We start from the raw sequence: 71,623 nt of genomic DNA on the forward strand, positions 1-71,623 counted from the left end.
CATCAAAGTGCCCTTTGCTTTTACCTGAACAAAATCCAAAATAAAAAAACAAATTCAAGTAAAGTAATAAATTCTGAACAAATTATATATACTAGAAATGATACCTTTTCATGATAACAGTAACAATATTAATAATAATAATAACAGTAACAATAATAATAATAATAATAATAAAAGTAACAATAATAATAATAATAATAATAATAATAATAACAACAGTAACAATAATAATAATAATAAATAATAATAATAAAAACAGTACCTAATTCCTAATCTAACTATCAAATACACAAACAAATATACCAAAAATTATGTCCAAATACACAGAAATCGCAAAATAAAAAAATAAAAAAAAATCGCAAAATACCTCAACTTGTGTCCAAATAGCAATGGAGTGACCGGAGGGGCTGGAGCGGCGTTAGGAGGGGCTGGCGCGGTGTCAGGCAAGCTGGAATGGTGTCAGGAGGCGCTGGAGCGGCGCTGCAAACGAAGGAGAGGAAAGGAGGAGGAGAAGAAAGAAAGAAGAAGGAGGGTGTCTAGCGTTTAAAACCCTAAAATTTTTAATTAATATCGGTCGCAATTTTTAACTATGCGATGTCGTTTTACTTCACAATAAAATTACGACCGATTTGCGACCGATTTGCGACTCCAATAATCGGTCGCAAATAATCGGTCGCAAATAGGTCGCATAATTTATTCTTAATTTTGAAGCGCGCAATTTTGCGACGAAATAACACGTAGTCGCAAATCGGTCGCAAAATCGGTCGCAAATCGGTCGCAAACTGAAAAATAAACTCGCGGGAATTTTTAGCGCTACAATTAGCGACTGTTTGTCCATAGGTCGCAAGTCGATCGCAAAATTGCGACCGATTTGAGTCGGTCGCAAAAATCGGTCGCAAATTGGCGCTTTTTTTTTGTAGTGCTCCTCTTTTGGGTCTATTATTCAAGATTGCATGTCCTTACTTGTTGCTAGGCCTAACACTAGAGTTAGATGGATTGGTAGACATTTAAATAGAGCAGCACATGTTTTAGCTCGTGCTTCGATTCGTTTCCCCCGTTTCACAATTTGGGAAACAATTCCGGATGTTATTTCCTCTCTAGATGTTGCTTAATGAAGTTGGCTTTTGCCTTTCAAAAAAAAAAAAAAAAGAAAAGAAAAATTTCCAAGATAGGGGGAAAACATACCAATTACAATCAATAATTTATATATAGATAATATAATTCATCAAGAAAAAGAAAAGATATTAATATTGCATTAGAAAGAAAAATATTTCATTCTCTCTATTACATGAAGACTTTACTTGCTTTTATTGAATTATTTAATTAATCCAAACACTATTTGTGGATATATTGCAAAGTCAAGCAACCTTCTTTTTCTTCATGGACAGAAAGTGATATCATAATTAGCTCCACCAACGCAAGAAAATGTGCTTGTCGGATCATCATAAGCATAGCTATAAGCTTGAGGGCACCGACCCTTGAAAAACATTGAATAATTCGTGGGTTTGCAAGTAGCTGACGTATTAAAGTTTTCTGTGCAACAATATTCTGGGCGATTAAATGCTAAACATGCACTTTTGCAACCAATCACAGAATTTCCATCCGGCCCTTTAATAGCTAACTCATTAGGGCAATCGGAGTTCACATTTCTTGCACAGCTAGCAGGAATGCATGTATCACCGGAGCCACCACGTGGAGAGACTGACATTGGCACGTTAAAACCGTCAACAAGACTAACATCGTAGAAATCTTTACCGCCGTTTTCTGCTAAAGTGAATTCTATAAGAGAAACCGGTGGATTTCCTCCAGCACCGTTGCATGAAATTTGTCCGGAGCCACATTCGCCAGTTGCGCATGTGAACTTTCCAGTTGAATCGGTAGAACATTCTGTTCGGGCCCAAAACCTTCCGGTGAATGGGGCTGGAACATCTAGAGATTGGTTTGCTTTTGTTGGTAACTCAAAGCCAGTTTTTGACTGTTGAGGCCTATTACCACCGGTAAGGGTTGCTGGCCAAACTGTGTATGGACAATTGTTGGTGAAAGTTATTGTTGCCGGGTGAACTCCTACAATTGTACATCATTGCATGATTAGATATTAATAATTTAAACCAAAGATTATATATATGTGTGTACATACATAAATACATGTAACTAAAATGTATGTTTAATTATTTTCCACCTCATAATTTTTCTATATATACTAGCAAAAAAAAATTGAAAATTAATAATTTACTTATGCATTATAAATTTATAGCAGATGTTAACTATATATATATATTGTTATTCTAATGAAGAAGAAGAAAAAGACACTTAAAATAAGAAATGCCTTGCAACCATTGTGGTTGAAACTCTTGGTAGTCAAGAAAAAAAGGTGCCTTTATGTGATAAGTTATGCGCATAAGATGAATTTATACATATATATATACACACACACACACGCACCTACACATTGCAGATGAATAAATTAAGAAAGTACCATAAAAGAGAAAAGTGAAGGTAAGGCTCAAGAGGGCTAGAGTTTTCATTGTTGAATTTTTTGGAATGTTAGTTAGAAGGGAATGTATTGGTATATATAGCCTCCAAGAATTGGAAAATTCGAGGACGTATGCTTTGAGGTAGAATAAATAAGTGTGGAAATTTTTAATGGAAAAAGGGTGGAATATGATTGTGAAATCTTTAAAATTTAAATTTTTATATTTTTATATTTATATATATATATATTTACATTTGGATCAAGAGTGGTATTTAAACATGGCCCTTTCAACAGAAATAATAATTAATTTTATATTCTAATTTTAAAAAAAAGTTCATTTATCAAATAATTAACTGTTAAATATTACTTATATCAATAAAAGAAAGAATTTAAAAATATTAAAAATAATAATAGAGATCGTCCTTACTATTAATCCAAACTCTCTCATCCACATAAATGTATTAAGTTAATTCAAACCCAAGGTCAAGAGTGAATCTATTTTTTATTTATAATTTAAATCTTAATTATAATTTAGGGTGCTATTACAATAAAAAGTCAAAGTTCAAGATGAAAATTAATATAGATTTAAGTTATTGTTGCCTTCTTGGAATTAGTCTTATACATATTTTGGGATTAGTGTTCCCCATATCTTAGAATTCATCGTCATGGTGATTTTATTTATAATATTTTATTCTTTAGGCGGTTATGTAAAAAAAGTTAAAGATATTCCCTCTCATAAAATGAAAAAATTAAAAAGTAATCAAGTCGGACTTGTCGAAAGACTATAGAGTCAGAAAGTGGTCATAAATATCTACCAAATGAATCAAGCAGCCACCTATGACACAGGTATTATATTCTATCAATTTGATCAGATATTTCAAATAAGATTGCATTTTTTTTAGAATGATTTATTATTAAACTTCCTATACACAAAAAGAAAAATCATTCATCAATATTCATATATTTATGTTGTTCATCCTTAATGAAATTCTTCTAAAAAAAAGAAAAAAAAAGTCAATTACCCTTTAACCCATAACAGAAGGCAGAAGCCACACAAACACAAGTCAATAGACTCAACACCACCACAAACCCATTTACAATTATCTCACGGGAATTAAAATCTTATCTGCAAAGGAGAAATGGTCAAGATATGGAAATTTCTGCGTGTTTTCGAATGCATATTTCCAATCACAACACCAATTGTAGGACCAAATTAGGCACAGTTGATTGGTGAATGTCACCCATAAATTCTGATTGGTGAATGTCACCAATTGTAGGACCAAATTGGACTTCCATAAACAGATAGACAGGGCATTTGGGTCTCTAGCATTCTTAGTTATTATTAAATTAATATATAAGGATCTTTATTTTTAGACACTAACTATAAAGTCATTAATTTATAATTCCATTAACGCGTTAGTCATTCCATCCAACATAGCTTCTTTTATTTATCAATTGATCGAGAAATCAGCCTCCAAAGTATAGTCAAACTAATTATTAGATCTCTAATTTATAATCTATATTAACACTTTAATCATCTGCTTATGATTTCAATTAACACTTTAGTCCCTCTGTCTGTTTTAAACAATAGGATCAAAATGTTAATAAATCATAATTTAAGGATCTCATGGTTAGATTTTGAAAATAAAGATATTCATGTATTAATTCGACTACAAGTCCAGGATCAACTTATTTTTTCTCTTTAAAATCCAATTGTTTTTCTAAAGGAGACTTATTTTCCTTTTTTATTTGTCTCAAATTGTAAGTCATTCTCCTCTTTAAAGGTACAATTAATTTCTTAATTCTTTCATATATCACTAATTAGTATGTTCGGTTGCCAATAATTTTTCGACTCTGATCTTTATCAAAATTACTATTTAATATGAATAGAAGGCTAAATTTGAAAGAATGTAGGTAAAATTTATTGTTCAAACAATATTAATTACTTCTTTTTAATATGAAAATAGAAATGAGTTTATCTTCATGCGATGAATGGAGTATTATTCATGTGAGATTCATCTTCCAAATACTGCAAGCATTCAGCCTCTAAACTAACAAATTTATTAAAAAATTCAAACTCAATTTACGTGAGATGAGACTGAAAATTAAAACTCAAAACTATAAATGATCGTTCAATTTGCTACCACTGGTGTAACTGTGAAAGCAAAATCATGAGGACTTTTTGGCTTGCGGAATCTAATCTAGCAGTCTTCGTTTGCGAAATATTGCAAAGCAGTCTTCCTTTTCTTCATGGACCGAAAGTGATATCATAATTAGCTCCACCAATGCAAGAAAATGTGCTTGTCAAATCATCATAAGCATAGCTATAAGCTTGAGGGCACCCATTCTTGAAAAACATTGAATAATTCGTTGGTTTGCAAGTAGCTGGCGTATTAAAGCTTTCTGTGCAACAATATTCTGGGCGATTAAATGCTACACATGCACTTTTTCAACCAATCACAGAATTTCCATCCGGCCCTTTAATAGCTAAGTCGTTAGGGCAATCGAAGTTCATATTTCTTGCACAGCTAGCAGGAATGCATGTATCACCGGAGCCACCACGTGGAGAGACTGCCATTGGCACGTTAAAACCGTCAACAAGACTAACATCGTAGAAATCTTTACCGCCGTTTTCTGCTAAAGTGAATTCTATAAGAGAAACCGGTGGATTTCCTCCAGCACCGTTGCATGAAATTTGTCTGGAGCCACATTCGCCAGTTGCACATGTGAACTTTCCAGTTGAATCGGTAGAACATTCTGTTCGGCCCCAAAACCTTCCGGTGAATGGGGCTGGAACATCTAGAGATTCGGTTGCTTTTGTTGTTAACTCAAAGCCAGTTGTTGCTTTTGGAATGGTTAGTTAGAAGGGAATGTATTGGTATATATAGCCTCCAAGAATTGGAAAATTCGACGACGTATGCTTTGGGGTAGACTAAATAAGTTGTTTTCCATTAGCATTAGCTATAGTATTTTTTTTTTTTCATTTTTTTTTTTTTTTCAGTTGAAGACTTGTAGAGAAATGAAGATGGAATGAAAAAAGAATGTGTATCGGAAATTTTTAATGGAATAAAAGTGGAGTATGATTGTCAAATCTCTAAAATTTAAATTTTTAAATTTTTATATTTATATATATTTTTACATTTGGATCAAGAGTGGTATTTAAACATGGCCCTTTCAACAGAAATAATAATTAATTTTATATACTAATTTTAAAAAAAAAAAGAGTTCATTTATCAAATAATTAACTTTTAAATATTACTTATTATCAATAACAGAAAGAATTTAAAAATATTAAAAATAATAATAGAGATTGTCCTTAATATTAATTTAAATTCTCTCATCCACATAAATGTATGAAGTTAATCCAAGTTCAAAATCAAGAGTGAATTTATTTTTTATTTACAATTTAAATCTTAATTATAATTTAAGGTGCTATTATAATAAAAGGTCAAAATTGAAGATGAAATTAATATAAAAATCAAATTGGAATGAAATTGTAATAAAATATTAAAATTAAATGAAAATTAGTATAAAAAACAAATCGAAATGAAATTACAACAAAACGTGAAATTGAGAGTGAAGCAATATATTAAGTCATTAAAATATTATCTCCAAAGAACAGAAGGGCATGAAATATATGGTTGAGTGCATATACCTTTCATTATTCCAAGCACAATCAAAGTTGTAGGAGCACATTAATTAGGCACGGCTGGCAGGTGAATGTCACCCGTTAATTTCGGTTTTCATGAATTAAAATTTCCACCTTTAATTGGACTTAGAAAAACAATAAACCTTTCATCTTGCAATTACATTTTTTTTTTTTTTCTTTTATTTAACTAGGAGGTCAACAGTTACGTGTTCATTTAACGGTCCACACAATCTGAATGTTTTTCCTTCGGTCCACACAATCTGAATGTTTTTCCTTCGATTCAAAAGGCAGGGGAACTAAGTCATTAAACAATCAAGTAATAAATTTATAGGCTAATTGTAGATAAAAATTTTAGAGAATTGAACGTCTTATATGAAAACTCATCATTTTCACAAGAAGCAATTTTCTTCAATCCACAAGGAAGTAGAAGTAATTAAATATTATGTGTTTTTCCAAACTCCAAATGCCAATAAAAGTGACTAAAATAAAGATGAAAATTAATAAGTGGGAATTGTATTGAATAGTACTAAGAATTAAGAAAGTGACGAAGTCACCGAGAATTTGCCTACTATAAAAAATGATTTTAATATTTTTAATAAATATACTAAAATATTAATTTTTTTTTTTCCAAATTTGACGGAGCCTATTGTGCCCTTGGCCCATTCTGGGTTCGTCCTTGGCCACAAATGCCGAAGCAAAGTTAATCTTATAACAAAAAAATAGTGGCTTCACCTACTAGCTGTGATTAAGTTGGCAACGCAGACCAAATATATAAGAAGAGCTCTCGGATTTGATTCTCATTAAATATACCTGAAGGGAAGGGTACAGAGCCTTAACTGTGACTAAATTCCTAGCCGAATTAGGCGGTCCCTGGTAATAAGATCCAAATAGCATTAACTGTGACTAAACCCAAAGTTAGATTAGATGGTACCTAGTAATAGGTTCTGGATAACCTTAACTGTGATTAAGTCTAAGCCGGATTAGGTGGTCTTGGTAATAGGGTTCGGATACTGATGGTTTACACTAAAAAAAAAATAGTTGTTTCAAAAATCAAACCCTAACTAATATATATATTGACATGATCCTTATTTTAAAATTGCCGGTTTTCAATTTCAGAAACAATTGTAGATTAAAAACATTTTGAATTTTAATTTTATAAAATTATAATAAAATAAACTGTTTTTTTCTTTGATTTCACAATTCTTTCATTTCTTTGTGTTAATGATTTCAAATCGGAACCACTAGCAATAAATTCAAACAGTTGGTTCGGGTTTAAAAAAATTAGGAATTAGAACCTATGTTAGGCACACAATCTCAATTCTAGTTTGAAATCAATTGAACATCATTGATCAAAGTTTAATTCTAATTTTTACTTTTGATTTTGGTTTGATTTGAGTTTAAAATTGAACCATCATAGTAGAAGATACACAAAATATTATGTTTTGCACAAAATTGAAACAATCAAAACATTTTCCAACTTTTACACCAAAAGCATAATGTACTGGTAAGTGCATATAGGACCTGCAATAGACCCAGATTCGAATCTCCTTTCTGTTATTAAAAAAAAAAACGCATTTCCCAACTTTTCATTTTTTATTGCCTACAAATAAATAGTCCCAAAACAATCATGGACAAAATGTGATAAGATAATTTGCTCCACCACTACATGTAAAAGTGCTAGTCTTATCGTCGTAAGCATAACTATAAGCTTGAGGACATTGTTGCTTGAAAATCAGTGAATATTTCGTCGGCAGACATTTCTCTGGTGTACCAAACTCTCCGGTGCAACAATATTGCGGTTGATTAAATGCTACACATGCACTCTTGCAAGCAATAACCCCACCTACTCCAGTAACTGCAAGTTCCGGTGGACAATGGGGATTCAAATTAACCGGACAACCGGTGCTCTTACACTCACCGGCACCAACACTGCCTTGTGGGGTCACCGAAATGGGCAAGTTAAAGCCATCAACAAGACTAACATCATAAAAATCCCTTCCATTGTTTGGTGCTATAGAGAACTCTACAAGAGAGGCAGGTGGACTTCCGGCAACACCGTTACATTGGACTTGGCCAGTGCCACAGTTTGCCGTGGCACAGTTGAACTTGCCAGAAGGGTCTGTAGTGCAACCGGTACGAGCCCAGAACCGGCCGCTCCATGGTGGCAGGGCGGTTAGGGTTAATGATGCTTTGGAGGCTAATTCAAAGCCAGTCGAAGACAATTGAGGGCCACTGCCTGCCAAGTTTGCCGGCCATATAGTGTAAGGGCAATTGTTTGTGATGGTGAATGTTGTTGCTTGAGAACCTGCATGCAAAATTAGAGCTATTAATTTCTTGCAAAATCATTAGTTTTTAAATGGATCTCGTAAATCATCATTGTCTTCTAAAAGAAAAATCACAATCACTCGTTTCCTTTTAAACAAACATTGATGTTATATAATAAAGTATTTGTCTATTGCGGATCCATATAACAAACCAATCAAAAATAATTCTTTGGTTGAAATAATGGTATTTCCGACTATTGACGAAAAAAAAAAACAAAAGAAAAAAAAAATTTATGGATTGACTTGGTATATGGATCAAGCGTAGACAATAATATATATATATATATATATATATATATATATACCATTAAATATGTTAGATTAAGAGTAAAAATATTTAAATCATTGCTTGAAAAAAGGAGATTATAAAGAAAGAAAAAACAAGAAAACCAAACCTATATGATTTTTTTTTTTTTTTTGAAGAAATAACAAGGAGGTTATTTACTAGAGAAGAAGAGGACGATGAAGGAAATGCCAAATATTGCTTCAATCGTCATTCTTGAGACTTCTTTGGTAATTCCTTTTTTAAGATAATTTTTTTGGGTCGAGATTCGTTTTATGTTGGACGAAACCCTCATTTATAGGTAGGGCCACGCAAATCCCTACTTATATATAGAGTTGCAAAAGGCAATTAGTTTAGCAAATCCCTATAAGCATGACCTCTATATAATTTCCATTAGAGTGTGTCTTAATGTAGAAAAAAAAGTAAACTTATGGTGTCAAAATTCAAATCTTCCTCCATCAAAACTTGGAAAAAAAATACACCTAATTTGAAATAGCAATGAATAGATGCATTCTATAATGGTTAGTTTTCTAATTTTAAGTTGGCTAGTTTCCTAATTTAAGTTGGTTTGCTATTTTGGTAAGTATTTATTTTAATAAGTTGGTTAGTCCAGAGTTGCATCTTGTGCATATTGCTTTTGGAGTATATCTCCTTGTTTGGTAAGTAAATCTCAATAAAATTTTTTTAAGTGACATGAATCTATTTCAAACCAAAACATAAAATATAACATTTTAGTATTAGAGGAATTTTCTATTTAAGTAAAGAGATTGAAAATTTTATGAATCATTATCCTTGCAATAGCTTACCAAATGAATTCCAAAACATGACAATTTCTTATCAAAAGTTAAAAGAATAATATATTCTTTTATTGTTCTATTTATCAGCCTGTTAGCCCAACCATCACACAGCTCAGCTTTTTGATCTAATACTTTAAGAGTTCAGCTTAGACTAAGATTATATTCGTCAATAACTTTTTAAGTAATATTTAGTGTTTTAACCAGTCAAAATGGTAAAGGCTATTTTTTATACTAATTCATGTAAGGTTTGGCTTTTAACGGTTTATGAAAAGCTACTGAAACAGCGAACAACTAAATGCACGTTTTATGAAAAGCTACTGAAACAATTAACAACTAAATGCTTCTAGAACAACTAACAGCGACCAAAACATCTAATTTTGCCAAACAGACCCTAATACAATAAGGCCCGGGACACGTAGGCTCAAGTCAGGAATTGATTTGATTCTCATATGATTCTAAACATGCTCTTAAGTGAATTTCTATGAAGGCTCTCTGAGTCTCCTTTGTTCATTTTAAAATAGATATTTTTGTTTGGAAAGCTTATTTAGATAGAATCCCAATAAAATTATAATTTGGAGGATTGTGCGTGCCCTCCATGCGAAAAGGAAATCGAAACTCCTGATATCATTGTTTAACAGATTGTGATTTGGCTCACAATGTGCAGAATTCTTTTCTTGTTGGAATATCTCAATATCGCTTCAACAATCTAGGTTGGCAATGGGAAAGCATGGTCACCGTAAGGAGTAAAAAAGCAGCTTGGATGGGTGTCCTCTCACCTCCCATTTAAAGATTAGATAAGAGATTAATCTTTTTTGGGCTAAGCAGCAATTATATTGTTCTTTCCAAATTACTAATTCCACGGCTCAATTTTGCTATCACCATGGTGGGATCTAGTATACTTTAACCACTAGACTAAGCTATCTTAGATTGGATGCTTCAGTTTTTCGTTTTAACTTTGTCGTTGTGGTTGGGAAAAAACCCTTACTTAGTTCTACCACGCGAAGAAGTGATTGACAGTATAAAATTCAGAAGCTCAAGTGTAAACGTCCTTCCCTTTCTTATGATGTTAAGACTGGTATTATGAACCTATAACAATAGTTAGTAGTTCAATGGTGTCTGAAAATACATTCTATATATGATGAAATATCATTTGCGTTGGGTACCTCTAACTGGTACTAGCTTTAAATTCAATGTTGATAGAGCCAACATAGTATTGGACAAATTTTCAACTTAAACAGAAAAAGAAAATTTTATGAATCATTATCCTTGCAATAGCTTACTAAATGAGTTTTAAACCTTAGACAATTTCTTGTTAGAATTTAAAAGAACAATATATTTTTTATTTTTTATTTTTAATTGTTCTATTTATCAATCTTTAAGCCAAAACCATCACATGGCCCAGCTTTGGCCCAATAGTTTAACGGTGCAGCCCAATACAACAAGGCCTAAAACGGATATGCTTATGTTAGGAATTCATTTTGGCTAAAAATGAAGTTTTATTTTGAATGATAAATTCATATTTAAATAATGAATAACAATTAATTCATCCATCAAGCACGTCGAGCAATCATCACTACCATTATCATTATCATTATATTATTTTTTATATAAATCTTATTTTTATAGTATTTTTATTATGATTTTATAGTTTTTAATTACTTTGATGAATTTTTATTTAGATTTATTTATGTTTTTAATAAATATTTCATTGGATTTTATTTACTTGCTTTGAAAGGCTTTTAATAGGAAAATAGCCAAAATTTGCATCAAAGAAAGTTGGAGCCAAAAATTAAAAGTTAAAAGCTCAATATAGCCAAGCCAGTAAAGTACATGATCTAGCCGTATCAGACGCCACGGTCATGTCTCCAAGAAAGCTGAAAATTCAAGTGTCCTAAAATTAATTATTTATCCTGTATAGAATTGAAGCATGGGCGTGTCTTGTGCATGGAGCTACATAAAAATAATAGAAGACTTACCTTGTTTGATTTCTAGCCCTATTTGGTTAAAGAAGACTCCTAATTGGGAAGAAACACAATACAAAATCAGTTTTCTATTCAAATAATATTTCTTTCTAATTAGTTCAGCTAGTTTCCTACTCAGATTCAAAGACACCTTACGAAGTCTGTATAAGGAGAGATTAGTACAATATTTAAAGCATCAAGGATCTTAGATCTTTGCTCTACTCTTTTCTTAGTTTTCTTTCTTTTAAGACTTCGAGCATTCAAGTCTGTGTAAAAAATCAATGAAGTCGTCCACGCTATTTATTTACTAGTTTTTATTTCTAAACTCTTAATCATGTTTCTAATCTTCATTATTCATATTGACTATGCAATTATTTTCAAGTTTAATTGAGTTTTATTTAATTACTATGTCGAACTAAATTCTCGTATTAGGGATTTGATGTAACTTAATTTCTATTCCAATTTATAATATTAGATTTGTTTTTCCTTGTTCAAGGTATAATTTATTATTGAACTTAATGCTTCCAGCAGAGTTTCTTTCCCGAATTAATTTATTTCATTTATCACTATCGGGAGATAGGTTTTTGATATGGAAAATGTAATAAATTACATGGATTAATAACTTAATGTAGAAGCTATATGGTTTGACTCATGGGGGATTTTCATAAGTTAACTAATTTAGATTATGAATTCATAAAAAAACCATAAAACTTAATGATTTAATTTATGTTTGATTGCGTTATCGGAAGATAGGTAATTGACTGGGTTAAAATAGCTATAATACGTCAAGAGAACTTGTTAGCGATTTTAAGGTTGGTTCGATTTTTGAACAATTAAATTTGATTATCAAATTAATAAAATAAATTTGATAGAATTAAGTAAAGTCAAAATCCTTAGTAATTTTTAATCCTTGATTTTTTTCGACAATTGCTTGCTTGAGTTCTTTTTCATCGCTTTATTTTATTTCTTTATTTTTACCATTATTCTTCTTATTGTCGTTTAAAATAATAGTAAATTAACATAATTTTAATACTTGGTATACAATTCTCGCGGAAATAATACTCTATTCATTCATTATTACTTGTTTGAAATTTCGTACACTTGCGAATTTGCCTTGTCATTATTATTATTATTATTATATAATAAAGGAGAATCATAGAAATTGACATGACGCTCTCTTTGGAGAGTGAAACTCTCTAAAAATTGGGAATTTCGTTTTATCCTCATTAGAAAAATTGAAGATTTTGGAGAGAAAATGTCTCCCTTGCCTCTTTCTAATTTAATGATTTTTATGAATTTTACTTTAAAAATTATTCTTTTTATGACTTTTAAGTACAATGCTTTCTCTTATGTTTAACTTTTTTTACTTTCTTATTTTCTTTCATATACTATTTTAATAATGATGTTTCATTTTAATTAGAATAAAAAATTTGTATTTCTTCATTATACATTTAAATTTTAATTTTATATATGCACCCCATTTTCTAAGCAATTTACTTGATACTTAATAAGAAGAACAACAATAACAACAATGGTATAAATTTGCAGCTATAACAATAAACAATCTAGCTATAAATATGCAGCTGCACTTGCCATATCAGCAAATGGTATCATTTTGGAAAAATCATAACCTTGAAAAAATAAAAGGATTATACTTATCGAAAAATACTTCGAACATTATGTGTGGCAAAGGTAAGGTAGAAGAAGATACAAGTAATAAGACATGTAAATGCAATGAATACAATAAAGGAAGAAATATAATACTTGAGGCTGCTCTTGAGATATGTTAAAATTACGGATTGTGAGATGATTACAATTATGCCATATAAATTATTATTGGTTGTTAATTACATGCTTTTAGCAAAAAACGATTATATATACACATGTATATCAATTGAAACATGTTTATTAGATGATATTGTGGTATTACACATATTTAGAGTGGATTTTAGATAACAGTGATTTATAAATTGTTTTGACTATTATTTATCATTAATTTCAATATGAAATCATATTTATAATATGAGAGAAAAAATTATAATCAATACTTAATAGTATACAAAAATAATAATAAATGAATAACAAGTATAAAACGAGTAATGATAACATGCAATGCATGTGAAGAAAAAAACTAGTATATACAAAAGAAAGGATGTGGAGGAGAAACGTTAGGGTTGACAAAATACTCCTGCTAAATTTTTGAATTGAAAAAAAATATCTTTAAGGTTTTTGATTCCATTGATTGAAAAAATAAGGTGTTGGTTATCTATTTAAATCTAAATTTTATTTTCTAATAAATAAAATAAAAATATTATTACAAAATACTATAATTATAAAATTTATTTTAGGAAGCTAGTTGTATGTTACACTTCACCCCTTATGGGACAACGTCCTCATTGAGGTTTGTCCCACCACCAATTAGAGGAGCAAGAACCGACACTGATACCAGATGCAGTGCTAGCTTGAGATGTTAGCTTACCGTTAGGCAAATCCCACATTGGATAAGTGCGCCAGAGAAGAGGTGGATATGTAAGTGCTAATATACCTTAGACTTGTAAAAGACTTTTTGAAGACGATGGATTATCACTCTTAGAAATAAAATCAATATTAAGGCTTACCAACTTAATTAGAAGCTTTTTTTTAATTACAGGGGCAACTCTCCTCTTGGCTCACCAAATTGATGAAAACAACTGTGGTCGAAAGGATTCGAACTCGAGACCCTCCACTCTTCACATAAGTTAATTAGAAACTTAAGACCTTGCACTCCTCATATAACTTAATTAGAAACTTTAAAGATTAATATTTTATAATTGACAGTAAAAAGAATCCATATTTAAAATGAATTATAAACTAAAAATTTTTAAAAAATCATATTTCAATATCAAAATTTAATAGAAAAGACAAATATTAATAAGAATTAATATTTAAATTTATTATTAAGAAATATCAAAACACGGGTATGAACAACAAGTAAATGTTGTTAAAACCCAGTTCTCATAGAACCATATAACTTGGGAAAGGGAGTAACCATTGTTGTTATAATATTAATTTATCATAATTATTGTTATTTAAAAAAGGAGTCTAATATCATAATAATGGCTAACATTTACAGAATATTTAATTATATAAATTAAATTTGAATATTGCCATTTTCAAAATCATTTATGTAGAGATCCAAGTATAAATATTAAAAAATAATTTTAATGAAAAATGAAATATTAAAACTGCAAAAACTATAAAAAAAGACTAATTTTTTCTATTAAATTTGTATATGGCTAATATATCTAATAGTTATTTTTCCAATGAAGTTAATTTAAAGACATATCGCATTTAAATATGTAGCTGGTCAAGACCCATAATATCTTCAGATCTTTATGTTATGATATGTCAGACTTGACACCGAATTGACTAAAAATAAAAATTCCAAATTTAAACAAGCTACAAATAAAAATTTAAAGGTGTAATTAACTTAAATCTATATCTATCTATACTATTAATAAAAGTGAGAATAGGAAGATAATGAGATTTTCGACGGCGCACTTAATAAATTTTAGGATATTCTAAAATAACCTTAGTCATAGCGAATTAGAAAATTACATTTTATTAGAATACATTTATAAAAATTATTTTTTAAATCAATTATGTGTGGTCTAATAGTCTTTTCACCTTAGGATATCATATTGAATGACAATCTTCTTAGATAATTGAGGGGTGAGGATTGGAGATTGAAGAGACATGGAGAGGGAGGGCAGTGAAGAGATATGCAAGATTGGGAATAAAGAGGGAACCTGACCACCTCTTTAGAATATGTGGGCAATGGGAACTGAGACTTGTTTGTGTCCTTTTGCTCTTACATTCTCATTGTCTTGAGGCAAGAGTTTAAATAAATTAAAATAAAATTCATCCTGGTGTAAGGGGTGTTGAAGATTCAAAACCCACTTTGTCTTTTTGTGTTAGCTTAAACATTTTGGTCGACTGATTATTCAATATTCAACTCTCATTGAGCTAATGATTTCCAGCTACATTGCTCATATTTTTCTTGCGTAATTGTTTTTTTCTTTCATATTTCAACAATTTTTTTTTTTTCTAATTGTTTAGCTGTTCCTTATATTTTGCCATGTGGCTTTATTAGGTTACCTCTTATTTTATAATTGATAACTGTGCCTACAAGGCAATAACCTTTTATGCGCCTGTTAAAACTGTTTCCATAACAATTTAAGAATAGTCTATTTCATAGAAACAATAATGCAATAGCAATTTAAATTGGATGAGCCTGTATTTGTCTATTGTTCAATCAAAATTAATGATAAGATGAACAAAGATATGTCTGCAATTTGAGCCTATTTGAATTGGAAATTATGTCACCAAAGCTTTACAATTCAAATTTATAGGCCTCCTAGCAGCTATTCTTAAAGAAAATTAAAAAGAGATGGCAGTAATTTTTTTCATTAAAATTTTTTATTATCATTTATATATTTTTAATTTACATAAATGTATGAATGTGGGGAAATATATGAATTGTGCAAAACGGACATTAATATTATTTATATTTAGAAGAAAAGCCAGTAATGAATCTTAATTAAATTTATTTACAGCCCCGTAAATGAACTTGATCCATAATTTTAACCATATATGTGTTTCCTAATTCTAATTAATATATTTTTAGTTCTTTCTGTTTAATTTCGTTGAGTTGTAATAAATATGGTAGTAATACATATATATTCATTATTATATAAACATAAAAGTAAGTATATTTGAAGAAAAAATATAGTAAACGTATTTATTTATTTTTTCTTGACTTATTGCTTTAATACATGTTCTATTTATTATCATCCTTAGATGTATTACATTCATTTTTTTTGTTTTTCTATGCATAAATACTGCAAACATATTTAAACAAACTAATTTGTGTTCTATATTTGCTTGATATCAATTTAACTTTATAAGATCTTAGAAATCTACAACAATTATGCTACTTTAGATTTTTTTTTTTTTTTTTTTTTTGATTGCTTATAATAAAATAGAATTTTCAAAGTAATATTAATTATTCATTTAATAGTTTGATAAATTTTTAAATCGCAATATACTTTTATTTTGCAGAAAAAATAGAAAGGAAATTTGTATTTTAACAAGTCTGTGTGTGTGTGTGTGTGTGTGTGTATACACATATGTACATATATACACACATATATATATATACCGCTTGCGGTTTTCATAGTGTAGTGTATTAAAATTTTCAATTTTCTTTCTGGTTTAAGAAGAAAGCACTACATTCTTCAACCTATGATTTTCCAAAAACCCCATCCCTATCAACACTAGAGCTACAACCAAAGTAGCATTAAAAATTCCATTTCATTGAAGAAATAACTAAATAGTTTCATGGTTACATTGTTATCCATCTATTTCTCATTTTTAAAGCACTTGATTTAGTATCTACACTCTACATATCAAATCATATTCCTTTTGGATTGACTTCTTAGAATTCTGTATGGGGTATATCAATAGCTATAGTGCATTGAACTGCATAAACAAACAGTAGTTATGGGTGCTCAACCAATACAAGGCTACTGAAATGGGTGAAAATTGTCTTATCTGTTGGAATCATTGGATATTGTTAATCTGGTCTTTTCTGTCATTAGTATTAGTTCATATATTTTTAGTTGAACATGTTGCAAAATGTGTTAGTCGTTGCTTGAATCCCATTGGACTTCGTGTTCACCATATTTATGCCTTTTTGCCGCTTAGGTTGTTGTCACACAAATGAATGGTGTAGATTATAAATCAGACTCAATTCATGTGCTTCATGTGGGAAAGATGAGAATGAAGCTTCGTAACGGAAAGTCGACAATTACTAAAGAGTACTACTCCACTTTAATGCAGGTAAATGATTTGCAAGTTAATCCTCTTCTTGGAAGATGTTTTGAGGTTTGAATTTTTATCCTTTTTTCAAAGGTCATTTTTTTCTTGTTCATTAGTCTTCCCATAATTTTTAATTAACTATAAATTGTTCTGTTCCACTTCTGTCAATCAAAGAACTGTTATGTGGAGCATTGCTTGGGGGGAGAAAATAAATTCATTATACTCATTTCAAGCAATGTACCTAATCCACATTTATTCTTGTGCTCCCTCTCTTCTCTCTCTGACATAAGCACGCACTCGTTTTATGTTTAACCTTTTAGTTAAGTGAAAAATGGTTATACTTATACCTGTTGCACTTTCCTTGTATCTTAGCTATGTGGGGTTAGAGGAGGTGGGAACGCTGCAGCGCAGGCCTTGTATTGGCAAGCGAGTAAAGGACTTTCTTTTGTTTTAGCATTTGAATCAGAGAGGGATAGAAATGCAGCCGTTATGCTTGCAAGGAGGTTTGCCTTTGATTGCAATGTAATTATTTCTAAAATTTATCAACTTCTACTTGTACACAATTTTTTGTTTATTGGTATAGTATTTCTTTTCTTTCCACCTTTTTTTTTTTTCTTTCTGTTCCTTCCGTATTATAATATCAAATTCTTGAAATGCCAGATCATGCTTGCTGGGCCTGATGACCGGAATCCGTTAGGAAGTTAACCAACTCCACATATGGTATTCCAATTCAGTAACTGTAATTATCACATTGAGTTTCCCCCTGTATTATAGGTTTGAAACAGTAGGAGGTTGCATTGTATGTTCTGTTATGGGCTTCCATCATTCTTTCTTTCTTTTGTTTTTGTTTTCGTTTCTCTTATTTTCTTCTCCTGCCCTAACATCAAGGCATCCTTTTTCTTTGCCTTTTTGTCTTTTTGTCCAAGTATAACATAATCCCAATTACATCAGGTGTTGTATGATTTATGTACAATGATTAATACATGATTGGTGTTTTGCTATAAGAGAGTTTTACTGTCGTTTCTTGGCTGGTTGATATTGTGACTTCCTGTTTGACAGTTCTTATTGAATCTGAGCATCCTCTTTGCTTCATTGTTGTTGCTAGTTAAGAGAATGAACATAGCCGTAATAGAAATCGATTTTCGGACCGATGGGTATCTATTCTTATAGTATTGTTAGGGAAGTAGCTAATTCCTATAGATATATTTGCGGCAGTCTCAAGTCAGACGAGCTCCAAATTAGTTGCTTTTCTAGTTTGAGCTACTAAACTACTACACACTATTGGACTTAAATTAGTCAGACTTATGGATGGAAGTGCTACCGTGCTGCTCTGATCCATTCAAAGAGGATATGGGTAGGTATAAATAGGTTTGAGATGGGTACGGATAATGAAATTATTACCTGTTATGAATGCAGGTAGAGTACGGATATAAATTTTTAGATATCTGTTACTCGTTGCCTACTATATTAAACAGGTTTGACAATGGGCACCCATAGTTATCCTATCCCAATAGTAAAAAAATGTATTCGTGGATACATTACTCGTATAAGGGTACTTTAAATGAGTTTCGAATGGATAATGATAGTAAAAATTTAAATGGATTCGAATACGAGTATTTAATTGGATATTTAAATAGATTTAAAATGAATATAGATAATAAAATTTTAAATGAATACAGATAGTTTAAAATTTGTCGGGGTGCCGCCTGCTCGATCCCTACTCAGGCTAATCTCATGCATTAAGAGATTTTAAACAAGCTACTTATAAGCTACTAGAGGAGCAAGCAACGGTTTTCTTGAGAACTCCAAGAGATCAGTAATAAATAGTATTACACGCAGTTGATCATTTTTTTTATCATCAATAGGATTTGCCCCATCAGCATTTATAAGCAGTTTTATAAGTATTACTTGACTGGCTTAGAAATAAACCATAACCAGTAGTACTTTTCAATTAGCACAGAATTCGTTTAACCACAGCCCAATGAACCGTTCTAGGATTATGCAGGAACTGATTGAGCTTGTCAACTGCAAAAGCTATGGACAAGACGAATGATAGTTGATACTGTCATTGGTCAACTGCTATGTTGAGTGGAATTCCCCACCGCAAGTACTGTTACTATTCAAAATTCTTCTGATAGTGGGCAGAGAATCATATCCAAGGTGTGCAAGCCACTCTTGATGGCCTCGTTTATATTCTTTATACTCTTTTTTACTCCTTTTTTTATTGATAGACAGACGGATTTAGAATATTTGGTCCGGTAATGCATACGAATAATAATTTAATGAAAAAAAAAGTAAAAGTTTAACGGAGAAAACTCAAATTATTGTTATATACACTGAAATTTAAAAAACCAGTGGGACAGTTGCCCCAACTCCTATTATAGATTCTTCCATCTGGACAAAAAGTGATATCATAATTAGCTCCACTGGTGCAAGAAAACATGCTTGTTGAATGATCACAAGGGTAGCTATAAGCTTGAGGATACTGATTCTTGAAAAACATTGAATAATTTGTGGGTTTGCAAGTATTTGGCGTACTAAAGCTTTCTGTACAACAATATTCTGGCTGATTAAATGCTTCACATGCATTTTTGCAGCCAATCACAGAATTTCCACTTTGCCCTTTAACAGCTAACTCGTTAGGGCAATCGGAGTTCACATCTCTTGCACAACTAGCAGTAATGCAAGTATTACCGGAACCGCCACGTGGAGAGATTGACACTGGCACGTTAAAACCATCGACAAGACTAATATCGTAGTAATCTCGACCGCCTTTTTCTGCCAAAGTGAATTCTACAAGAGTAACAGGCAAGATGATTCCTCCGGCATCGTCACACGAAATTTGTCCGGAGCCAGAATCTCCAGTTGCACATATGAACTTTCCGGTTGAATTGATGGAACATCCTGTCCGGCCCCAAAGCCGTCCAGTGAACAGAGCCGGAACATTTACGGATTGGGTTGCTTTTGTCGGTAATTCAAAGCCAGTCGTTGAGAGTTGAGCCCCATTGCCGAGGCTAGGAGTTGCCACCCAGACTTTGTATGCACAATTGTTGGAGACAGTTATTATTGCTGAGTGAAGTCCTACATTTGCATATGATTATATGATTAGATATTATTAATTTAAACCAAGGATCATATAAGCATGAAGAAAAGGAGCAAAAGGATGGCTAGAGTTTTCATGATTGAATTTCTTTCATTGATTTTGGAATAGTTAGGAAGAAGACAATGTATTGGTTTATATAGCCTTCAAAAATTGGAAAATTCAATGACTTACGGTTTGGGGTAGACTAAATGAGTTGTATTCCTTTCATATTACCCGTCGTGTTCCCATCTTATTTTCTTCGATGAAAGACAAAAATAAATGGAGAAGAATTTTTGGAATGTACCAAGTAAAAGTTAAAAGATACACTTGAAGAAAAAATGAGATGCAATTTACATTACGTGAGGACATGTATACATTGGAAATTTTTAATGCGGTAAGAGTTGAGCATGGTTATGAAATCTTTAAAATTTAATATTTTCAAAATTATTATTTATTATTTTTTTAGTTTGCATTTGTGTTTCCACATTTTAGTCTGAGTAGGTAAAGTTTACTTTGGTATTGCTTGTTGGTATTATCAAAATTAATATTAAAGGTGGAGTGTGGATTAAAAAAATTGAAATTTTTTTTTTTGAAATTGAAAATGACTCAAATATTATTAGAATCAGAAATCAATACATTATAAATTAAAGATGGTGACATCATAGTCCATTCCATCAAACCGGACGTAAAACCTGAAATTATGAATTGAAATTTAATAATTATAAGAGGTAATTAATATTTAGCAGAGATGTTAAAATAGTTTAATAGTTAATTACCAAAAACATGCTAAGATATTAAGATTTAATAATGTCCCAAATAGGGATGATTACGGTTCGATATCAAATCAAAACCGGTGCTTAACCGTAGTCAACAGTTTTGGTTCTAAAATTATAATCAAAACTGTGAACTTAAGGTTCAGTTTCGATTCTTTATTTTTTGAAATCGAAATCGGTGGTTCCGATTTGAGACCGTGAAAAATATGTTCTTAAAAAAAATCTCAACTTTTTTTTTTTTATTATTATAGTTTTTTAAAGTAATTTTTCAGAAATTTATTGAATTGATTTAGTGTTTTTCAATAGTAATATTTATTATTATTATTTATTCAAGCTACAAATCTTTAAAAAATATTTTAAAAATTTAAAATATATTATTTAATTTCGATTCAAAATCGAAAAAAGTCGAAACCGGTAGTTCCAAAACCGTTTTAGAAATCGTCTAAAAACAGTTCGATTTCGATTCCACCTTTTCTATAATTCGAATTGACAGTTTTGAAATCGAAACGGACGGTTCTGGAACCGTGGTCATGCCTAATGCCAAAGATATAATAATTTAAATTTAATTATCAGAGAGCCGACATTTTTTATTGAAATTTTAGGATGCAAAATGATGCTGCCTCCGTATATTAATGAATTTTGATTGTTTAATGATAATAGAATCATATTAAAATTACGATGTTATAAATTTAAACCCCAATCAATTAAAAAAGGTTAAAGAATTTAACTTTAACTAATGCGTTGACTTTAATCCTAATTAATCTTAGAAAGTGTGTTATTCAATATACATGATAAAAAAAATAACAAAAATGGCACCAAAATAAAATATTTAAGAAGAAAGAGATGATGGAAATTCACTCAATTCTATACATTCCAACCAAAATAAGCATTTCACCGCTAAAATACCGCATGAGTAGTATCATCTATAGATGCGCGCATGCTATGAAAGATGGAAAAAATTTGCATAAATTGGGTCTAATTTAGGGGTGTCAAAACAGGTTGCTATGTCAGGTTTGACACGGATTCGCCTAACACACGATACAATTAGGGTCAACATGAACATGGTCCGTTTAATAATTGTGTGAAATTTCTTAACGCGAACACGACACGAGAATTAAGCAGGTGACATGAACACGACACGTGTAATCCGCCTAATATCATAAGCAGGATAAGTGGGTCATGTTGACCTATGTAATCCGTCTAATATCCTAAATAGGTTAAGTGGATTGTATTGACCCGTATATAACCCATTAAACCTGCTTATGATATTTTTAAGTTTTAACCTATTTAACTCAAATCATATCTAAAAATAAATTTTATACATAAAATGTATAGATTCTCCAAGATTCATAATTAAAATAACAATAAATTTTAAATAGGATTTTAGTTGGGTATTTATATTTGACACTAAAATTATCTCTTTATCCTAAAGTAAATAGGTCACTCGCCTAACCCGCGTGTCAACCCATGACGCAACACGTTTATATTCGTGTCATAAACAGGTGATGCACTCGTTTATGACACGAACCCTTTTAACCTCAACGCTAACCCATTTATTTCACGTGCTAGATGAATCGTGATCGCAAGTCATGACCCATTTTAACACCTCTAGGGTCTATGGTCCCATTTATGAATCAAACAAATGAGATTAAATATTTTTTTAAAAGTATTCTGACTTTATCTTTATTTTCCAAGTGTATGGTCAGAAATACTTTCATTTTAATAAAAATCTTTAATTTCATTGGTTTGGTCCATAAATGAAGCTATAGACCCGGTCTAGGTAAGGTTTTCCGTAAAATACAAGGCCAAAATGTTTTAATTGGAGGATTAACTAATTAAGTAATGGGTGGTGAAATTTGATTAATTATGGTTCATTCAATTAAAGTATTATTTGCCTGGATCCGGTCAATGAGCCAACCCATAAATTAAATCAATAAAAAAAATAAAATTTTATTGAAATGATCGTATTTCTTACTATACACTGAAAAAAAAAAAAAAAGAAGTATAAAGTGTAAAACAATATTTAGAAATGGATAAATTAGAAATTCACTCCTTAACTTTGCAATTTTTAACTTTGTAGCACCCTGAACTTTATGAATGACTCATCGTCCACTTGAACTTACAAATTTTGATAACATTGCATATCTTTCCATGCTAATAGTAATAGTTTTTAGGATTTTTTATTATTACATGCAAAATATTGATTCGATGTATAGTTAGCATAATTTTTAGAACAATAATTTTCACATTTTTTTAACTATATAATAAATATTTAATTGATCTAATTTTATAAATTGAAGTGTTTAATAAAATAATCTTAAAAGTTGAAGTGTTTAATAAGTGTAATTTTATAAGTTAAAGTATTTAATATATCCAAGTAAAAATTAAGGATGTCGCAAGGTTAAATTCACAAAGTTCAGAGGTGAATTTATATATTTAACCATTTAAAAATCTCTATTTCATTAGTTGGATTCATGAAGATACGTATAGGTTCAATTTTTACAAATCAATCCTTCAATTAATACCCTTCAACCCGTAATAGAAGCCAAACAAACAAAAATCAAGAGACTCAACAACTACAAATCCATTTACAATCTCATCACGAGAGTTAAAATATTATCTCCAAAAGAAAAGATGTGCAAGATATGGAAATTTCTGCCTTTTTCTGAATGCAAATTTCCAAGCAGAATCAAAGTTTTAGGACCAAATTAGGGACAGCTTATTGTGCTTTCATCACTGAAATTTCCAACTTCATACATAAACAGTATATACAAACTTTTTTTTTTTTTTTTTTTGGCTTCAAACAGCAAACCATAACTAATACGTGGGCAATATCACAATCTTAGAATCTTTCGAAACCATCAATTTTAATTTTAAAGAAGTGTGAAACCATAATCAAACTCTTCTTTGACGACTTTTAAAATAATTTTAGAATCTTCAATTTCAATTCAGTTTTAGTTTAAGATCGGATTTAGACAATTAAGTAGTGAAGGGTTAGATTTACTTAAAATTTACTGATTACTAGTCATTCAATCAATCACCCTTTTTTCAAAAAAAAAAAAAAAATAATAATAATAATAATTCAAAAAATCACTCTAATCTTTTTTTTTTTTATAAACGGCCACTGGTGAGCTCCCTTTTTCCTTTAGCTAGTTTTTTAAACTTTCTTTTATTTTTTTATTTCTTTTTCAAATAATTCTTAAATTTATATTTTTTTATATAGATTTAAGTTATTATTGCCTTCTTGGAATTAGTCTTATACATATTTTGGATTAGTGTTCCCTATATCTTGGAATTCATCATCATGGTGATTTTATTTAATATTTTGTTATTTGGGAAGTTATATAGAAGAAGTTACAGATATTCTCTCTCATAAAATGAAGAAATTAGAAAGTAATTAAATCGGCCTTGTCGAAAGACTATAGAGTCAGAAAGTTGTCATAAATACCTACCAAGTGAAGCAAGCCAGTTACCCTTAATGAAATTCTATCTATTTGATCAGATATTTCAAACCAAAATTGCATTTTTTTTTATAAATAATTTATTATTAGGCTTCCTATACAAAAATAGAAAAACTCATCCACCAATATTCTATATTTGTATATTGTTCACCCTTAATGAAATTCTTCTAAAAAAAAAAGTCAGTTACCCTTTAACCCATAACAGAAGGCAGAAGCCACACAAACACAAGTCAATAGACTCAACACCACCACAAACCCATTTACACTTTTCTCTCGGGAATTAAAATCTTATCTGCAAAGGAGAAATGGCCAAGATATGGAAATTTATTAAAAAATTAAAACTCAATTTACGTGAGATGAGACTCAAAATTAAAACTCAAAACTATAAATGATCGTTCAATTTGCTACCACTGGTGTAACTGTGAAAGCAAAATCACGAGGACTTTTTGGCTTGCGGAATCTAATCTAGCAGTCTTCCTTTGCGAAATATTGCAAAGCAGTCTTCCTTTTCTTCATGGACAGAAAGTGATATCATAATTAGCTCCACCAATGCAAGTAAAAATTTATATTGTTTTATTTATTTATACTGTCTCATGCAAATTAATAGTTCTTGTTTTATTGTCTTGATTTATATTTTTATGAAGTTTCTGGGTTCACTATATGACATGCAGAAAAGTCATGCATTATGGCTATTAATATGTGTAGGACAAATATTTAATATTTAGAAGATAATAGCTGTCTCTTGTCTCTACATTTCATTAGTGGTGCCTTGCTGCCTATAATTTCCACCACTTCTTTGGTTGCTATGCTTGTTCTTATCTCATGTTTGCTTTCATATTCTCTCGTGTTTAAATTAATTATTGATCTTTGTAAATAAATTTTTACTTTTAGATTTACTATAAATTTTATTTTAAATATATAAGTTAAAATTATCTTATAGATACGACTTATTTTTTTACTAGCAATTCATATTTTATTTTATTAAATTATAAAATTCAAAAAATAATTTAATCAAAACTGAAGAAAATGTGCTTGTCAAATCGTCATAAGCATAGCTATAAGCTTGAGGGCACCCATTCTTGAAAAACATTGAATAATTCGTTGGTTTGCAAGTAGATGGCGTATTAAAGTTTTCTGTGCAACAATGTTCTGGGCGATTAAATGCTACACATGCACTTTTGCAACAAATCACAGAATTTCCATTTGGCCCTTTAATAGCTAACTCATTAGGGCAATCAGAGTTCATATTTATTGCACAGCTACTAGTAATGCAAGTACTACCGGAATCGCCACGTGGAGAGACTGACATTGGCATATTAAAACCGTCGACAAGACTAACGTTGTAGAAATCTTGACCAGGGTTTTCTGCTAAAGTGAATTCTATAAGAGAAACTGGTGGATTTCCTCCAGCACCATTGCATGGAAACATAAGTCAACAGCAGCACAAACCCATTTACAATTTTGTAATGGGAATTAAAATCTTGTCTCCGAAAGAAGAGATGGGCATGATATATATATGGAAATTTCTGGCTATTTTTGAATGCTTATGGTTTCATTATTGCAAGCACAACCAAAGTTGTAAGACCAAATTAGGCACAGCGGATTGGTGAATGCCAGCCGTTAATATCGGTTTTCATCAATAAAATATCCAACTTTAATTGGACTTACATAAACAATATAGAAAGCACATTTGGGTCTCTAGAAATTTTTTTCTTCTTTCCTCAACAAGTTTAACAGCACATTACAAACCCGTGAGTGGTTTGGTTCAAGTCTTAAATTTAATGGATAATTTATGGAAAGTCAAAAATCTAAACCTTAGTGAAGACATTTATATATAGGAGGAGGCAGCCATGGACGCACATGTTAGCCGCCATTGTTGAAAACAAAAGAAAAAAAAATATAAAAAATGTTTTTGCTCAATCCCACATCGGTGAGATTGAGTTATGAGGGTGGAAGGTTTAGTTATAAAAGGAAGCTAATGTTTAGCTTTCTAAACACACCAAAAACACTTGAATGTGTTTTATATTAGGGAGTCTTTTGGAATCCCTTGTAGGCATGGCCACGGTTCCGGAACCGGCGGTTCCGGTTCCAGAAAAGCTGGAACCGGAACCGAACCGAAATTGGCCGGTTCCGGTTCCGGTTTGGAACCGTCCGGTTCCGGTTCCGGTTCCGGTTCCGATCCGATTACAAAACCGACGGTTCCGATTGGTTTTCCGGCGAATCGCATAATTTGAAATTTTAAATTTTTAATACCGGTTTAAAAAAAAAAATTATATTAACATAAAAAATTTAAAAATACTGTTAAAAAATTTTAAAATATCAAGACCAACTAAAAAAAAAATTATTTGAACATAAAAAATTTAAAAATACACCTAAAAAATTTCAAATTTTTAAGACCGGTTTAAAAAAAAATTTGAACTGATTTTTTTTTTTTTTTAAGTTTGAACATAATGATTTTTTTTAAAAAAAAATTTGAATTGATTTTTTTTTTTTTAAGTTTGAACATAATGATTTTTTTTTAAAAAAATTTGAACTGAATTTTTTTTTTTTTTAAGTTTGAACATAATTTGAAAAAAAAAAAATGGGCTTGAACTTAATTTTTTTTAAAAAAAAAAAAAATTAAGTTGCCTACGTATCCTCTTGGGGTTTAGAGGAATCAAAGCCCACGTAGTTCTTACTTACCTTATATCAATGTCACCCCTTTTACCTTAATCGCTATTTGCACCACCGGTTGATGTTCCCGTTGAGGACCCATCGTATAAATCAAATAAATCTTCATTTTCGTTTGGATTTTCTTGGGCTCTTAGTTCGGCTTTGGTCCAATCATCCACGCACGCTTGTGCTTCTAATGAATCGGGTGTCATACGAGATCGTGTTTCATCAAGTATGTTACCTCCTTGACTAAAAGCTTGTTCAACCGCAACAGTGGAGACCGGAGCTGCTAAAATTTGTTTTGCAAGTAAAGAAAGAATTGGAAAAGTATTTGCGTGACGACTCCACCAATCTAAAATTGGAAAATCTGCATCTGCATAATCATCACCAAACTCAAAAGAAGTTGTTAGATAATTATCAAATTCTGAAATAGAATTGGATTCCCTTGTTCTTTTTTGTCTTTGCAATAAAACTTGTTGGGCAACACCAACACCACTTACCCTTTGTGTTGAAAATTGTGGAATATTAGATTGAGAAGAAGTAGAAATAGAAGTAGATGTAGATGAACTAGAAACTTGAATAAATTCATTATATAATTGCATAATATTTTGTTTAACTTCATGCATTACTACATTTATATTAACATTATCTTCTACATCAAGATTTAATACATCATAATAAATAGTCAAATAATCACATAATACATCCATTCTACATCTAGGATCAAATACAATAGCAACAAGATAAAGAGGTGGTATATTTTTAAAATAAGATAACCATTTTTTTTTCATTGAAAAAATACAATCTTTTAATAAATCATCATTTTGAAATTCTTGGAGTGCAGTAACAATATTAATACACATAGGTAAAAATAAATTAGATGTGGGATAATAAACCCCACTAAATTTATAGGTAGCATCATTAAAAATTTTTAAAATATCTAAAATTTTTGTACAAATCTCCCAATTTTGTGGATATAAATTAATATCCTCAATATTATTAGTAACAAAAAAACATAATAATTCTTTATAAGAAAAAGACTCGTTTAGTAATTCATATGTTGAATTCCAACGAGTTGGGACATCCCTTGGAAAACGTTTTGGTCTTTTATTATTTTCTTTACAAAATTTAGCCCAACTTTTCATTACTTGGGGATGTGTCCATAAATATGAAATAGCTTTTTTAATTGGAGAAATAAAACAATCAAGAATTTTTAAACCATCTTGTACACATAAATTTAAAACATGGCATGCACATCTTATATGAAAAAATTTACCACCAATATTTGGTTCACAAATTCTTTTAAGTTCAATAATAGACCTAGTATTTGCAGAAGCATTATCAAATGAAATTGAAAAAAATTTTTTTTTCAACTTATATTCATCTAAAATTGAAACAATTATTCTATAAATATTATTTGCAGTATGTTTATCATCAAAAACACGAAAACCAATAATTCTTTTTTGAATTTTCCAATCATCATCAATCCAATGACATGTAATACCCATATAAGAATGCATTTGCCAATGATCACTCCAAACATCACAACAAATTGAAACACGAATTTTCAATTGAGAAAATAAAAGCTCTAATTCTTTTTTTCCTTTATTATACAAAGAAATAATAGTTCGTTTTACTGTATTTCTTGGTACTCTTTTAGCACAAGGATTTAAAGCTTTTTGACAATAATTATTAAAACCTACTTTTTCACCAAAACTAAAAGATAAATGTTCCATAGAAATCATTTTTGCTAATTCTTCTTTTTGTATTTTTTCAGAATATTTAAATAAAGAAAGGTTAGAAGTGTACCCGGAAATTTGTTGTTGAGACCGATCAACTCCTATTTTTGTTGGATGTTTTGCCTCCAAATGCTTCCAAAATGATCCATAGCCGCCCGCTTGTTTAAATTTATAAGATTTTCCACAATAATTGCAAATTACATCATACATTTTCTCACCTTTGAATTTTTTTGTGAAATGAATGGAGAATATGTCGGAACTTTGTCTTGCTCTTGTAACAATTTTTGCTCGTTGCTCTTGCTCTTGCTCTTCATCTTCTTGAAATTGCTCATTAAATTCGGATTCTTGAGTTGGAATATCCAAATTTTCATTTGGAAAACCCTCAAAATTAAATTGGTCGGGAATCATATCATAGATGTCGTTTGTAGGGATAGATGATTCTCCAATTTTTCCCTTGCCCTTACCCGAATTTGAGTTTCCTCCACTTGCCATTATATGATAATAAAATATAATTTGGAAAATTGAATAAAAAAAATTAGAGAGAATAATTACCTTAATAAGAGATAAATGTTGAGTAGAGAAAAATAAATGAATAATATAGAGTAGAGTGTAGTATATTGTAGAGAGAGTAAGTAGAGAGTGTAGTATATTGTAGAGAGAGTAAGTAGAGAGAGTTGAGATTTTTTTGTAATGAATTTGTAAATAAAATGAGGTATTTATAATAAATCCAAAAATTCATTTTTCCAAAAATACCCTTCAAACTAGCCGTTATGTAGCCGTTTATGACAGTTGGGAGGGGTAATTAAGACATTTAACAACAAATTTAAAAAAAAAAAAAAAAAAAAAAAAAAAAAAACAAAAATCTGACAGTTACAACGGCTAGAACCGCCGGTTCGAACCGGTTCGAACCGGCGGTTCTAACCGGCCGGAGAACCGGCGGTTCCATTCCGGTTCCGACCGGTTCTATGGAACCGCCGGTTCTGGTTCCACATTTGCTGGAACCGGAACCGAACCGGAATTTTCCGGTTCCGGTTCCGGTTCGTCCCGGTTCCGGTTCTCACCGGTTCCGGTTGCGGTTCCGGGCCGGTTCGAACCGACGGTTCCGGTTCCCGGAACCGCAATATGGCCATGCCTAATCCCTTGGAGTATAAAATATTTGGGGTGTTTTTGAGGGTGTCGAGTAGAAAAATATTTTGTAATTGTGGTTGTAACAATTTGCCGCATAGTGAATATTTTTCTTGATTGTCGTTTGGCAACGGCCGTGGTTTTTCTCCACTTGGGGAGTTTTCCACGTTAAACTATTGTGTTCTCTTTAATTTCTCAGTCATTATTTTATTTTCTCATTTGTTCCTGCTTGAAGCCGATCCGAAGGGCGGGAAAATAGCGATTTTTCCCAACAAGTGGTATCAGAGCCAAGTTGTTAGGCGGAACTTTTAGTGTTAAAATAATTTCTTGTAATTTAAATTATAAGTATGCTCTGTGGTTGCGGCTTAGTCTGATATTCCACATCAGAAATACTGTTGTTAGAAATTATTTTATTTTAAAAGCAGGTGGAGTTTTGGAAGTCTTGAAGCAGGTGGAGCTTTGCTTTGGTGTGCTTGAGTATCGGTGGTGAAGGTCCTGACGATAATTATTGAAGTCATTCTGATACGAAAGTTCTGATAATATACCGTGCACGTAACTTCTGTCTAGAAGGCTGGATTTTAAGTGGGACCACTTGTGACCCCTCCATCCAACTGAGATTTTACGTGGAATGGTAATATTGTCTAGGAGATCATTGTGATCTTTCCTGGGTATTGCCGAATCGGTTTACTTCATTAATTATTGGGTTCACTGTTATAAGCACAAGTAAGCATGTCGGCTATGAGATGTGAGATTGAGAAATTTGGCGGGAGAATGAATTTTGCACTGTGGCAAGTGCAAGTCAAAGACGTGTTGATTCAGTCTGGACTACATAAGGTTTTGAAGGGTAAACCAGTCAGCGGAAAGAATTCAGGAAAAGACAGTAGCAGTGGAGACTCAGAAAAATCCAAGATTAGCGATGAAGAATGGGAGGAGCTGGATATCAAAGTGGCAAGTCAAATTCGCATGTGTCTAGCAAAAAATGTTCTTGCTAATGTGCTTGGATTGTCCACGACAAATGAGTTGTGGGAGAAACTGGAAGAATTATACCAGGGAAAAAATATATCCAACAGGTTATATTTGAAGGAGCAATTTCATACGTTGAAAATGGCGGAAGGTACAAAACTGTCAGATCACCTGAGTGTTCTTAACGGGTTGTCTCTGAATTAGAAACTCTTGGAGTGCAAACCAAAGATGAAGATAAAGCTCTCCGACTCATCCTGTCACTTCCTTCGACATATGAGCACATGAAACCTGTTCTGAAATATGGTAGTAAGGAAGTGGTGTATGCGGATGTGGTTAGTAAGCTTCTTACTGAGGAGAGAAGACTGAATGAAATGAAAAATAAATCATATGAGGATTCAGCTTTATTTGTTGGCACCAAGAAAAAGAATAAAAGCTCCGAAAAGAGGAAGGTTGTCTACTGGATTTGTGGTCAAACTGGACACGTGAGGAAGGATTGCCCGAATGGTGGAGCTGATTCGGCTAGAAGCTCTAACGTTGTTGCTGCCAATGTGATCTCCTATGGTGAAGGAGATGATGTGATCTCTCTGTAATTGAGAGATGTGTGTCCTCATGGCATGATTGCTACCTGTTGAGATGCCATGAAAGAGGACGGATTATTGGTAGCTGGTCCACGGAAATGCGCACGGCATTGGTTGACAGTTGATGCAAAGTGTGTGGTGGAAACAAATATGTCGATGGCTAATGAACTCTCGAAAAAGTCAACAGGAGGGTTGCACCATAAACTATTAGCGGGATCCGACATGGCCGATGGAAAATTCTTGGAGTCGGTAAAGTTGTTCCAAGTGGCGATACTCTTTTATGGTGGAGTATGATAATTCTTGACGATAAGAATTATGATTGTCGGTAGCAGACAATGTTGTGTTTTTTTTTATTTTATTTTCAAGGTGGAGATTGTTAGCCGACATTGTTGAAAACAAAAGAAAAAAAAATATAAAAAATGTTTTTGCTCAATCCCACATCGGTGAGATTGAGTTATGAGGGTGGAAGGTTTAGTTATAAAAGGAAGCTAATGTTTAGCTTTCTAAACACACCAAAAACACTTAATGTGTTTTATATTAGGGAGTCTTTTGGAATCCCTTGGAGTATAAAATATTTGGGGTGTTTTTGAGGGTGTCGAGTAGAAAAATATTTTGTAATTGTGGTTGTAACAATTTGCCGCATAGTGAATATTTTTCTTGATTGTCGTTTGGCAACGGCCGTGGTTTTTCTCCACTTGGGGAGTTTTCCACGTTAAACTATTGTGTTCTCTTTAATTTCTCAGTCATTATTTTATTTTCTCATTTGTTCCTGCTTGAAGCCGATCCGAAGGGCGGGAAAATAGCGATTTTTCCCAACAGCACAAACGAAATTAATTTTATAATAAAAATAAAATTTCCAATTCGTTAATTACTATTATTTAAACCATAACAACAGTAAAATTAAATAGAAAAATTTCCAAGATAGGGGGAAAACATACCAATTATAATCAATAATTTATATATAGATAATATAATTCATCAAGAAAAAGAAAAGATATTAATATTGCATTAGAAAGAAAAATATTTCATTCTATCTATTACATGAAGACTTTGCTTGGTTTTATTGAATTATTTAATTAATCCAAACACTAGTTGTGGATATATTGCAAAGTCAAGCAACCTTATTTTTCTTCATGGACAGAAAGTGATATCATAATTAGCTCCACCAACGCAAGAAAATGTGCTTGTCGGATCATCAGAAGCATAGCTATAAGCTTGAGGGCACCGACTCTTGAAAAACATTGAATAATTCGTGGGTTTGCACGTACCTGGCGGTTTAAAGTTTTCTGTGCAACAATATTCTGGGCGATGAAATGCTACACATGCACTTTTGCAAGCAATCACAGAATTTCCATCCTTCCCTTTAACAGCTAAGTCACTAGGGCAATCGGAGTTTAGATTTCTTGCACAGCTAGCAGGAATGCATTTATTACCGGAGCCACTACGTGGAGAGACTGAGATTGGCACGTTAAAACCATCAACAAGACTAATATCGTAGAAATCTTGACCGCCGTTTCCTGCTAAAGTGAATTCTATAAGAGAAACTGGTGGATTTCCTCCAGCACCATTGCATGAAATTTGTCCGGAGCCACATTCGCCAGTTGCACACGTGAACTTTCCAGTTAAATCGGTAGAACATTTTGTTCGGCCCCAAAACCTTCCGGTGAAAGGGGCTCGAACATCTAGAGATTGGGTTGCTTTTGTTGCTAACTCAAAGCCAGTTCTTGACTGTTGAGGCCTATTACCACCGGTAAGGGTTGCTGGCCAAACTGTGTATGGACAATTGTTGGTGAAAGTTATTGTTGCCGGGTGAACTCCTACAATTGTACATCATTGCATGATTAGATATTAATAATTAAACCAACGATTATATATATGTGTGTATATACATAAATACATGTAACTAAAATGTATGTTTAATTATTTTCCATTTCATAATTTTTCTATATATACTAGCGAAAAAAAATTGAAAATTAATTCACTTATGCACTATAAATTTATCGCAGATGTTAGCTATATATATATATTGTTATTCTAATGAAGAAGAAGAAAAAGACACTTAAAATAAGAAATGCCTTGCAACCATTGTGGTTGAAACTCTTGGTAGTCAAAAAAAAAAAAAAAAAAAAAAAAAGTGCTTTATGTGATAAGTTATGTGCATAAGATGAATTTATATATATATATACACACACACACGCACCTACACATAGCAGATGAATAAATTAAGAAAGTACCATAAAAGAGAAAAGTGAAGGTAAGGCTCAAGAGGGCTAGAGTTTTCATTGTTGAATTTTTTGGAATGGTTAGTTAGAAGGGAATGTATTGGCATATATAGCCTCCAAGAATTGGAAAATTCGACGGCGTATGCTTTAGGGCAGACTAAATAAGTTGTATTCCATTAGCATCAGCTATAGTGTTCTTGGTTTTTTTTTTTTTTTTTTTTTTTTTTTCAGTTGAAGACTTGAAGAGAAATGAAAATGGAATGAAAAAAGAATGTGTATCGGAAATTTTTAATGGAATAAAAGTGCAGTATGATTGTCAAATCTCTAAAATTTAAATTTTTATATTTTTATATTTATATATATTTTTGCATTTGGATCAAGAGTGGTATTTAAACATAGCCCTTTCAACAGAAATAATAATTAATTTTATATTCTAATTTAAAAAAAAGAGTGCATTTATCAAATAATTAACTTTTAAATATTACTTATTATCAATAAAAGAAAGAATTTCAAAATATTAAAAATGATAATAGAGATTGTCTTTACTATTAACTCAAACTCTCTCATCCACAAAAATGTATTAAGTTAATCCAAGCTCAAGGTTAAAAGTGAACTTATTTTTTATTTACAATTTAAATCTTAATTATAATTTAAGATGCTATTACAACAAAATTAATAAATTTATTATTTAACTAGGAGGTCAACAGGTCCATGTCCATTTAACGGTCTACACAATCTGAATATTTTTCATTCGATTCAAAAGGCAGGGGAACTAAGTCATTAAACAATCACATAATAAATTTACAGGCTAACTGTAGATAAAAATTTTAGAGAAATGAACGTCTCATATAAAAACTCATCATTTTCACAAGAAGCAATTTTCTTCAATCCACAAAGGAAGTAGAAGTAATTAAATATTATGTGTTATTGCAAACTCCAAATGCAAATAAAAGTGACTAAAATAAAGATGAAAATTAATAAGTGGGAATTGTATTGAATAGTACTAAGAATTAAGAAAATGACAAGTCACAGAGAATTTGTCCACTATAAAAAATGATTTTAATATTTTTAATAAATATACTAAAATATTAATTTTTTTCTCCAAATTTAAGGAAGCCTATTGTGCCCTTGGCCCATTCAAGGTCCGTCTTTGGCCACAAATGCCGAAGCAAAGTTAATCTTATAACAAAAAAAATAGTGGCTGCACCTACTAGTTGTGGTTAAATTGGCAACGCAGTCCAAATATATAGAAAGAGCTCTCGGATTTGATTCTCATTAAATATACATGCAGGGAATGGTGAAAAGCCTTAACTGTGACTAAATTTCAAGCCGAATTAGACGGTCCCTGGTAATAAGATCCGGATAGCTTTAACTGTGACTAAACTCTGAGCTGGATTAGATGGTATCTGGTAATAGGTTCCGGATAACCTTAACTGTGATTAAGTTTACGCTGGATTAGGCGGTCCTGGTAATAGGGTTCGAATACTGATGGTTTACACTAAAAAAATAGTAGCTTCAAAAATCAAACCCTAACTAATATATCTACTGACATGATCCTTATTTTAAAATTGCCGGTTTTCAATTTCAGAACCAATTGTAGATTAAAAACATTTTGAAGTGTTTAATAAAATACTCTTAAAAGTTGAAGTGTTTAATAAGTGTAATTTTATTAGTTAAAGTATTTAATATATCAAAGTAAAAATTGAGGATGTCGCAAGGTTAAATTCACAAAGTTCAGATGTGAATTTATATATTCAACCATTTAAAAATCTCTATTTCATTAGTTTGATTCATGAAGATACGTATAGGCTCAATTTTTACAAATCAATCCTTCAATTAATACCCTTCAACCCGAAATAGAAGCCACACAAACATAAATCAAGAGACTCAACAACTACAAACCCATTTACAATCTCGTCACGAGAGTTAAAATATTATCTCCAAAGAAAAGATGTGCAAGATATGGAAATTTCTGCCTTTTTCTGAATGCAAATTTCCAAGCAGAATCAAAGTTGTAGGACCAAATTAGGGACAGCTGATTGTACTTTCATCACTGAAATTTCCAACTTCATTCATAAACAGCATATACAAACTTTTTTTATTTTTTTTTTTGTGGCTTCAAACACCAAGCCGTAACTAATACATAGGCAGTATCACAATCTTAGAATCTTTCGAAACCATCAATTTTAATTTTAAAGAAGGGTGAAACCATAATCAAACTCTTCTTCGACGATTTTTGAAATAATTTTAGAATCTTCGATTTCAATTCAGTTTTAGTTTAAGATCAGATTTAGACAATTAAGATCGGATTTAGTTTAACATTCTAACTATTAGATCTCTAATTTATAATCTATATTAACACTTTAATCATCTCTGCTTATAATTTCCATTAACACTTTGGTCCCTCTATCTGTTTTGAACTATAGGACCAAAATGTTAATAAATCATAATTTAAGAATCTCATAGTTAGATTTTGAAAAAAATGTATTCATATATTAATTTGACTACAAGTCCAGGATCAATTTATTTTTTCTCTTTAAAATCCAATTGTTTTTCCAAAGGAGACTTATTTTCCTTTTTTATTTGTCTCAAATTGTAAGTCATTCTCCTTTTTAAAGGTACAATTAATTTCTTAATTCTTTAACATATCACTAATTAGTATGTTCGGTTACCAATAATTTTTCGACTCTGATCTTTATCAAAATTACTATTTAATATTAATAGAAGGCTAAATTTGAAAAATGTAGGTAAAATTTATTGTTCAAACAATATTAATTACTTCTTTTTAATATGAAAATAGAAATGAGTTTATCTTCATGCGATGAATGGAGTATTATTCATATGAGATTCATCTTCCAAATACTGCAAGCATTCAGCCTCTAAACTAACAATTTTATTAAAAAATTCAAACTCAATTTAAGTGAGATGTGACTCAAAATTAAAACTCAAAACTATAAATGATAGTTCAATTTGCTACCACTGGTGTAACTGTGAAAGCAAAATCATGAGGACTTTTTGGCTTGCGGAATCTAATCTAGCAGTCTTCCTTTGCGAAATATTGCAAAGCAGTCTTCCTTTTCTTCATGGACAGAAAGTGATATCATAATTAGCTCCACCAATGCAAGTAAAAATTTATATTGTTTTATTTATTTATACTGTCTCATGCAAATTAATAGTTCTTGTTTTATTGTCTTGATTTATATTTTTATGAAGTTTCTGGGTTCACTATATGACATGCAGAAAAGTCATGCATTATGGCTATTAATATGTGTAGGACAAATATTTAATATTTAGAAGATAATAGCTGTCTCTTGTCTCTACATTTCATTAGTGGTGCCTTGCTGCCTATAATTTCCACCACTTCTTTGGTTGCTATGCTTGTTCTTATCTCATGTTTGCTTTCATATTCTCTCGTGTTTAAATTAATTATTGATCTTTGTAAATAAATTTTTACTTGTAGATTTACTATAAATTTTATTTTAAATATATAAGTTAACATTATCTTATAGATACGACTTATTTTTTTACTAGCAATTCATAATTTATTTTATTAAATTATAAAATTCAAAAAATAATTTAATCAAAACTGAAGAAAATGTGCTTGTCAAATCGTCATAAGCATAGCTATAAGCTTGAGGGCACCCATTCTTGAAAAACATTGAATAATTCGTTGGTTTGCAAGTAGCTGGCGTATTAAAGTTTTCTGTGCAACAATATTCTGGGCGATTAAATGCTACACATGCACTTTTGCAACCAATCACAGAATTTCCATTTGGCCCTTTAATAGCTAACTCATTAGGGCAATCAGAGTTCATATTTCTTGCACAGCTACTTGTAATGCAAGGATTACCGGAACTGCCACGTGGAGAGACTGACATTGGCACATTAAAACCGTCGACAAGACTAACGTCGTAGAAATCTTGACCACGGTTTTCTGCTAAAGTGAATTCTATAATAGAAACTGGTGGATTTCCTCCAGCATCATTGCATGGAAACATAAGTCAACAGCAGCACAAACCCATTTACAATTTTGTAATGGGAATTAAAATCTTGTCTCCGAAAGAAGAGATGGGCATGATATATATATGGAAATTTCTGGCTATTTTTGAATGCTTATGGTTTCATTATTGCAAGCACAACCAAAGTTGTAAGACCAAATTAGGCACAGCGGATTGGTGAATGCCAGCCGTTAATTTCGGTTTTCATCAATAAAATATCCAACTTTAATTGGACTTACATAAACAATATAGACAGCACATTTGGGTCTCTAGAAATTTTTTTCTTCTTTCCTCAACAAGTTTAACAGCACATTACAAACTCATGAGTGGTTTGGTTCAAGTCGTAAATTTAATGGATAATTTATGGAAAGTCAAAAATCTAAACCTTAGTGAAGACATTTATATATAGGAGGAGGCAGCCATGGACGCACAAACGAAATTAATTTTATAATAAAAATAAAATTTCCAATTCGTTAATTACTATTATTTAAACCATAACAAGAGTAAAATTAAATAGAAAAATTTCCAAGATAGATAATTTATATATAGATAATATATAGATAATATAATTCATCAAGAAAAAGAAAAGATATTAATATTGCATTAGAAAGAAAAATATTTCATTCTCTCTATTACATGAAGACTTTGCTTGGTTTTATTGAATTATTTAATTAATCCAAACACTATTTGTGGATATATTGCAAAGTCAAGCAACCTTATTTTTCTTCATGGACAGAAAGTGATATCATAATTAGCTCCACCAACGCAAGAAAATGTGCTTGTCGGATCATCATTAGCATAGGTATAAGCTTGTGGGCACTCAGTCTTGAAAAACATTGAATAATCTGTGGGTTTGCAAGTAGCTGGCGTACTAAAGTTTTCTGTGCAACAATATTCTGGGCGATTAAATGCTACACATGCACTTTTGCAACCAATCACAGAATTTCCATCTGGCCCTTTAGTAGCTAACTGATTAGGGCAATCGGAGTTCAGATTTTTTGCACAGCTAGCAGGAATGCATGTATCACCGAAGCCACCACTTGGAGAGACTGACATTGGCACGTTAAAACCCTGAATAAGATTAACGTCGTAGAAATCTTGGCCATGGTTTTCTGCTAAATCGAGTCCTATAAGAGAAACTGGTGGATTTCCTCCAGCACCGTTGCATGAAATTTGTCCGGAGCCACATTCGCCAGTTGCACACGTAAACTTTCCAGTTGAATCGGTAGAACATTCTGTTCGGCCCCAAAACCATCCCATGAATGGGGCTGGAACATCTAGAGATCGGGTTGCTTTTGTTACTAACTCGAAGCCAGTTGTTGACTGCTGAGGCCTCCCACCACCGGTAAGGGTTGCTGGCCAAACTGTGTATAGACAATTGTTGGTGAAAGTTATTGTTGCCGGGTGAACTCCTACAATTGTACATCATTGCGTGATTAGATATTAATAATTTAAACCAAAGATTATATATATGTGTGTACATACATAAATACATGTAATTAAAATGTATGTTTAATTATTTTCCATTTCATAATTTTTCAATATATACTAGCGAAAAAAAATTGAAAATTAATAATTTACTTATGCATAATAAATTTATAGCAGATGTTAACTATATATATTGTTATTCTAATGAAGAAGAAGAAAAAGACACTTAAAATAAGAAATGTCTTGCAAGCATTGTGGTTGAAACTCTTGGTAGTCAAAAAAAAAAAAAAAAAAAGAAATGTGCCTTTATGTGATAAGTTATGTGCGTAAGATGAATATATATATATATATATATATATATATATATATATATATATATATATGAACACATACACATAGTAGATGAATAAATTAAGAAAGTACCATAAAAGAGAAAAGTGAAGGTAAGGCTCAAGAGGGCTAGAGTTTTCATTGTTGATTTTTTTTTTTTTTTTTATTGGTTTTGGAATGTTAGTTAGAAGGGAATCTATTGGTATATGTAGCCTCCAAGAATTGGAAAATTCAACGACGTATGCTTTGGGGTGGATTAAATAAGTTGTATTCCATTAGCATCAGCTATAGTGTTTTTTTTTTTTTTTTTTTTTTTTTTTTTTTTTTTTTTTTTTTTTTTCAGTTGGAGACTTGAAGAGAAATGAAAATGGAATGAAAAAAGAATGTGTATCGGAAATTTTTAATGGAATAAAAGTGGAGTATGATTGTCAAATCACTAAAATTTAAATTTTTAAATTTTTATATTTATATATATTTTTGCATTTGGATCAAGAGTGATATTTAAATATGGCCCTTTCAACAGAAATAATAATTAATTTTATATTCTAATTTAAAAAAAAAGAGTTTATTTATAAAATAATTAACTTTTAAACATTACTTATTATCAATAAAAGGAACAATTTAAAAATATTAAAAATAATAATATTTTTAAACATCACCGAAATTTCCAACTTCATTCATAAACAGCATATACAAACTTTTATTTTTTTTTGGATTCAAACACCAAACCGTAACTAATAGATAGGCAGTATCACAATCTTACAATCTTTCGAAACCATCAATTTAAATTTTAAAAAAGGGTGAAACTATAATCAAACTCTTCTTAGACAGCTTTTAAAATAATTTTAGAATCTTCAATTTTAGTTTAAGATCAGATTTAGACAATTAAGCAGTGGAGGGTTAGATTTACTGAAAATTTACTGATTATGAGTCATTCAATCAATCACCCCTTTTTCAAACAAACAAAAAAAAAATAATAATTCAAAACATCACTCTAATCTTTTTTTTTTTTTTTTTTTATAAAGGGCAACTGGTGAGCTCCCTTTTTCCTTTGCTAGTTTTTTTAATTTTCTTTTAATTTTTTATTTCTTTTTCAAATAATTCTTAAATTTGTATTTTTTTTTATATAGATTTAAGTTATTGTTGCCTTCTTGGGAATAGTTTTATACATATTTTGGGATTAGTGTTCCCCATATCTTGGAATTCATCGTCACAATGATTTTATTTATAGTATTTTGTTATTTAGGCAATTATGTAGAAAAAATTAAAGATATTCTCTCTCATAAAATGAAGAAATTAGAAAGTAATCAAGTCGAATTTGTCAAAAGACCATAGAGTCAAAAAGTGGTCATAAATACCTACCAAGTGAAGCAAGCAGCCGCCTATGATACATGTATTATATTCTACCAATTTGATCAAATATTTCAAATAAGATTGCATTTTTTTTTAAAATGATTTATTATTAGACTTCTTATACACAAAAAGAAAAATCATTCATCAATATTCATATATGTATATTGTTCACCCTTAATGAAATTCTTCTGAAAAAAAAGTCAATTACCCTTTAACCCATAACAGAAGACAGAAGCCACACAAACACAAGTCAATAGACTCAACACCACCACAAACCCATTTACAATTTTCTCACGGGAATTGAAATCTTGTCTGCAAAGGAGATATGATCAAGATATGGAAATTTCTGGGTGTTTTCGAATGGATATTTCCAATCACAATAACAATTGTGGGACCAAATTAGGCACAGCTGATGGTGTATGTCACCCATCAATTCTGGTTTCCAACCTTAATTGGACTTCCATAAACAGATAGACAGGGCATTTGGGTGTCTAGTACTCTTTTTTAGTGGCTTCAAAAATTAAATCGTAACTAGTAATAATTTTTATTTTTAAAGAAGGAAAAAAATAAATTGGTCTCTTTGTTATTATTAAATTAATAAATGAGGATCATTATTTTCAAAAACTAACTATAAAGTCATTAATTTATAATTCCGTTAACGCGTTAGTCCTTTCATCTAAAATAGCTTCTTTTATTTATCAATTAACCGAGAAATCGGCCTCCAAATTATAGTCAAACTAACTATTAGATCTCTAATTTATAATCTATATTAACACTTTAATCATCTACTTATGATTTTCATTAACACTTTGATCCGTCTGTCTGTTTTGAACTATAGGATCAAAATATTAATAAATCATAATTTAAGGATCTCATAATTAGATTTTGAAAAAAAGGTATTCATATAATAATTTGACTACAAGTCTAGGATCACTAATTAGTATGTTCGGTTAACAATAATTTTTCGACTCTGATCTTTATTGAAATTACTAATTAATATTAATAGAAGGCTAAATTTGAAAAAATGTTGGTAAAATTTATTGTTCAAACAATATTAATTACTTCTTTTTAATATGAAAATAGAAATGAGTTTATCTTCATGCGATGAATGGAGTATAACATTGAATAATTCGTTGGTTTGCAAGTAGCTGGCGTATTAAAGTTTTCTGTGCAACAATATTCTGTGCGATTAAATGCTACACATGCACTTTTGCAACCAATCACAGAATTTCCATCCGGCCCTTTAACAGCTAAGTCATTAGGGCAATCGGACTTCATATTTCTTGCACAGCTAGCAGGAATGCATGTATCACTGGAGCCAGCACGTGGAGAGACTGACATTGGCACGTTAAAACCGTCAACAAGACTAACATCGTAGAAATCTTTACTGCCGTTTTCTGCTAAAGTGAAATCTATAAGAGAAACCGGTGGATTTCCTCCAGTACCGTTGCATGAAATTTGTCCGGAGCCACATTCGCCAGTTGCACATTTGAACTTTCCAGTTGAATCGGTAGAACATTCTGTTTGGCCCCAAAACCTTCCGGTGAATGGGGCTGGAACATCTAGAGATTGGGTTGCTTTTGTTGCTAACTCAAAGCCAGTTGTTGACTGCTAAGGCCTATTACCACCGGTAAGGGTTGCTGGCTAAACTGTGTATGGACAATTGTTGGTGAAAGTTATTGTTGCCGGGTGAACTCCTACAATTGTACATCATTGCATGATTAGATATTAATAATTTAAACCAAAGATTATATATATGTGTGTACAAACATAAACACATGTAACTAAAATGTATGTTTAATTATTTTCCATTTCATAATTTTTTTATATATATTAGCCAAAAAAATTGAAAATTAATAATTTACTTATGCATTATAAATTTATAGCAGATGTTAACTATATATATTGTTATTCTAATGAAGAAGAAGAAAAAGACACTTAAAATAAGAACTGCCTTGCAACCATGGTGGTTGAAACTCTTGGTAGTCAAAAAAAAAAAAAAAAAAGGTGCCTTTATGTGATAAGTTATGTGCATAAGATGAATTTATACATACATACACACACACACACACACACACATATATATATATATATATATATATATATATATATGAACACATACACATAGTAGATGAATAAATTAAGAAAGTACCGTAAAAGAGAAAAGTGAAGGTAAGGCTGAAGAGGGCTAGAGTTTTCATTGTTGAATTTTTTGGAATGGTTAGTTAGAAGGGAATGTATTGGTATATATAGCCTCCAAGAATTGGAAAATTCGACGACGTATGCTTTGGGGTAGACTAAATAAGTTGTATTCCATTAGCATTAGCTATAGTGTTCTCAGTTGAAGACTTGAAGAGAAATGAAAATGGAATGAAAAAAGAATGTGTATCGGAAATTTTTAATGGAATAAAAGTGGAGTATGATTGTCAAATCTCTAAAATTTAAATTTTTAAATTTTTATATATTTTTACATTTGGATCAAGAGTGGTATTTAAACATGGGCCTTTCAACATAAATAATAATTAATTTTATATTCTAATTTAAAAAAAAAAAGTGCATTTATCAAATAATTAACTTTTAAATATTACTTATTATCAATAAAAGAAAGAATTTAAAAATATTAAAAATAATAATAGAGGTTGTCCTTACTATTAACTCAAACTCTCTCATCCACATAAATGTATTAAGTTAATCAAAGCTCAAGGTCAAGAGTGAATTTATTTTTTATTTACAATTTAAGTCTTAATTATAATTTAAGGTGCTATTACAACAAAAGGTCAAAATTCAAGATGAAATTGGTATAAAAGTCAAATTGGAGTGAAATTATAATAAAATATTAAAATTAGGTTAAAATTAGTATAAAAATCAAATTAGAATGAAATTACAATAAAACGTGAAGTTGAGAGCGAAACAATGTATTAAGTCATTAACATATTGTCTCCAAAGAAGAGAAGGGCATGAAATATATGTTTGAGTGCATATACCTTTGATTATTCCAAGCACAATCAAAGTTGTAGGAGCACATTAGGCACGGCTGATTGGTGAATGTCACCCGTTAATTTCGGTTTTCATCAATTAAAATTTCCACCTTTCATTGGACTTAGAAAAACAATGAACCTTTTATCTTGCAATTACATTTTTTTTTTTTATTATTATTATTCAACTAGGAGGTCTACAGGTCCATGTCCATTTAACGGTCTAAGAATTAAGAAAATGATGAAGTCAGAATTTGTCCACTATAAAAAATGATTTTAATATTTTTAATAAATATATTAAAATATTAATTTTTTTCCAAATTTAAGGGAGCCTATTGTGCCCTTGGCCCATTTTGGGTCCGTCCTTGGCCACAAATGCCGAAGCAAAGTTGATCTTATAACAAAAAAAATAGTGGCTTCACCTAAGCTGTGATTAAGTTGACAACGCAGGCCAAATATATAGAAAGAGCTTTCGGATTTGATTCTCATTAAATATACCTGCAGGAAAGGGTAAAGAACCTTAACTGTGATTAAATTTCGAGCTGAATTAGGCGGTCCCTGGTAATAAGATCCGGATAGCTTTAACTGTGACTAAACCCTCAGCTGGATTAGATGGTACCTGGTAATAAGTTCTGGATAACCTTAATTGTGATTAAGTTTAAGCCGGATTAGGTGGTCTTGGTAATAAGGTTCGGATACTGATGATTTACACTAAAAAAAAATAGTGGCTTCAAAAATCAAACCCTAACTAATATATATATTGACATGATCCTTATTTTAAAATTGCTGATTTTCAATTTCAGGACCAATTGTAGATTAAAAACATTTTGAATTTTAATTTTATAAAATTATAATAAAATAAACTGTTTTTTTCTTTGATTTCACAATTCTTTCATTTCTTTATGTTAATGATTTCAAATCGGAACCACTAGCAATAAATTCAAATAGTTGGTTCGTTTTTAAAAAATTAGGAATCAGAACCTGTGTTAGGCACACAATCTCAATTCTAGTTTGAAATCAATTGAGCATCATTGATCAAAGTTTAATTCTAATTTTTACTTTTGATTTTGGTTTGATTTGAATTTAATATTGAACCATCATAGTATAAGATACACAAAATATTATGTTTTGCACAAAATTGAAACAATCAAAACATTTTCCAACTTTTACACCAAAAGCATAATGTAATGGTAAGTGCATATAGGACCTGCAATAGACACCAAATTCGAATCTCCTCTTCTGTTATTAAAAAAAAAAAAACACATTTCCCAACTTTTCATTTTTTATTGCCTACAAATAAATAGTCCCAAAACAATCATGGACAAAATGTGATAAGATAATTTGCTCCACCACTACAAGTAAAAGTGCTAGTCTTATCGTCATAAGCATAACTATAAGCTTGAGGACATTGTTGCTTGAAAATCAGTGAATATTTCGTCGGCGGGCATTTCTCTAGTGTACCAAACTCTCCGGTGCAACAATATTGCGGTTGATTAAATGCTACACATGCACACTTGCAAGCAATAACCCCACCTACTCCAGTAACTGCAAGTTCCGGTGGACAATGGGGATTAAAATTAACCGGACAACCGATGCTCTTACACTCACCGGCACCAACACCGCCTTGTGGGGTCACCAAAATGGGCAAGTTAAAGCCATCAACAAGACTAACATCATAAAAATCCCTTCCTGTAACAGCCCAGCCCATGGTAAATATTGTTCGCTTTGGGGCGTTACGTCTCGCCGTCCCCCTCACGGATTTATTTTCAGGCAGGCTTTGCAACCCACCCAAAACGCATCTACCATGTTCAAGGCCGCCACCCTTTATGTACAGGACCACCCCCTCGTACTTAACCGATGTGGGATTTGCCTAAGGTGTGCTGGCCTTGCCACATACACCCCCCTTGGGGACTCAGCGTCCTCGCTGAGGTTTGCCCCACCACCGGTCAGAGGAACAAGGGTCGGCTCTGATACCAAATTGTAACAGCCCAGCCCATGGTAAATATTGTCCGCTTTGGGGCGTTACGTCTCGTCGTCCCCCTCACGGATTTGTTTTCAGGCAGGCTTTGCAACCCACCCAAAACGCGTCTACCATGTTCAAGGCCGCCACCCTTTATGTACAGGACCACCCCCTCGTACTTAACCGATGTGGGATTTGCCTAAGGTGTGCTGGCCTTGCCACATACACAGTGACGGGGGCCACCGGCTACACTTAGGCAAATCCCACATCGGTTAAGTACGAGGGGGCGGTCCTATACATAAAGGGGGTAGTCTCTCAACTTGGTAGGCGCCTTTTGGGGGCAACTCCAAGGGGACAAAACCGTGAGGGTGACCTCGTACGGAAGGGCCCAAAGCGGACAATACTTACCAAGGGGAGGGCTATGACAGTTGGTATCAGAGCCGACTCTCGTTCCTCTGACCGGTGGTGGGGCAAACCTCAGCGAGGACGCTGAGTCCCAAAGGGGGGTGTAGTGACGGGGGCCACCGGCTACACTTAGGCAAATCCCACATCGGTTAAGTACGAGGGGGCGGTCCTATACATAAAGGGGGTAGTCTCTCAACTTGGTAGGCGCCTTTTGGGGGCAACTCCAAGGGGACAAGAGAGGACTATGACACTTCCATTGTTTGGTGCTATAGAGAACTCTACAAGAGAGGCAGGTGGACTTCCGGCAACACCGTTACATTGGACTTGGTCGGTGCCACAGTTTGCCGTGGCATAGTTGAACTTGCCGGAAGGGTCTGTAGTGCAACTGGTACGAGCCCAGAACCGGCCGCTCCATGGTGGCAGGGCGGTTAGGGTTAATGATGCTTTGGAGGCTAATTCAAAGCCAGTCGAAGATAATTGAGGGCCACTGCCTGCCAAGTTTGCCGGCCATATAGTGTAAGGGCAATTGTTTGTGATGGTAAATGTTGTTGCTTGAGAACCTGCATGCAAAATTAGAGCTATTAATTTCCTGCAAAATCATTAGTTTTTAAATGGATCTCATAAATCATCATTGTCTTCTAAAATAAAAATCACAATCACTCGTTTCCTTTTAAACAAACATTGATGTTATATAATAAAGTATTTGTCTATTGCGGATCCATATAACAAACCAATAAAAAATAACTCTTTGGTTGAAATAATGGTATTTCTGACTATTGACGAAAAAAAAGAAAAAAAATTTATGGATTGACTTGGTATATAGATCAAGGCGTAGACAATATATATATATATATATATATATATATATATATATATATATTGTCACGACCCGATTCCATGGGCCGGATCGGCACTAGGGCCTAGGTAAGCTTAAGGCCCCCGAGGCCCGTAGTAAGCCTGAAACACTAACATTTCTATCTCAATATAATTATATCATCTATGTTAATACATGACTAATTATTCACAAATTCTACAACTGCGGAGTCATTAACTACTAGATATACATAGCCTTTTATACATATAGTTACATAATAAAATTATTACGGAACTAGGAAAATTTCTCTATTGCTCTGCGCCGAAGAAACATAGCCTAACTCAAATTAAAGAAAACTTACTTCCTGAAATTTCAAACAAGACATGTGAGATTTCCAAGGAGTAATAATTTTTGCACCACACACACAGTCACACAAATGTGTAAACATATTAATCTAGTCATCCGACTAGTTATATGCTCACGCAGCCAGTCACACAAATGGCAAGTCATCAGCACTCACAATCAATAACATCTTCATATAATCACATCACGTGGAAATTGGTTTGTGGCGTCACCGAATGAAACACCCTGAATTTTTATTTTCAAAACTTTTAAATTTTTATTAAATCAAAAATCGCAAATTTTGGCCGCGTGGGCTGCAGTTGTAACACAGTCCCAATTCGAGCCCAAATTTTCGAATTGGGCCTAAGCCCAAAACAGTTCATTCGGGAATTTTCGATTTGAGGACAGTTAAAAAATTTTCGAGAATAACGTGAAACACCAGGATTAATCTATTATATATATATATATATGAATTAATTATTCTAAATTTAAAATCATTACTATTAACACTTGTATTATTAAGTAAGTGGAGGAAAGGTTGCAAAACATAATAAAAATAATTAAAATAAATTAAACCGGACCCGAAACGCAAATTGATTTTTCGAAAACCACAAGAATAATCCGAAAACCGAGTGAAAAACTCGAAAACCAAACGAAATGAGACCAAATCACTGAATCGGACCGAACCGGTTCGAATCGAACCGGACCGGCCCATTTCCTTTCTTTTCTTTTTTCTTTCTTTTTCTTTTCTTCCTTCTCCTTCTTCAGTAGCGTGACCACCTCCTCCTCCTCCTCCCTCTTCTTCGATCTCCTTCCTCCGGCCACCAAATTCGGCAAATGAATACTCTAAAAACATCTACTCAACGCGAGGAAGAAGATTATAGCGTAGATTTGAATTGAAATTGTGTCTATTTTGAAGGGGAAGAGCTTGAAGTTTTGGAGACCCTTTTTCCGGCGATTCACGCCGTTTCAGGCAAGCCTAGGGCTCAAGGTGAGTACCAAATGACTCCTCTCTTCTTCCTCTTTCATTTGATGGCCTCCTCGTCGACTGTAATGGCCGGAATCGGAAAACCCAAAATGGGTATCACCAAACCTTTCCGATCAATTTCCGGCCAAATAGTTCGTACCCACCTTGATTTGAATACATATTAATGATCCTCTCATCGAAACGAATAAAATGATATATTGTTTGTTAATTTTGGTGATGATTTGAATTTCCGGCCACCGTGCACGGCGGTCGGCGGCGGCGGTCCGGTGACCGGCCGGCGGCACTCCGGCGAGGTCCCGAGAGACAGAATCCTCTTCTCTTCGCGCTGATCGTGGAATCGTCACCCGATTCTCAATTGGTACGTTCCAAGACTCAATTCTCAAATTTTTTTTGCATATAAAGCATCAATTGATTATTAAATTTAATTGTGTTATAAATGTCAACATTTAAATTTATGGGACATTTTAGTTAAATTCGAATAGGTATTTAATCGAAGGACTTTGATATATTAGGTTGGAAGCTTGTAAATTTAATTGGGAAATTCATAAGAGAATTGGAACTTAGGATTTATTTGTTAGAAATTGTGATTATATTAAGTTAAGTACATAATTTAAAAATCACTATTCAACCTAATTAATATATTTAATGTTGAACTTCTAGGACATAAGTCATTGTGGAATAATTGTCGTAAGTCGAAACGTGAAGGACAAATTGGAAGTAATTAGTCAGATAATTAGATGATCGAAATTAAATAAACAGTAGTTACAAATAGTTATTGTTAAAAGTGAGTTTTAACAACTTAACAATTTAATTATCATAAGTTATTAGTTTGGTTAGCTTATGATTTAACAAATAATTTTGTATGAGTATTGTTGGAACAGGTTGAATTTCGTTATATTTATAAACCTGTGGTTGAGATAGTGGGGTGTTAATGTTGATGTTTAAGGAGGAAGGGAAATTCAACTGTTTGATCGCCCGACGGATGGGCTGTGTGCATTGAATGATAAATATATATAATATTGTGATATTTGAGCAGGTAGATAGTCCAATTTTTAGGGGAGGTGCTGCCGAAATTTCGATAAAACTTAGACTAGTTTTAATTAACAATATAATTAATAAGTTTATTTAGATTAATTCTATAACTTAATTCATAATAAATAAAGTGCTCTAATTATTTTATTATCATCATTATTTATTTAATTATACAATTACTTATTTATTGTTATTATTATTGATTATTATTATTATTATTATTATTATTATTATTATTATTTGCTCTATCGTTGCCGTTTATTGTTAATTTTATTTATTTATTTGCTTGCATTTGAGTATGAATGTCTAATCATGCATTGCATTCCAATATGTAACTGATCATATGTCTGCATTGAATTGCAATGTTTGATTAGATGTGTTGTGATAATGCTATGCTTTGTTTGTGTGGAGTTGGGATGAGGTGGGTCACCATGGGTTTGTGAGACCGTTACCGTTATGTGGATCCTGATTACCGTTACCGTTATATATACCGTTACCGTTACATGGATCCATTACAGTTAGCCGGGTAAATGGGAGATCGGCGCCCCCGTGTGCACCTACCGTTACCGTTACCGTTAACCACAGGTTGGCTTCTCGTCGTTGCGCACCGGACAGTCTAGATTTGATCGCTGCCCGCAGGGTGGCCTCCTGTTGTGAGCGCTTGATGATCTAGATTGGATGGAGACCACCGGGTTGCTTCCTGTTGGTATGAAAAAGAAAAGAGAGGATAGAAAAACAATGAGAGGGATGGTCAAGTGAGGATTAGACCGGTCGGCCAGTATGGGGGATCGGCTCCCTGGTGCACACGTGAGAGGATGAGCCATGTGGGAGGACGGCTCATCGGGGGTTACGGTGACTCCACTGACCAATTTCCACGTGATGTGATTATATGAAGATGTTAATAATTGTGAGTGCTGGTGATATGCCAATTGTGTGACTGGCTGTGTGAACATATAACTAGTCGGATGACTAGATTGATATATTTATACATTTGTGTGAATGCGTGTGTTGTGCAATAATTATTATTCTTTAACAAACTCACATCTCTTTTGTTTAAATCTTTCAGGAAGTAGCTCTTTCTAAGTCCCAGCTATAACTCTACTCTTTCACTGTTAGAAAAGAGTTCTCTAATTTTAGTATCGATCTATTAAATAGATAAATGTCCGAAGACTTATCTGTATTCATTTGTTAGTGAACTCCGCAGTTATAGGATTTGTATATTTTTAGTCGTATATTATTATAGATGAAATCATTCTGTGAGCATATATTATAAATATTGTATTGTAAGCAGGGTAATTTGTAAATGTTTAAGATGTTTTAAATTTGGGCCGAGGTTTAATAGAATCTTGCGGTTTATTTTCCAATCAGTATGGGTTGAATGTTAAAAAAATTATATTGAGATAGTAAATTTTTAGTGTTTCAGGCTTACTACGGGCCTCGGGGGCCTTAAGCTTACCTGGGCCCTAGTGCCGGTCCGGCCCATGGATTCGGGTCGTGACAAAGTTGGTATCAGAGCTTAGGTTAGGGTTCTAGGACACAACTGCGGAGTATAGGAATTTCTTTATGTTGGGATCGGCCGTAACCAACATAAGGAAGGAAACTTGTGATTTTCCTCTCTAGGGATGGTGGACGCACTAGACCCTATGAGGTGGGAAAATCCACACCTATTGTGTAGATCAATAGACTATAGGGAATAGAGTAATACCTGATGGTAGTGGATTGGCCTGATCACCCAGTACACTACTTTTCATGTGAACTCTATTCCCGTCAGTGAGTAGGATAGTGTAGAGAATAGATAGGATTTTCATTGGTATGGTAGATTCATGAGCATAAATAATAACTTTGGGGTAATTAGAAATTTGTGTCTAGTTTTCAACACAGCTACTGAATTTCTTTAGAGTTTATTCAAAAATATAAACTTTTTACTTTTGTTTTCATTTTATTTACCTGACATTTTAAATTTAAAACCCCATTTTAATTTTGAATTCAAATTGTGTTATGATAAATAAATTGAAATTGATTATTTATTTAGAAAATTATTTTTGGAAGCTGTCTATTTATATTACGGGCCAATGGGATTAGATCATAAAATGAAATGGTTACTAGGATAGTAAAATTTTGAAAGAAGTTTGGAAAAAGAAGAATAAGACTAGTGGAGATAATAATAAGTAAGTAGACAGTTAGATTCAAGTTCAGAACATGAACGCTGGAAATGTTGGGTAGTCGATTTTGGTATAGAAGTTAAGTGGCAATTAGATTTGGAGTATGTGATTGTTTAATGTATAAGTGAGGAAGATAACAATAGAAATGAACTTGGATAGTTTAAGGGTAAGACATAATAGGTAACAAATTGTAATATATATATTAGGAGTAAGTGGTAGATAAATTTGAGGAACTTATAAATACCTTACTAGACTTGAATAAGGGAAAGATTGATTGACTAAAGATAGATAAAATAGGTAAGTTGAATGTGAAATTGACGTAAGGTAGTGATAAGTAGATGCGAATCTTGAGTTAATAATTCCACGTAGAGAATTGAACTTTTGTTTAATTAAGGTTCTAATTAAAATGTTAGAACCGTGGGTTGTAAATTCTAATCTAGGCCATGAACAGGAAGTGAGATGTTAATAGTAAATATAAACTGGACAATGAAGAGTTATTGAGATCAACTTAATGTAATATTTGGATGGTAAGGTAGTATTAGGTTGGGAATTAACAAAATTTAATTGAAAAATCAGTGTTGATAGGTATTAGATAAAGGTGAATATTTAAGATAGGTAATAAATACTAAGTTGAATTATTGGTGATTAGGCAACATTAGTAAAATGAAAGGTTATCAGATAAGATTTAGGTTGAGAACGGAAGTGCGAATTACTAAGAGATATTATTATGAAAGTTAAAATTTTGTAATGAGTATTAAGGCGACATAAGGAATAAGCGTTGGAAAGAGAAATTGATGGTTAAGTGGAAGGAGTGAAAATTTTATAGGATTGAGATAGCTAAGGGATGCAGTGATTTAGGAGCTGTATAACAGATGAACTAATCTATAGTAAAGATATTATAGAGACAATCGAATTTGCAAAGATGAGAAACAAAAACAGTTATTTCGAAGCGGCCTGTGATATAATAAATAGCGGAAATTGCAGACGATTTTGCCTAAAGTTTTGAAGTAAAGCAACCAGTTTTCAAAAGTTTTGATTAGTAAGAGTTTTATTAGATAACACATGTGAATTGAACGAGTTAATTCTTATGATTGTAAGTAAATCATAATTACAATTGTTTGCCTTTGTAAATTATGTTTGGCCTTCACAGAAGAATGTCTAATAAAATTTAAATTTTCAAATGAAGTTACATAATTTTGAGAAAAATCTATGATATATGATATGTACTTTTCTGTTAAACCTGATTTTATTGACAAATTTTTATTCAAGAAAGATTTTCTAAAGAGTTCAGTAGCTGTCTAAAGATGGTGACTGGAGATTTAGGTAATAAACTCAAATTCTTGTGAGTGTTAGCTAGGTGGCACTAAAAATGATGGTTGGCGAGAGAATTACAATTGGAATACTTGACCCTTTTCCTTCCTAGGTTCACATTATGTACTCTCGAGATGTGCCCTTGGTGTTGGAAGTAATTTCTTATGGCTTTGAAATTCTCTGTGTGTTCATTCTTACTCTCTCCTACTAGATTTCAATTCGAGGACGAATTGTCTTAAGGGGGGAAGATTGAAACACCCTGAATTTTTATTTTCAAAACTTTTAAATTTTTATTAAATCAAAAATCGCAAATTTTGGCCGCGTGGGCTGCAGTTGTAACACAGTCCCAATTCGAGCCCAAATTTTCGAATTGGGCCTAAGCCCAAAACAGTTCATTCGGGAATTTTCGATTTGAGGACAGTTAAAAAATTTTCGAGAATAACGTGAAACACCAGGATTAATCTATTATATATATATATATATATGAATTAATTATTCTAAATTTAAAATCATTACTATTAACACTTGTATTATTAAGTAAGTGGAGGAAAGGTTGCAAAACATAATAAAAATAATTAAAATAAATTAAACCGGACCCGAAACGCAAATTGATTTTTCGAAAACCACAAGAATAATCCGAAAACCGAGTGAAAAACTCGAAAACCAAACGAAATGAGACCAAATCACTGAATCGGACCGAACCGGTTCGAATCGAACCGGACCGGCCCATTTCCTTTCTTTTCTTTTTTCTTTCTTTTTCTTTTCTTCCTTCTCCTTCTTCAGTAGCGTGACCACCTCCTCCTCCTCCTCCCTCTTCTTCGATCTCCTTCCTCCGGCCACCAAATTCGGCAAATGAATACTCTAAAAACATCTACTCAACGCGAGGAAGAAGATTACAGCGTAGATTTGAATTGAAATTGTGTCTATTTTGAAGGGGAAGAGCTTGAAGTTTTGGAGACCCTTTTTCCGGCGATTCACGCCGTTTCAGGCAAGCCTAGGGCTCAAGGTGAGTACCAAATGACTCCTCTCTTCTTCCTCTTTCATTTGATGGCCTCCTCGTCGACTGTAATGGCCGGAATCGGAAAACCCAAAATGGGTATCACCAAACCTTTCCGATCAATTTCCGGCCAAATAGTTCGTACCCACCTTGATTTGAATACATATTAATGATCCTCTCATCGAAACGAATAAAATGATATATTGTTTGTTAATTTTGGTGATGATTTGAATTTCCGGCCACCGTGCACGGCGGTCGGCGGCGGCGGTCCGGTGACCGGCCGGCGGCACTCCGGCGAGGTCCCGAGAGACAGAATCCTCTTCTCTTCGCGCTGATCGTGGAATCGTCACCCGATTCTCAATTGGTACGTTCCAAGACTCAATTCTCAAATTTTTTTTGCATATAAAGCATCAATTGATTATTAAATTTAATTGTGTTATAAATGTCAACATTTAAATTTATGGGACATTTTAGTTAAATTCGAATAGGTATTTAATCGAAGGACTTTGATATATTAGGTTGGAAGCTTGTAAATTTAATTGGGAAATTCATAAGAGAATTGGAACTTAGGATTTATTTGTTAGAAATTGTGATTATATTAAGTTAAGTACATAATTTAAAAATCACTATTCAACCTAATTAATATATTTAATGTTGAACTTCTAGGACATAAGTCATTGTGGAATAATTGTCGTAAGTCGAAACGTGAAGGACAAATTGGAAGTAATTAGTCAGATAATTAGATGATCGAAATTAAATAAACAGTAGTTACAAATAGTTATTGTTAAAAGTGAGTTTTAACAACTTAACAATTTAATTATCATAAGTTATTAGTTTGGTTAGCTTATGATTTAACAAATAATTTTGTATGAGTATTGTTGGAACAGGTTGAATTTCGTTATATTTATAAACCTGTGGTTGAGATAGTGGGGTGTTAATGTTGATGTTTAAGGAGGAAGGGAAATTCAACTGTTTGATCGCCCGACGGATGGGCTGTGTGCATTGAATGATAAATATATATAATATTGTGATATTTGAGCAGGTAGATAGTCCAATTTTTAGGGGAGGTGCTGCCGAAATTTCGATAAAACTTAGACTAGTTTTAATTAACAATATAATTAATAAGTTTATTTAGATTAATTCTATAACTTAATTCATAATAAATAAAGTGCTCTAATTATTTTATTATCATCATTATTTATTTAATTATACAATTACTTATTTATTGTTATTATTATTGATTATTATTATTATTATTATTATTATTATTATTATTTGCTCTATCGTTGCCGTTTATTGTTAATTTTATTTATTTATTTGCTTGCATTTGAGTATGAATGTCTAATCATGCATTGCATTCCAATATGTAACTGATCATATGTCTGCATTGAATTGCAATGTTTGATTAGATGTGTTGTGATAATGCTATGCTTTGTTTGTGTGGAGTTGGGATGAGGTGGGTCACCATGGGTTTGTGAGACCGTTACCGTTATGTGGATCCTGATTACCGTTACCGTTATATATACCGTTACCGTTACATGGATCCATTACAGTTAGCCGGGTAAATGGGAGATCGGCGCCCCCGTGTGCACCTACCGTTACCGTTACCGTTAACCACAGGTTGGCTTCTCGTCGTTGCGCACCGGACAGTCTAGATTTGATCGCTGCCCGCAGGGTGGCCTCCTGTTGTGAGCGCTTGATGATCTAGATTGGATGGAGACCACCGGGTTGCTTCCTGTTGGTATGAAAAAGAAAAGAGAGGATAGAAAAACAATGAGAGGGATGGTCAAGTGAGGATTAGACCGGTCGGCCAGTATGGGGGATCGGCTCCCTGGTGCACACGTGAGAGGATGAGCCATGTGGGAGGACGGCTCATCGGGGGTTACGGTGACTCCACTGACCAATTTCCACGTGATGTGATTATATGAAGATGTTAATAATTGTGAGTGCTGGTGATATGCCAATTGTGTGACTGGCTGTGTGAACATATAACTAGTCGGATGACTAGATTGATATATTTATACATTTGTGTGAATGCGTGTGTTGTGCAATAATTATTATTCTTTAACAAACTCACATCTCTTTTGTTTAAATCTTTCAGGAAGTAGCTCTTTCTAAGTCCCAGCTATAACTCTACTCTTTCACTGTTAGAAAAGAGTTCTCTAATTTTAGTATCGATCTATTAAATAGATAAATGTCCGAAGACTTATCTGTATTCATTTGTTAGTGAACTCCGCAGTTATAGGATTTGTATATTTTTAGTCGTATATTATTATAGATGAAATCATTCTGTGAGCATATATTATAAATATTGTATTGTAAGCAGGGTAATTTGTAAATGTTTAAGATGTTTTAAATTTGGGCCGAGGTTTAATAGAATCTTGCGGTTTATTTTCCAATCAGTATGGGTTGAATGTTAAAAAAATTATATTGAGATAGTAAATTTTTAGTGTTTCAGGCTTACTACGGGCCTCGGGGGCCTTAAGCTTACCTGGGCCCTAGTGCCGGTCCGGCCCATGGATTCGGGTCGTGACAAAGTTGGTATCAGAGCTTAGGTTAGGGTTCTAGGACACAACTGCGGAGTATAGGAATTTCTTTATGTTGGGATCGGCCGTAACCAACATAAGGAAGGAAACTTGTGATTTTCCTCTCTAGGGATGGTGGACGCACTAGACCCTATGAGGTGGGAAAATCCACACCTATTGTGTAGATCAATAGACTATAGGGAATAGAGTAATACCTGATGGTAGTGGATTGGCCTGATCACCCAGTACACTACTTTTCATGTGAACTCTATTCCCGTCAGTGAGTAGGATAGTGTAGAGAATAGATAGGATTTTCATTGGTATGGTAGATTCATGAGCATAAATAATAACTTTGGGGTAATTAGAAATTTGTGTCTAGTTTTCAACACAGCTACTGAATTTCTTTAGAGTTTATTCAAAAATATAAACTTTTTACTTTTGTTTTCATTTTATTTACCTGACATTTTAAATTTAAAACCCCATTTTAATTTTGAATTCAAATTGTGTTATGATAAATAAATTGAAATTGATTATTTATTTAGAAAATTATTTTTGGAAGCTGTCTATTTATATTACGGGCCAATGGGATTAGATCATAAAATGAAATGGTTACTAGGATAGTAAAATTTTGAAAGAAGTTTGGAAAAAGAAGAATAAGACTAGTGGAGATAATAATAAGTAAGTAGACAGTTAGATTCAAGTTCAGAACATGAACGCTGGAAATGTTGGGTAGTCGATTTTGGTATAGAAGTTAAGTGGCAATTAGATTTGGAGTATGTGATTGTTTAATGTATAAGTGAGGAAGATAACAATAGAAATGAACTTGGATAGTTTAAGGGTAAGACATAATAGGTAACAAATTGTAATATATATATTAGGAGTAAGTGGTAGATAAATTTGAGGAACTTATAAATACCTTACTAGACTTGAATAAGGGAAAGATTGATTGACTAAAGATAGATAAAATAGGTAAGTTGAATGTGAAATTGACGTAAGGTAGTGATAAGTAGATGCGAATCTTGAGTTAATAATTCCACGTAGAGAATTGAACTTTTGTTTAATTAAGGTTCTAATTAAAATGTTAGAACCGTGGGTTGTAAATTCTAATCTAGGCCATGAACAGGAAGTGAGATGTTAATAGTAAATATAAACTGGACAATGAAGAGTTATTGAGATCAACTTAATGTAATATTTGGATGGTAAGGTAGTATTAGGTTGGGAATTAACAAAATTTAATTGAAAAATCAGTGTTGATAGGTATTAGATAAAGGTGAATATTTAAGATAGGTAATAAATACTAAGTTGAATTATTGGTGATTAGGCAACATTAGTAAAATGAAAGGTTATCAGATAAGATTTAGGTTGAGAACGGAAGTGCGAATTACTAAGAGATATTATTATGAAAGTTAAAATTTTGTAATGAGTATTAAGGCGACATAAGGAATAAGCGTTGGAAAGAGAAATTGATGGTTAAGTGGAAGGAGTGAAAATTTTATAGGATTGAGATAGCTAAGGGATGCAGTGATTTAGGAGCTGTATAACAGATGAACTAATCTATAGTAAAGATATTATAGAGACAATCGAATTTGCAAAGATGAGAAACAAAAACAGTTATTTCGAAGCGGCCTGTGATATAATAAATAGCGGAAATTGCAGACGATTTTGCCTAAAGTTTTGAAGTAAAGCAACCAGTTTTCAAAAGTTTTGATTAGTAAGAGTTTTATTAGATAACACATGTGAATTGAACGAGTTAATTCTTATGATTGTAAGTAAATCATAATTACAATTGTTTGCCTTTGTAAATTATGTTTGGCCTTCACAGAAGAATGTCTAATAAAATTTAAATTTTCAAATGAAGTTACATAATTTTGAGAAAAATCTATGATATATGATATGTACTTTTCTGTTAAACCTGATTTTATTGACAAATTTTTATTCAAGAAAGATTTTCTAAAGAGTTCAGTAGCTGTCTAAAGATGGTGACTGGAGATTTAGGTAATAAACTCAAATTCTTGTGAGTGTTAGCTAGGTGGCACTAAAAATGATGGTTGGCGAGAGAATTACAATTGGAATACTTGACCCTTTTCCTTCCTAGGTTCACATTATGTACTCTCGAGATGTGCCCTTGGTGTTGGAAGTAATTTCTTATGGCTTTGAAATTCTCTGTGTGTTCATTCTTACTCTCTCCTACTAGATTTCAATTCGAGGACGAATTGTCTTAAGGGGGGAAGATTGAAACACCCTGAATTTTTATTTTCAAAACTTTTAAATTTTTATTAAATCAAAAATCGCAAATTTTGGCCGCGTGGGCTGCAGTTGTAACACAGTCCCAATTCGAGCCCAAATTTTCGAATTGGGCCTAAGCCCAAAACAGTTCATTCGGGAATTTTCGATTTGAGGACAGTTAAAAAATTTTCGAGAATAACGTGAAACACCAGGATTAATCTATTATATATATATATATATATGAATTAATTATTCTAAATTTAAAATCATTACTATTAACACTTGTATTATTAAGTAAGTGGAGGAAAGGTTGCAAAACATAATAAAAATAATTAAAATAAATTAAACCGGACCCGAAACGCAAATTGATTTTTCGAAAACCACAAGAATAATCCGAAAACCGAGTGAAAAACTCGAAAACCAAACGAAATGAGACCAAATCACTGAATCGGACCGAACCGGTTCGAATCGAACCGGACCGGCCCATTTCCTTTCTTTTCTTTTTTCTTTCTTTTTCTTTTCTTCCTTCTCCTTCTTCAGTAGCGTGACCACCTCCTCCTCCTCCTCCCTCTTCTTCGATCTCCTTCCTCCGGCCACCAAATTCGGCAAATGAATACTCTAAAAACATCTACTCAACGCGAGGAAGAAGATTATAGCGTAGATTTGAATTGAAATTGTGTCTATTTTGAAGGGGAAGAGCTTGAAGTTTTGGAGACCCTTTTTCCGGCGATTCACGCCGTTTCAGGCAAGCCTAGGGCTCAAGGTGAGTACCAAATGACTCCTCTCTTCTTCCTCTTTCATTTGATGGCCTCCTCGTCGACTGTAATGGCCGGAATCGGAAAACCCAAAATGGGTATCACCAAACCTTTCCGATCAATTTCCGGCCAAATAGTTCGTACCCACCTTGATTTGAATACATATTAATGATCCTCTCATCGAAACGAATAAAATGATATATTGTTTGTTAATTTTGGTGATGATTTGAATTTCCGGCCACCGTGCACGGCGGTCGGCGGCGGCGGTCCGGTGACCGGCCGGCGGCACTCCGGCGAGGTCCCGAGAGACAGAATCCTCTTCTCTTCGCGCTGATCGTGGAATCGTCACCCGATTCTCAATTGGTACGTTCCAAGACTCAATTCTCAAATTTTTTTTGCATATAAAGCATCAATTGATTATTAAATTTAATTGTGTTATAAATGTCAACATTTAAATTTATGGGACATTTTAGTTAAATTCGAATAGGTATTTAATCGAAGGACTTTGATATATTAGGTTGGAAGCTTGTAAATTTAATTGGGAAATTCATAAGAGAATTGGAACTTAGGATTTATTTGTTAGAAATTGTGATTATATTAAGTTAAGTACATAATTTAAAAATCACTATTCAACCTAATTAATATATTTAATGTTGAACTTCTAGGACATAAGTCATTGTGGAATAATTGTCGTAAGTCGAAACGTGAAGGACAAATTGGAAGTAATTAGTCAGATAATTAGATGATCGAAATTAAATAAACAGTAGTTACAAATAGTTATTGTTAAAAGTGAGTTTTAACAACTTAACAATTTAATTATCATAAGTTATTAGTTTGGTTAGCTTATGATTTAACAAATAATTTTGTATGAGTATTGTTGGAACAGGTTGAATTTCGTTATATTTATAAACCTGTGGTTGAGATAGTGGGGTGTTAATGTTGATGTTTAAGGAGGAAGGGAAATTCAACTGTTTGATCGCCCGACGGATGGGCTGTGTGCATTGAATGATAAATATATATAATATTGTGATATTTGAGCAGGTAGATAGTCCAATTTTTAGGGGAGGTGCTGCCGAAATTTCGATAAAACTTAGACTAGTTTTAATTAACAATATAATTAATAAGTTTATTTAGATTAATTCTATAACTTAATTCATAATAAATAAAGTGCTCTAATTATTTTATTATCATCATTATTTATTTAATTATACAATTACTTATTTATTGTTATTATTATTGATTATTATTATTATTATTATTATTATTATTATTATTATTTGCTCTATCGTTGCCGTTTATTGTTAATTTTATTTATTTATTTGCTTGCATTTGAGTATGAATGTCTAATCATGCATTGCATTCCAATATGTAACTGATCATATGTCTGCATTGAATTGCAATGTTTGATTAGATGTGTTGTGATAATGCTATGCTTTGTTTGTGTGGAGTTGGGATGAGGTGGGTCACCATGGGTTTGTGAGACCGTTACCGTTATGTGGATCCTGATTACCGTTACCGTTATATATACCGTTACCGTTACATGGATCCATTACAGTTAGCCGGGTAAATGGGAGATCGGCGCCCCCGTGTGCACCTACCGTTACCGTTACCGTTAACCACAGGTTGGCTTCTCGTCGTTGCGCACCGGACAGTCTAGATTTGATCGCTGCCCGCAGGGTGGCCTCCTGTTGTGAGCGCTTGATGATCTAGATTGGATGGAGACCACCGGGTTGCTTCCTGTTGGTATGAAAAAGAAAAGAGAGGATAGAAAAACAATGAGAGGGCTGGTCAAGTGAGGATTAGACCGGTCGGCCAGTATGGGGGATCGGCTCCCTGGTGCACACGTGAGAGGATGAGCCATGTGGGAGGACGGCTCATCGGGGGTTACGGTGACTCCACTGACCAATTTCCACGTGATGTGATTATATGAAGATGTTAATAATTGTGAGTGCTGGTGATATGCCAATTGTGTGACTGGCTGTGTGAACATATAACTAGTCGGATGACTAGATTGATATATTTATACATTTGTGTGAATGCGTGTGTTGTGCAATAATTATTATTCTTTAACAAACTCACATCTCTTTTGTTTAAATCTTTCAGGAAGTAGCTCTTTCTAAGTCCCAGCTATAACTCTACTCTTTCACTGTTAGAAAAGAGTTCTCTAATTTTAGTATCGATCTATTAAATAGATAAATGTCCGAAGACTTATCTGTATTCATTTGTTAGTGAACTCCGCAGTTATAGGATTTGTATATTTTTAGTCGTATATTATTATAGATGAAATCATTCTGTGAGCATATATTATAAATATTGTATTGTAAGCAGGGTAATTTGTAAATGTTTAAGATGTTTTAAATTTGGGCCGAGGTTTAATAGAATCTTGCGGTTTATTTTCCAATCAGTATGGGTTGAATGTTAAAAAAATTATATTGAGATAGTAAATTTTTAGTGTTTCAGGCTTACTACGGGCCTCGGGGGCCTTAAGCTTACCTGGGCCCTAGTGCCGGTCCGGCCCATGGATTCGGGTCGTGACACCGAAACCCCCGATGAGCCGTCCTCCCACATGGCCCATCCTCTCATAACGTGTGCACCAGGGAGCCGATCCCCCATACTGGCCGACCGGTCTAATCCTCACTTGACCAGCCCTCTCATTGTTTTTCCATTCCCTCTTTTCTTTTCCATACCAACAGGAGGCAACCCGGTCGTCTCCATCAAATCTAGATCATCAGGCGCTCACAACAGGAGGCCACCCTGCGGGCTGCGATCAAATCTAGATTATCAGGTGCGCCCAATAAAGAAGCCAACCTGTGGTTAACAGTAACGGTAACAGTAGGTGCACACGGGGGCGCCGATCTCCCATTTTCCCGGCCGACGGTCACATATCATATCATAATCAGGATCCATATCACAGACCGTCCTCACAAACCCATGGTGACCCACTTCATCCCAATCCCACACAAGCAAAGCACAGCAATATCACAACACAATTAATTAAACATTGCAATTAAATGCAAACATATTGATCAGTTGAACATCATAATGAAAGGCACAATTTAACATCCATTCTCAAATGCAATTAAATAATTAAATAAATAATATTATCAATAAACAACAACGATAAAATAACACTAATAATAATAATAATAATAATAATAATAATAATAATAATAATAAACAATGATAATGAAAATAAATAAATAATTAAATAATACTAATAATGAGAATGAAAATAAATAAGTAATTATGTAAATAATTAAATAAATGATAAAGATAATAAATAATCAAAGTACTATATTTATTATGTACCAAATTATAAAACTAGTCTAAATAAACTTATTAATTATGTTGTTAATTAAAATTTAGTCTAATTTCTATTAAAATTTCGGCAGCATCTCCCCTAAAAAATAAGACTATCTACCTGTTTAAATATCATAATAATATATTGTATATTTATCAATCAATACACACAGCCCATCCATCGGGCAATTCCAATCAACTAATCCCGTCCGCCATAAATTTATTTTTCTATCATTCGATCAATCATTTCAGATAGCCAATCAGCTTCAAGCTACAGATATCATCCATCACACTTAATAATCCCAAATCAACTAATTAACAATTTATATTAACCTCTAAGCGTGATTCAATAATATTGTTAATTGCCCCTATAACTATTTACTTTAAATTATAATTTCCCCTAACGATATTTATTAAAATTCCTAAATTGACTTACATAAATATTAGCCAGAAATTCTTATCTCATTATTAAACCTCCTAATTATAATTATAGCGCATGTAATTTATTTGTCAATGTTCTAAACCAATTTGCTATTACGTTATTCTAAAGAACCTAAACCAGTTAACTAATCATATTCGCTATCGCAATTACCACATACTAACCAATCTAATCTTATTTACAAAGGACTATAAATGTTCTATATATTTTAAAGCTATTTCTATACCTAATTTCTTATTATTCAACTTAATCTATTTAATTACTCAATTAGATTCATTAATCAATTAATTCTTTTTTTTATATGTATAAAAAAATTGAGAATTTAGTCTTAGAGCGTACCAATTAAGAATCGGGCGACGATTCCGAGATCAGCGTGAAGGGAAGAAAATCCTGTCTATCGAGGCCTCACCGGAGTGTCGCCGGCCGGTCACCGGACCGCCGCCGCCGCCGCCGTGCACGGTGGCCGGAAAATCGACACCGCCCAGAAAATTGCAAGGTCACCACCACCTGACTCCAATTTTCGCGAGGAGTTCAAATCTACCATCGGTTTGATGAGGCAGTGGCTCGTTTGGCCGGATCGACCTCCACAGTCACCTTGAAGCCGCCATCCATGGTGGTTCGACAAAACTCAAGCAAAATCACAAATCAATGGAGGGGAATTGTTCACGTGGAGGAGAGGAGTCGATCGAGACCTTCAGTTCACCTTGAGCCCGTCGGAAATCGCGAGAAGTCGCCGGAGATCAAAGGGTATGACTGTCGGAGGAGATGATCTCGATTCGCGCCGCTGAAGGTCCAATCGGAGCGAGGGGAGGTTGGAAACGTGACCAGCATCGCCAGAAGAACCGATCGCCGCCTTCATCTTGTTGAACGGTGGCCGGAAACGCGAAGGAGAGGGAGAGGAGAGACTGTCGCGCGCGCAAGGAGGAAGAAGGGAAAAGGAAGGAGAGAAAAGAAAGAGAAAGAAAAGGAAGGAAGGAAAGTGGGCTGGGCCATTCCGGTTCGATTCAAACCGGTTCGGTCCGATTCAGTGATTGGTCTTATTTGTTTGGTTTTCGAGTTTTTCACTCGGTTTTCGGCCTAATCGTATGGTTTTCGAAAAAATCAATTTGCGTTTCGAGTCCGGTTCAATTTATTTTAATTATTTTAATTAGGTTTCATAACATTTCCTCCATTAACTAAATAAGAATAAAAAATATAGTTAGTAATCATATTTGATTTTTAGGAAAATTAATTTATATATATATATACCTACTAGATTAATTGCTGGACTTTCAGTTTATTACTCGAGAATTTAACTGTTCTCGATTCAAAGTTTTCGACATTATATTTGGGCTTGGGCCCAATTTGCAAAATTTGAACTCGAATTAAAACTGTTCACTATTTATGGCCCATACCGTCAAAAATTCAAATTTTGATTTTAAAAAAATTCAGAGGTTTCGAAAATAAAAATTCGGGGTGTTTCAATCTCCCCCCCTTAAGACAATTCGTCCTCGAATTGAAATGTAGTAGGAGGGAGTAAGAATGAACGCACAGAGAATTGCAACGCCATAAGAAATTACTTCCAACACCAAGGGCACAGCTCGAGAGTAGAAAATATGAACCTACGAAAGGAAAGGGTCAAGTATTCTAATTGTAATTCTCTCGCCAACCATCTTATTTAGTGCCACCTAGCTAACACTCACAAGAGTTTGAGTTTATTACCTAAATCTCCAATCACTATCTTTAGACAGCTACTGAAATCTTTAGAAAATCTTTCTTTGAATAGAATTTGACAATAAAACCAGGTTTAATAGGAAAGTACATATCATATATCATAAATTTTTCTCAAAATCATGTAACTTCATTTGAAAATTTAAATTTTATTAGACATTCGTCTGTGAAGGCCAAACATAATTTACAAGGGCAAACAATTGTAATTATGATTTATTTGCAATCATAAGAATTAACTCGTTCAATTCACATGTGTTATTTAATAAAACCCTTATTAATCAAAACTTTTTGAAAACTGGTTGCTTTTCTTCAAAACTTTAGGCAAAATCGTTTGCAATTTCCGCTATCTATTATATCACAGGCCGCTTCGAAATAATTGTTTTTGTTTCTCATCTATGCAAATTCGATTGTCCCTATAATATCTCTACTATAGATTAGTTCATCTGTTATACAGCTCCTAAATCACTGCATCCCTTAGCTATCTCAATCCTATAAAAATTTTCACTCCTTCCACTTAACCATCAATTTCTCCTTCCAACGCTTATTCCTTATATCATCTTAATACTCATCACGAAAATTTAACTTTCATAATAATATCTCTTAGTAATTCGCACTTCCGTTCACAACCTAAATCCCATTTGATAACCTTCCATTCTACTAATGTTGCCTATTAATTTGTTAAGGATAAGAGAGTATTCTTATTAATTATTTTGTCTACTAATCATCATTAATCGCGATCTAGCTAATCACCAATAATTCAACTTAGCATTTATTACCTATCTCAAATATTCACCTTTAGCTAATACCTATCAACACAGATTTTTCAATTAAATTTCGTTAATTCCCAACCTAATACTACCTTACCATCCGAATACTACATTAAGTTGACCTCAATAACTCCTTCGAGTCTGATTTACATATACTGTTAACTTCTTTACTCTTTTGTCCATATCCTTTCTGGATTACAATTTCAAACCATAATGCTAACATTTTAATTAGTCTTATTTGACTAAGTGTTAGGCACCATGTCTAGAACTATTGACTTAACCTCTACCTATTGCTAACTTATATCAAGCTCAGATTCAACTCACCTATCTTTGACTTCATATTTGACTTTAGAATTTTCAACAACTCCTTTCCTTATCTAAGTCTAGTAAGATATTTATGAATTCTTCTAATTTTTATCTACTACTTACTCCTCATATATATATATATTACAACTCGTCATATATCCTTCCTTATACCCTTAAATTATCCAAGTTCATTTCTATTGTTATCTTTCTCACTTATACATTAAACAATCACATTCCTCAAATCTAATCGCCACTTAACTTCTATACCAAAATCGGCCACCCGACATTTCCAGCGTTCATGTTCTCAACTTGACTACTAACTGTCTACTTACTTATTATTATCTCCACCAGTCTTATTCTTCTTTTTCCAATCTTCTCTCAAAATTTTACTATCCTTTAATCATTTCATTTTATGATCTAATCCAATTGGCCCGTGATATAAATAGACAGCTTTCAAAAATAATTTTCTATATAAATAGTCAATTTCAAATTATTTATCATAACACAATTTGAATTTAAAATTAAAATGGGGTTTTAAATTTAAAATGTCAAATAAATAAAATGAAAACAAAAATAAAAAAGTTTATATTTTTGAATAAACTCTAAAGAAATTCAGTAGTTGTGTTGGAAACTAGACACAAATTTCTAGTTACCTCAAAGTTATTATTTATGTTCATGAATCTACCATACCAATGAAAATCCTCTTTATTCTCTACACTATCCTACTCACTGACAGGAATAGAGTTCACATGAAAAGTAATGCATTGGGTGATCAGGCCAATCCACTACTATCCAAGTATTACTCCATTCCCTAGCCTAAGGGTTGATACCTGCTTTAGCCCCTACATGCATCGTGATAGATTTATCTTATTGTCTAATACTTTCACTTCAAACCTTGAATTACTCCTTCTATAATCTTTGATCTACGCTATAGGTGTGGATTTTCCCACCTCATAGGGACCAGTGCGTCCACCATCCCTAGGGAGGAAAAATCACACCGTTTCTTTCCTTATGTTGGTTACGGCCGATCCCAACATAAAGAAATTTCCTATACTTCGTAGTTGTGTCCTAGAACCCTAACCTAAGCTCTGATACCAACTTTGTCACGACCCGATTCCATGGGCCGGACCGGCACTAGGGCCTAGGTAAGCTTAAGGCCCCCGAGGCCCGTAGTAAGCCTGAAACACTAACATTTCTATCTCAATATAATTATATCATCTATGTTAATACATGACTAATTATTCACAAATTCTACAACTGCGGAGTCATTAACTACTAGATATACATAGCCTTTTATACATATAGTTACATAATAAAATTATTACGGAACTAGGAAAATTTCTCTATTGCTCTGCGCCGAAGAAACATAGCCTAACTCAAATTAAAGAAAACTTACTTCCTGAAATTTCAAACAAGACATGTGAGATTTCCAAGGAGTAATAATTTTTGCACCACACACACAGTCACACAAATGTGTAAACATATTAATCTAGTCATCCGACTAGTTATATGCTCACGCAGCCAGTCACACAAATGGCAAGTCATCAGCACTCACAATCAATAACATCTTCATATAATCACATCACGTGGAAATTGGTTTGTGGCGTCACCGAAACCCCCGATGAGCCGTCCTCCCACATGGCCCATCCTCTCATAACGTGTGCACCAGGGAGCCGATCCCCCATACTGGCCGACCGGTCTAATCCTCACTTGACCAGCCCTCTCATTGTTTTTCCATTCCCTCTTTTCTTTTCCATACCAACAGGAGGCAACCCGGTCGTCTCCATCAAATCTAGATCATCAGGCGCTCACAACAGGAGGCCACCCTGCGGGCTGCGATCAAATCTAGATTATCAGGTGCGCCCAATAAAGAAGCCAACCTGTGGTTAACAGTAACGGTAACAGTAGGTGCACACGGGGGCGCCGATCTCCCATTTTCCCGGCCGACGGTCACATATCATATCATAATCAGGATCCATATCACAGACCGTCCTCACAAACCCATGGTGACCCACTTCATCCCAATCCCACACAAGCAAAGCACAGCAATATCACAACACAATTAATTAAACATTGCAATTAAATGCAAACATATTGATCAGTTGAACATCATAATGAAAGGCACAATTTAACATCCATTCTCAAATGCAATTAAATAATTAAATAAATAATATTATCAATAAACAACAACGATAAAATAACACTAATAATAATAATAATAATAATAATAATAATAATAATAATAATAAACAATGATAATGAAAATAAATAAATAATTAAATAATACTAATAATGAGAATGAAAATAAATAAGTAATTATGTAAATAATTAAATAAATGATAAAGATAATAAATAATCAAAGTACTATATTTATTATGTACCAAATTATAAAACTAGTCTAAATAAACTTATTAATTATGTTGTTAATTAAAATTTAGTCTAATTTCTATTAAAATTTCGGCAGCATCTCCCCTAAAAAATAAGACTATCTACCTGTTTAAATATCATAATAATATATTGTATATTTATCAATCAATACACACAGCCCATCCATCGGGCAATTCCAATCAACTAATCCCGTCCGCCATAAATTTATTTTTCTATCATTCGATCAATCATTTCAGATAGCCAATCAGCTTCAAGCTACAGATATCATCCATCACACTTAATAATCCCAAATCAACTAATTAACAATTTATATTAACCTCTAAGCGTGATTCAATAATATTGTTAATTGCCCCTATAACTATTTACTTTAAATTATAATTTCCCCTAACGATATTTATTAAAATTCCTAAATTGACTTACATAAATATTAGCCAGAAATTCTTATCTCATTATTAAACCTCCTAATTATAATTATAGCGCATGTAATTTATTTGTCAATGTTCTAAACCAATTTGCTATTACGTTATTCTAAAGAACCTAAACCAGTTAACTAATCATATTCGCTATCGCAATTACCACATACTAACCAATCTAATCTTATTTACAAAGGACTATAAATGTTCTATATATTTTAAAGCTATTTCTATACCTAATTTCTTATTATTCAACTTAATCTATTTAATTACTCAATTAGATTCATTAATCAATTAATTCTTTTTTTTATATGTATAAAAAAATTGAGAATTTAGTCTTAGAGCGTACCAATTAAGAATCGGGCGACGATTCCGAGATCAGCGTGAAGGGAAGAAAATCCTGTCTATCGAGGCCTCACCGGAGTGTCGCCGGCCGGTCACCGGACCGCCGCCGCCGCCGCCGTGCACGGTGGCCGGAAAATCGACACCGCCCAGAAAATTGCAAGGTCACCACCACCTGACTCCAATTTTCGCGAGGAGTTCAAATCTACCATCGGTTTGATGAGGCAGTGGCTCGTTTGGCCGGATCGACCTCCACAGTCACCTTGAAGCCGCCATCCATGGTGGTTCGACAAAACTCAAGCAAAATCACAAATCAATGGAGGGGAATTGTTCACGTGGAGGAGAGGAGTCGATCGAGACCTTCAGTTCACCTTGAGCCCGTCGGAAATCGCGAGAAGTCGCCGGAGATCAAAGGGTATGACTGTCGGAGGAGATGATCTCGATTCGCGCCGCTGAAGGTCCAATCGGAGCGAGGGGAGGTTGGAAACGTGACCAGCATCGCCAGAAGAACCGATCGCCGCCTTCATCTTGTTGAACGGTGGCCGGAAACGCGAAGGAGAGGGAGAGGAGAGACTGTCGCGCGCGCAAGGAGGAAGAAGGGAAAAGGAAGGAGAGAAAAGAAAGAGAAAGAAAAGGAAGGAAGGAAAGTGGGCTGGGCCATTCCGGTTCGATTCAAACCGGTTCGGTCCGATTCAGTGATTGGTCTTATTTGTTTGGTTTTCGAGTTTTTCACTCGGTTTTCGGCCTAATCGTATGGTTTTCGAAAAAATCAATTTGCGTTTCGAGTCCGGTTCAATTTATTTTAATTATTTTAATTAGGTTTCATAACATTTCCTCCATTAACTAAATAAGAATAAAAAATATAGTTAGTAATCATATTTGATTTTTAGGAAAATTAATTTATATATATATATACCTACTAGATTAATTGCTGGACTTTCAGTTTATTACTCGAGAATTTAACTGTTCTCGATTCAAAGTTTTCGACATTATATTTGGGCTTGGGCCCAATTTGCAAAATTTGAACTCGAATTAAAACTGTTCACTATTTATGGCCCATACCGTCAAAAATTCAAATTTTGATTTTAAAAAAATTCAGAGGTTTCGAAAATAAAAATTCGGGGTGTTTCATATATATATATATATATATATATATATATATATATATATATATATATATATATAATTATTTACCATTAAATATGTTAGATTAAGAGCAAAAATATTTAAATCATTGCTTGAAAAAAGTAGATTATAAAGAAAGAAAAAACAAGAAAACCAAACCTATATGATTTTTTTTTTTTTTTAAGAAATAACAAGGAGGTTATTTACTAGAGAAGAAGAGGACGATAAAGGGAATGCCAAATATTGCTTCAATCGCCATTCTTGAGACTTCTTTGGTTATTCCTTTTTTAAGATAATTTTTTTGGGTCGAGATTCGTTTTATGTTGGACGAAACCCCCATATATAGGTAGGGCAATGCAAATCCCTACTTATATATAGAGTTGCAAAAGGCAATTAGTTTAGCAAATCCATATAAGCATGACCTCTATATAATTTCCATTAGATTGTGTCTTAATCTAGTAAAAAAAAGGTAAACTTATGGTTTCAAAATTCAAATCTTCCTCCATCAAAACTTGAAAAAAAAAAAAATACCTAATTTGAATTAGCAATCAATAGATGCATTCTATAATGGTTAGTTTTCTAATTCTAAGTTGGTTAGTTTCCTAATTTGGTTTGCTATTTTGGTAAGCATTTATTTTAATAAGTTGGTTAGTCCAGAGTTGCATCTTGTGCATATTGCTTTTGGAGTATATGTCCTTGTTTGGTAAGTAAATCTCAATAAAATTTTTTTAAGTGATATGAATCTATTTCAAACCAAAACATAAAATATAACATTTTAGTATTAGAGGAATTTCAATTTAAGTAAAGAGATTGAAAATTTTATGAATCATTATCCTTGCAATAGCTTACCGAATGAATTACAAAACATGACAATTTCTTATCAAAAGTTAAAAGAATAATATATCCTTTTATTGTTCTATTTATCAGCATGTTAGCCCAACCATCACATGGCTCAGCTTTTTGATCTAATACTTTAAGAGTTGAGCTTAGACTAAGATTATATTCTTCAATAACTTTTTAAGTAATTTTTAATGTTTTAACCAGTCAAAACGGTAAATGTTATTTTTTATACTAATTCATGTAAGGCTTGGCTTTTAACGGTTTATAAAAACCTACTGAAACAGCTAACAACTAAATGCACGTTTTATGAAAAGCTATTGAAACAACTAACAACTAAAAACTTCTAGAACAACTAACAGTGACCAAAACATCTAATTTTGCCAAACAGACCCCCTAATACAATAAGGCTCGGGACACGTAGGCTCAAGTCAGGAATTGATTTGATTCTCAT

The 71,623-nt window shown here is 32.6% G+C and overlaps 6 protein-coding genes and 3 pseudogenes across 6 annotated transcripts; 1 reads left to right on the forward strand and 8 right to left on the reverse strand.

The window, feature by feature from the left end:
- Positions 1–1,221: 1,221 nt before the first annotated feature.
- On the reverse strand, positions 1,222–2,594 carry LOC149496062 (thaumatin-like protein 1b). The gene is made up of 2 exons (XM_089721001.1): positions 2,477–2,594; positions 1,222–2,064 (listed from the first exon to the last, which is right to left on the reverse strand). The coding sequence occupies exons 1-2, from the start codon at positions 2,523–2,525 to the stop codon at positions 1,379–1,381; spliced, it is 735 nt and encodes a 244-aa protein (XP_089577127.1). The 5' UTR covers positions 2,526–2,594; the 3' UTR covers positions 1,222–1,378.
- Positions 2,595–4,511: 1,917 nt separating this feature from the next.
- LOC105635471 (thaumatin-like protein 1 pseudogene) lies at positions 4,512–5,330 on the reverse strand (annotated as a pseudogene).
- Positions 5,331–7,657: 2,327 nt separating this feature from the next.
- Positions 7,658–9,031, reverse strand: LOC149496063 (thaumatin-like protein 1b). Its single transcript, XM_089721726.1, has 2 exons — positions 8,892–9,031; positions 7,658–8,427 (listed from the first exon to the last, which is right to left on the reverse strand). Exons 1-2 carry the CDS (start codon positions 9,022–9,024, stop codon positions 7,748–7,750), a joined length of 813 nt encoding a protein of 270 aa, XP_089577852.1. The 5' UTR covers positions 9,025–9,031; the 3' UTR covers positions 7,658–7,747.
- An 8,207-nt stretch (positions 9,032–17,238) lies between these two features.
- Positions 17,239–18,350, forward strand: LOC149496064 (stomatal closure-related actin-binding protein 1-like). Its single transcript, XM_089721983.1, has 3 exons — positions 17,239–17,367; positions 17,719–17,868; positions 18,007–18,350. Exons 1-3 carry the CDS (start codon positions 17,248–17,250, stop codon positions 18,049–18,051), a joined length of 315 nt encoding a protein of 104 aa, XP_089578109.1. The 5' UTR covers positions 17,239–17,247; the 3' UTR covers positions 18,052–18,350.
- Positions 18,351–19,641: 1,291 nt separating this feature from the next.
- Positions 19,642–20,440, reverse strand: LOC149496065 (thaumatin-like protein 1 pseudogene; annotated as a pseudogene).
- A 12,253-nt stretch (positions 20,441–32,693) lies between these two features.
- LOC149496066 (thaumatin-like protein 1b) lies at positions 32,694–34,102 on the reverse strand. The gene is made up of 2 exons (XM_089722168.1): positions 33,954–34,102; positions 32,694–33,536 (listed from the first exon to the last, which is right to left on the reverse strand). The coding sequence occupies exons 1-2, from the start codon at positions 34,000–34,002 to the stop codon at positions 32,851–32,853; spliced, it is 735 nt and encodes a 244-aa protein (XP_089578294.1). The 5' UTR covers positions 34,003–34,102; the 3' UTR covers positions 32,694–32,850.
- A 4,406-nt stretch (positions 34,103–38,508) lies between these two features.
- Positions 38,509–39,949, reverse strand: LOC149496067 (thaumatin-like protein 1). Its single transcript, XM_089720993.1, has 2 exons — positions 39,791–39,949; positions 38,509–39,351 (listed from the first exon to the last, which is right to left on the reverse strand). Exons 1-2 carry the CDS (start codon positions 39,837–39,839, stop codon positions 38,666–38,668), a joined length of 735 nt encoding a protein of 244 aa, XP_089577119.1. The 5' UTR covers positions 39,840–39,949; the 3' UTR covers positions 38,509–38,665.
- Positions 39,950–41,995: 2,046 nt separating this feature from the next.
- LOC105635459 (thaumatin-like protein 1a) lies at positions 41,996–43,266 on the reverse strand. The gene is given in 2 exon segments (XM_037638607.2): positions 41,996–42,747; positions 43,203–43,266. Coding segments are annotated over 2 exon segments (678 nt in total). The 5' UTR covers positions 43,252–43,266; the 3' UTR covers positions 41,996–42,118.
- Positions 43,267–45,340: 2,074 nt separating this feature from the next.
- Positions 45,341–45,733, reverse strand: LOC149496068 (thaumatin-like protein 1 pseudogene; annotated as a pseudogene).
- Between the last annotated feature and the right edge of the window lie 25,890 nt (positions 45,734–71,623).

Source organism: Jatropha curcas, chromosome 5, assembly GCF_041381405.1.
Source record: "Jatropha curcas cultivar XTBG-Jc1 chromosome 5, XTBG_Jcur_1.0, whole genome shotgun sequence".
Lineage (NCBI taxonomy): Eukaryota > Viridiplantae > Streptophyta > Magnoliopsida > Malpighiales > Euphorbiaceae > Jatropha > Jatropha curcas.

Excerpts from the sequence above, each read along its gene's own strand:
- LOC149496066 (XM_089722168.1), bottom strand. The coding sequence starts at position 34,002 with ATGAAAACTCTAGCCCTCTTGAGCCTTACCTTCACTTTTCTCTTTTAT. Across the intron at positions 33,537-33,953 it reads CTTCACTTTTCTCTTTTATG|GAGTTCACCCGGCAACAATA; the intron begins GTACTTTCTTAA and ends GTACAATTGTAG.
- LOC149496067 (XM_089720993.1), bottom strand. The coding sequence starts at position 39,839 with ATGAAAACTCTAGCCCTCTTGAGCCTTACCTTCACTTTTCTCTTTTAT. Across the intron at positions 39,352-39,790 it reads CTTCACTTTTCTCTTTTATG|GAGTTCACCCGGCAACAATA; the intron begins GTACTTTCTTAA and ends GTACAATTGTAG.
- LOC149496062 (XM_089721001.1), bottom strand. The coding sequence starts at position 2,525 with ATGAAAACTCTAGCCCTCTTGAGCCTTACCTTCACTTTTCTCTTTTAT. Across the intron at positions 2,065-2,476 it reads CTTCACTTTTCTCTTTTATG|GAGTTCACCCGGCAACAATA; the intron begins GTACTTTCTTAA and ends GTACAATTGTAG.
- LOC149496064 (XM_089721983.1), top strand. The coding sequence starts at position 17,248 with ATGAATGGTGTAGATTATAAATCAGACTCAATTCATGTGCTTCATGTG. Across the intron at positions 17,368-17,718 it reads ACTACTCCACTTTAATGCAG|CTATGTGGGGTTAGAGGAGG; the intron begins GTAAATGATTTG and ends CTTGTATCTTAG. Across the intron at positions 17,869-18,006 it reads GGTTTGCCTTTGATTGCAAT|ATCATGCTTGCTGGGCCTGA; the intron begins GTAATTATTTCT and ends TTGAAATGCCAG.
- LOC149496063 (XM_089721726.1), bottom strand. The coding sequence starts at position 9,024 with ATGAGGGTTTCGTCCAACATAAAACGAATCTCGACCCAAAAAAATTAT. Across the intron at positions 8,428-8,891 it reads CATCGTCCTCTTCTTCTCTA|GTTCTCAAGCAACAACATTC; the intron begins GTAAATAACCTC and ends TTTTGCATGCAG.